General features: G+C 39.9%; 1 protein-coding gene across 2 annotated transcripts; it reads left to right on the top strand.

Annotated features, from left to right (window-relative positions):
* Window positions 1-3,397: 3,397 nt before the first annotated feature.
* Window positions 3,398-38,794, top strand: LOC136764873 (B-cell receptor CD22). Of its 2 annotated transcripts, none has more exons than XM_066719234.1 (9): window positions 3,398-3,618; window positions 29,903-30,002; window positions 30,236-30,601; window positions 32,907-33,170; window positions 36,187-36,456; window positions 36,904-36,994; window positions 37,528-37,573; window positions 37,993-38,126; window positions 38,617-38,794. In XM_066719234.1, exons 2-9 carry the CDS (start codon window positions 29,951-29,953, stop codon window positions 38,684-38,686), a joined length of 1,293 nt encoding a protein of 430 aa, XP_066575331.1. In that variant the 5' UTR covers window positions 3,398-3,618; window positions 29,903-29,950; the 3' UTR covers window positions 38,687-38,794. The 2 variants fall into 2 exon arrangements, with proteins under 2 accessions (XP_066575331.1, XP_066575330.1); XM_066719233.1 differs by having other exon boundaries at window positions 29,899-30,002.
* Window positions 38,795-60,948: the final 22,154 nt, after the last annotated feature.

The following is a 60,948-nucleotide window of genomic DNA, read 5'->3' as shown; positions in this document are numbered from 1 at the left end:
CACTGATAACATTTTTAAAGACATTCAATAGATTACAGTACTTAAAATAACCGGACATCTTCCAAAAATACTGGACAGGGGGTCAAAGTACATACACTACATGGCCAAAAGTATGTGGACACCTGCTCATCAAACATCTCATTCCAAAATCATGGGCATTAATATGGAGTTAGTCCCCCCTATGATGTAATAACAGCCTCCACTCTTCTGGGAAGGCTTTCCACTAGATGTTGAAACATTGTTGAGGGGATTTCAGCCACAAGCGCATTAGTGAGGTCAGGCTCTGATGTTGGGCCATCAGCCATGGCTTACAGTCGGCTTTTCCATTCATCCCAAAGGTGGGATGGGGTTGAGATCAGGGCTCTGTGCAGGCCAGTCCAGTTCTTCCACACCAATCTTGACAAACTATTTCTGTATGGACCTCACTTTGTGCACGGGCTGTCATGCTGAAACAGGAAAGGGCCTTCCCCAAACTGTTGCCACACATTTGGAAGTGCAAAATCACCTAGAATGTCATTGTAGGCTGTAACATTAAGGTTTCCCTTCAGTGGGAATAAGGGACCATTATTCCTCCTCCAAACTTTATAGTTGGTCTATGCATTCATGCAGGTAGTGTTCTCCTGGCATCTGCCAAACTAAGATTCCTCTGTCGGACTGCCAGATGGTGAAGCGTGATTCATCAGAGATCGCATTTCCACTGCTCCCAGTTCAAATGGTGGTGAGGTTAACACCACTCCAGCCGACGCTTGGCATTGCACATGGAGATCTTAGGCTTGGGCAGCTGCTCGGCCATGGAAACCAATTTCATGAAGCTCCTGACAAACAGTTCTTCTGCTGATGTTGCTTCCAGAGGCAGTTTGGCACTCAGAAGTGATTGTTGCAGCCAACGAAATACTATTTTTATGCGCTACGTACTTCAGCACTCAACAGTCCCATTCTGTGAGCTTGGCCGACCACTTCGCGGCTGAGCTGTTGTTCCTCCTAGATGTTTCCTCTTAACAATAACAGCACTTACAGCTCACCAGGGCAGCTGTATCAGAGCAGAAATTTGACAAACTGACGGTGCCATGTTGAAAGTCATTGAGCTCTCAGTAAAGTTCATTCTACTGCCAATGCTTGTCTAAGGAGATTGCCATGTGGCTTGATTTTATAGTGGCTCTCAAAAGTATTCACCCCTCTTGGTCTTTTCCACATGTCATTGTGTTACAACATGAAATCAGAATGGATTTAATCAGGAGTTTTTGCCACTGATCAACACAGACAATTTCCATAATGTCAAAGTGAAAAATATGATCTGCATTTTTTTCTAAATTAATTACAAATACAAAACAGAAAATAATTGAATGCGTAAGTAATCACCACTTCAGTCAATATTTGGTAGAGGCACCTTCGGCAGCCATTACAGCCATGAGTCTATGTGTATAAGTCTCTACCAGTTTTGCACATCTGTACACAGCAATGTTTGCCCATTCATCTTTGCAAAATTGCTCAAGCTCCATCAAGTTGGATGGGGACCATTAGTGAACAGCAATGTTCAACTCTTTCCACATATTCTCAATTGGATTGAGGTCTGGGCTTTAAATGGGCCACTCCAGGACATTTTTATTTTTAAGCCACTTCAGTGTGGCTTTGGCTGTATGTTTGGGGTCATTGCCCTGCTGGAAGATTAATCTTCTCCCAAGTCCCAGGTCTTTTGCAGACTTCAGAAGGTTTTTAGACACGATTTCTCTGTACTTTGCTGCATCCATTTTACATAATGCTGCCACCACCATGCTTCACAGTAGGGATGGTGTTCTCAGGATGATGTGTGGTGTTAGGCTTGCACCAAATGTAGCGCTTAGCATTGAGGCCAGAACGCTCTATTTTGGACTCATGAGACCATAGAATCTTCCTCTACTTGGTCTCAGAGTCTCCCACATTCCATATACATTAATTAGAAGGGGTGTCCACATACTGTTGGCCATGTAGTGTACAAATACCAGACAGTCTGCTAAAATACTGTCCGGCTGGGAACCCTAATTGCCACAGACATCTTTACAAGTTTCTACTTTTTCATGTTTGAATGGTTAAACAGATGTTTGTTATTAATATTTAGTTTTTGTTAAACAGTTATTTACATAAAAGAAGTAAAAAGGAATCGTAGTTTGCACTGTGTTTTGTGGCTCCGGAGCCAGAGCTGGTTAAAAGCATCCAGAGCTGGAGCAGCATTGTGGAGCTGCACCGGAGCCACTCCAGAGCTGGAGCTGGGGCTGCTGGAGCCAGCCTGGAGCTGGAGTTGAACCTCTGGATTCACTCCTGTGCTGGAGCCAGCAAACCTGAAGCACTGCCAACCCTAGCATGTATCCCTCTAACTATCAATAACATTGCATGGAAATTGCACATAATAAATTCTGACTTGAACTCCAGACTCCAAAGCTTTTTTCCACCACACACTCCACTGTTGCCACAGATGCACTGAGCAGACAGAACTGGGCTCAGCCTCTCCCCCACTTGTTTAATACACTGTCGCTGTCCTGTACTACTGATCTAGTGCTGTCAGTGATGCACAGACACAGGTGGCACTTATACTGTGTCAAACACACTCCTGATTAGGGATCTTCAGCTGAGGGAAGCTTGTGCTCAAATGCTGAAGTCCTGTTCAGCACCTTCCTCTTTATCACAATGAACAGGAATGTGACCTTTACACTAAGCATTTATAGATAAACTAGTGGACCCAAATAGAAAGTATTCACACGTTAATGAGGAAAGGAACATTTAGTGACAGGGAACTAATTAAAAATTATTAAACTGAATTTCCAGTGTAATTAACATTTTTATTTTAAACAGTAAGAGTACAGCATTCTCTTCTTCACAGCAATGCATTTAATCACTGTCGACAAACCATTTTGTGACATAAAAAAACAATCTCTACTTTCAGAAATACCATTTAAGAACCTGGCAACTACTGAACAAAGACATAAGTGCTTTAAAAGTCTGCTGATGACTTAATTACAACAGAGACTGAGCTGTAGTCCACTGATAAACCTATGTATTTTAATTCCGTTTAAAAGTTTAAAGGCTGAACAGAAATACATGTGTTTGCTAATACACAAATGTTGACATTGACAACACAGCAATATAGCAATCTGTAAGATACACAAACAGTGACTGCTGTTGTTTCAATATTGTGTTTTTATCAGAGTCCCTGTGCTGCCACTGATTCACTGACAGATTTTGCCAACTACAATATCTGACACATTGTAAAAATTATTTACAAATTATTTACATTTTTTTAAAATTTACATGTACACTGACTTATATTTGTTTATACAGCCATATGACTAAACAGGGAAGAGATTAAATAAACACAAAGTGATATCTTTATTCTCATCTCAGTCATGTTATTCCCTTTAGAACAGTAAACAGTGAAGTGAGCGCAGCTCTTCTGCATACCTGTAAAAAGCTGTGGTGCTCAGGTGTCGTCACCCCAGTGCTGCTGTATCTCTCAGGCAGGGAGCAGAGGGGCTGACAGGATCTCTCCACAGCAGACACTGAGCAGCCCACTGGAGCAGCACAGTCTGTGAGCCATTACTGATTCCCTGCAGCTCTACAGCAGCGCACACTGGCACACTGACACAGGTAATGGGCTGAAGAGCTGGGACAGATACCAGTGTATTCTTACAGCAGCTGGGACTGGTGTTGAATCTGGAGTATAGGGGCATTAAAACAAAGTAAGCTAACATTATACATTGTACATCCTGTATAAAAACATTTGGTAATACTTTATTTTGTTATATTGTTTTATGATACTGTTTTAGTAAATTAAAAAATACAAGTTTTAAATACACACATATATATTAGGTTATAATGTTTTATGAAACTGTTTAAGTAAATTAAAAAATAAAAGTTTTAAATACGTATATACTTCTAAGGTTATATTGTTTTATGATACTGTTTTAGTAACTTAAAAAATAAGACAAGTTTTAAATACATATATATTAGGTTATATTGTTTTATGATACTGTTTTAGTAAATAAAAAGAGAATAAGAAAAGTTTTGTATATATTTTAGGTTATATTGTTTTATGATACTGTTTTAGTAAATAAAAAGAGAATAAGAAAAGTTTTGTATATATTTTAGGTTATATTGTTTTATGATACTGTTTTAGTAAATAAAAAGAGTAAATAAAATTTTATTTTAGGTTATAATGTTTAATGATTTGTTTTAGTAAATTGAAAAATAAGAAAAGTTGTAAATACACATGTACTTCTAAGGTTATATTGTTTGATTATACTGTTTTAGTAAATTAAAAAATAAGAAAAACAAAATATTTATATATATATATATATATATATATATATATTAGGTTATATTGTATACATTTTAGAAAAATAAAAGTTGTAAATAAACATGTATTTTATTTTAGATTGTAATGTTTGATTATACTGTTTTAGTACATTAAAAAATAAGAAAAATACACATTTTATATATATTTAAGGTTATATTATTTTATGATACTGTTTTTGTAAATTAAAAAAGAAAAATGAATATTTACCCAGAGTGGGATTTGAACCCACATGGACATATGTCCATGTGTTTTTAGTTTATATGTTTTATGATTAGGCTTGATTAGGATTAGGATGATACTGTGTTGGCAAAATAAAAAGGTAAGAAAAAATCAATTAAGAAATGTATAGACTTACATATATTGCATGCCATTACATACATATTTAAGCAAACACAGATAAACACACATGCCTATATCTCTTTAGTTTATATTTATCAATAGACACTAAAGACAAATACACCACTTTTATTAGAGAACAACAGTGAAATGTATAGAATTATATCTACATTTTGACCAGCCCTGTACTTATTATATTTGTTACATTAGTGACTGCTCAAACATATTCTTAACATGTATCATATTTAAGAATATATTGCATTTAATTTCATTACACATACATACATACATATATATATATATATATATATATATATATATATATATATATATATATATATATATATATATTATGTTTTATTTATCAAAAGACACTAAAGACATGTACACCACTTTTCTAATGAGAGACACAGTGAAGCACTATTTGTGAGTACTCATATGTATAAAATAATATATAATATATGTATACACTCACCTAAAGGATTATTAGGAACACCATACTAATACTGTGTTTGATCCCATTTCGCCTTCAGAACTGCCTTAATTCTACGTGGCATTGATTCAACAAGGTGCTGAAAGCATTCTTTAGAAATGTTGGCCCATATTGATAGGATAGCATCTTGCAGTTGATGGAGATTTGTGGGATGCACATCCAGGGCACGAAGCTCCCGTTCCACCACATCCCAAAGATGCTCTATTGGGTTGAGATCTGGTGACTGTGGGGGCCAGTTTAGTACAGTGAACTCATTGTCATGTTCAAGAAACCAATTTGAAATGATTCGACCTTTGTGACATGGTGCATTATCCTGCTGGATGTAGCCATCAGAGGATGGGTACATGGTGGTCATAAAGGGATGGACATGGTCAGAAACAATGCTCAGGTAGGCCGTGGCATTTAAACGATGCCCAATTGGCACTAAGGGGCCTAAAGTGTGCCAAGAAAACATCCCCCACACCATTACACCACCACCACCAGCCTGCACAGTGGTAACAAGGCATGATGGATCCATGTTCTCATTCTGTTTACGCCAAATTCTGACTCAACCATCTGAATGTCTCAACAGAAATCGAGACTCATCAGACCAGGCAACATTTTTCCAGTCTTCAACTGTCCAATTTTGGTGAGCTTGTGCAAATTGTAGCCTCTTTTTCCTATTTGTAGTGGAGATGAGTGGTACCCGGTGGGGTCTTCTGCTGTTGTAGCCCATCCGCCTCAAGGTTGTACATGTTGTGGCTTCACAAATGCGTTGCTGCATACCTCGGTTGTAACGAGTGGTTATTTCAGTCAAAGTTGCTCTTCTATCAGCTTGAATCAGTCGGCCCATTCTCCTCTGACCTCTAGCATCAACAAGGCATTTTCGCCCACAGGACTGCCGCATACTGGATGTTTTTCCCTTTTCACACCATTCTTTGTAAACCCTAGAAATGGTTGTGCGTGAAAATCCCAGTAACTGAGCAGATTGTGAAATACTCAGACCGGCCCGTCTGGCACCAACAACCATGCCACGCTCAAAATTGCTTAAATCACCTTTCTTTCCCATTGAGACATTCAGTTTGGAGTTCAGGAGATTGTCTTGACCAGGACCACACCCCTAAATGCATTGAAGCAACTGCCATGTGATTGGTTGGTTAGATAATTGCATTAATGAGAAATTGAACAGGTGTTCCTAATAATCCTTTAGGTGAGTGTATATAATATCATTTGTTTGTGCTCAAATGTATATAATTAATAAAATACACACACACACTGGTGACTTTTATAGTAGTAATATAGGGTACTTTTTCGATAGGGCGGGGGGCTGTGGGGGATTTGACCTTTGACCTGAACTTGAGTTGAACTCTGGGGGGTCCCTTCCTAGGGGGTGCGGGGTGTTTGTACCGCGTCACAGAATAATTACCATATTGATGGGTTCTGAAGGAATGTGCAGGGTGTTGGGGGTCTTCAACTGTTTTTCAAACCCTCCAAAACATTTGTCTTTAAGCCAGACTGATTCTTTAGTAAAATAGCTATTTTTCTCTATACGTGTGAAGCTCCAAAAGAGCGCTATGTATACCCTTCAGATTCTTTAGAAAACATAGATATTTTTCCCTACGCTAGTGAAGCTCCAAAAGAGTTGTATTTAAGTCCTCCCGATTTATTTAGTAGAATAGCTATTTTTCCCTATGCGAGTGAAGCTCCAAATGAGTTCTATTAAAGCCCTCACGATTCTTTAGTAACATAGATACTTCTACTTAAGCGAGATCCGCGAGGCTGTCTCTTCAACAGGGCCAAAGCTGTTACCTCTTTCAAATGGACAAGGGTTATGTCAGTCTGGAGCTTTTTGAGCAAATGGGGGTGGGGACGAGCTGTCTACGTCTTTAGTAACCTCGGATCGGTGAAGAATTAGTATATTTGGGGGCGGAGTTGACAGGGCACTGAAGAAATAGCCTATCACGTTAGAGTCTGGTCTGGATAATTTAAATATTTGGGGGCGGAGCTAACAGGGCACTGGTGACAGGTGGGGTCTGTTTTCAATTTACATTTGAGGCGATGGGCCCCCCTAGCCCCGGATAATGGAATGTGTTGAGAGATAGCGATCCGTAGAAGCGGTGGGGGCTGTGGACAGCTTGAGAGACACAAGATGGACTGAACTTAAAAAATCCTGAATCTGAGCAAAATGAAAAGAAATGTAATACAGAAAATGTAAATTAAAACTTTCAGTAATCAGCATAATCTCAGTAAATACTACACCAACCCAAGACCAATATTTTCTTGCATTTCAGAATATATATCAAACGTATTATTTAAATAACAGATACAATGTAAAGATTGAATAAATAAAATTATGAAGTTTTAAAGGTGTGTGTGTGTGTGTTCACAACAGCGTGCAATGTAAATGAAATGTAACATTACTAAGTTAAGAAATCCTTAAATATAGAAGAGTTATAGAATATATATGTTATATAAGAAGCATAAACTATATATGTAGAAACTGGGACATTTCAATACAACTCAATAAAAGCAGCATTTGTAATAATATTAGTAATCAAACATCAAATTATTATGTAATTTAAACCATTCACGCGTTAAGATTAAGTAAATACACTCAATACAATCTCAGCACATCCTGTGTGTGTGTGTGTGTGTTTACACATATACCGAGTGCAGGCTGGAACGCTTATCTCAAGGGCTCAGACTCTGATGAGAACGAGCTGTTATCTAGCCGCTTGTATTAAAAAAAAAAAAAAGTTTAACTTAACACAATAATGTGATAAAGAATCCTACCCGAAAAGATGTTGGAAACCTGTAACTATAAGGCTATCAAAATATAAGAGTTATTCTTAACCATTAGGCTGTATGAAGATATAAAAACATGATAACGATTTAATTAACGAATGATGGTTACCACAAAACATTTAGGAATCTGGTGGTACATACAGCCGCTATGTGTTAAAAGATAACACGTGTGGTAGTGGTGGGGGATGTTGTAACATCAATCATGCGTGGAGAGAGAGAGAGAGAGAGAGAGAGAGAGAGAGAGAGAGAGAGAGAGAGCACTTAATAAGTCCCCTTGTCTAAAGAGGTATTTTGGTTTTAAAATGTAATAAAATATAATAAGAGATGTATACAAACCTAGAAAAGACAACTTTATTTATTTCATTTTAAACGTGTGTATTTAATGTTGATGTCACAATGTTTAGGCTTGACTGTTTATATAAATATATTCTTTACACAGTTTTAAACACGTAGGGATATATATTATATATCAAAATAAATGGAAAGACCTACAGAAAACTTTATTAAACATATGTCAACAACAAGCGTTGTACATGATGTACAACATACGATATATACGTGTAATTTACAGAACATTTAAAGATATTAAGGTTAAATAAATCTAATAAGCCCGATATTTTCATGAACAAACTTAGATTACTTATCCTCGAGCGCCACCCTACGGTTTGTCAAAGACATTTTTTCAAGAGCGGTGTTTAAATTCGGGTTCGCGGCGGAGATTCAGTCCATTTGGTCACCACGCTGCCTGCACGGACCAGAACACACAAAGAGACATCAGGATGCCCGGCCACGACCATGCGGAGCGGACACTAAACTTCTCAAACTTTGATGGTAAGTATAATTCAATGAATCAAGAAATATAGTTGCGAAGTGTTTAGATATCCGTACACTAGTTCAGAAAGATTAAAAATATGCTACATTTACATACGTATTTAAGAAATCTAATATTTGAAATGTTTTAAATATATTTGAATTGTATTTAAACGTTTAAATTCTGTTTATAGGAAACGCTGATTTTCAAACGTCTCAAGAGCCTTTCACACTAGGTATTATTATTTATCGATATATTTTTTTAATATTTATAAATAATAGGCACATCGCGATGTTTCTAACAAGCACCCGTGTATCTGCAGGATTACCGAGCGCCCCATACAATGTGCTAAATTTCTACACGAGCGAATCAATGAACACGGGTAAGACTCATTTAATAATGTATCGACCGTATTAATTATACGCGTTATGAACGTATGTACATTTTATTTTCATATAACCATATTTACTTTCAGATTTGTTCCCGACATTAGATGACGAGCGACCCAGCACGTCAAACGCTGAGCCGCGTAAGTTATACTTTCCATTTTATACATGTAATAAATATCGCCAGGATGTGTGATGTTAAATTATGGATCTATACGGGGCAGATTTTTATATTATTTTGTGTTTTTATCAGAGGATCTATCCAGAACCACCTGTGTCAAGTATTTACAGAAAAGAACGCGTTCCGAGGGTGAGTGAGACCTTTATTTCATTACTCCAAGAGATGGAGCTGTGCTCATATTGTACACAGTGCGCACAACGGCTCTATTGTCTTGCGCTGTCCGGGCGTGCTGTGCTGAGGGCCTGCGCTGAGCCAGCTGAGCAGAATGATGCGCACGCAGTCTGACCCCCGAGGCATGCTGGGATCTGTAGTGTTTAAAGGATTGTAGTAGTCTACTTTTGAAAGTGAAAGTAACCTGGCTGCAGCGCCAAGACTAACCTAGGGTATTAACTTATGTTTATACATGTCTCCGTTTAAGACACCGAAAGTGATGATGATGAGCTTGAATCAGGAACGCCGGATCTAAGAAGACGTCTGCATTTAAACGGTCTGTTTGCATCGTTTATACGTTTTTACAACCGAGTATTTAAAACTATTATTTATGAAACGATAATATTGTCCGGGTTCTTGTCATTTTACAATGTACTTACTTAGACCGTTATTATTAATTTTTCGTAGGACACGCTTTATTGAGACAATTATTAACGTTGTCTATTATTGTAATACAACATTCTAGATGTAGTTATTCTTTTAAACATTTTTATATATATTTTTATTATGAATGGTCTATAATAATCTGAGCACTATTGTATTAATAAGAGTAAGAATAGTTCATTTAAAAGCTATAGGTTTACATAAATCGAATTATGATAATAATGTATTGTTTGTTTAAGGATGTTATTTGTTATTATTATTATTGTTATGTATTTATTATTATTATTATTATTATTATTTATTATTATTATTTTTTTATTATTATATATATATATATATATTATTTTTTTTGTTACGGTCTGTGATTAAACGTATCCGTTCTCATGTGTTTCAGGTTCATCGGAGTCTATTTCAGACAGTTAATTACTGCGGCTGATTACGCAGCAAGGTAGCCCCAGTTATTCACCAACAACACCCCGAGAAAGCGCCCGGTTGTCTCCGCAAGTTAGGAGCCAGGACTCCCTGACGCATATCCAAACACCGCCTGGACCGCCTGCATCACCAGTCAGCGTCGTATCGAGTGAAGAAGAAGAAGATCTAACTACAACCTTGTGGGAGACTATCAATCTACAGGTTGAGTTGGCATCTACGGACCTGCGTGAGTTGCTACATATAGTGTTGAATAACCAAAGACAGGTAATTGAGGGTCAAACAATCTTAATTAATGCCTAAGCAAGCTATATAAACAGGATCGGGGATTGAACATGTCTGAAAGTAATAAAAGGACCAATGATGCAGACATTCACGAGCAGGAGTCCAAAAGATCTAGGGAGAATGATCCTGACACGAACGATCCTGAGGCCATAGCAAATGTACCGATTACCCCCGAGCTATTAGAAATGGTGGCTGAAATAAACAACCGACTGGCGCCTGCTATAGACTTGTATCCCTCTGTAAATTCTGACTTGTTACAAATGGTTGATTCCTTAGAACACCTACCCCTTCCAAATGCAAACAATTTAACAAAACAACACCAACTTATTACTAGTCCTGCTCCAACAGAAAACGTTCCTGAGTATGCATCTAACCACATTGTAAATGACAATTGTGTTGACACTTTTGAAGGTCTTCAGCATGCTTTAAACAATGTACAACAAAGGGGTTGTGGCAGAGGTCAGAACAGTGAAGCTGCAGGTGTTAACAATGGGTTTAGTCGCGAGCTTAGCGCTGTTCAAAATATCAACAAAGAGGCTGAAGATGTTCGGGGTAGTAACCATAGATCAAATGCTGGTGGTGGTGGGGATTGCCATAATATCGATGCTGATAATAATGATGGGGGTGTAGATTTTGAAATTGTTCACAGATTTAGCTTTGCAGAATTATTCAACAGCGACAATTATGCAGAGATATTTGTTACAATGCATGATATTATAAAAAATATGCTTGATCGAATTACCAAATGTGTTAGACCCCAGGATGTGGTGCAGTTGGAACTGAGAGCAGATTCATTATTTAGCAGTGTTTTTACCATAATGAGAGGTGATGAGTTAGATGTTGAGGCTTTTCTATCTAAAATTGAAAACCTGCTTCAGAGACAAGCCTCCATCCTGGCCGATGAAAGTCTGGTCTTGGTCATTAACGTTGTTCGTAACCCTGAGGGTGGTGTTCATAGGAGATTGTCAAGTTGTCTCAAGACTGAAATAATTCATAAGAAACTCGGGCAAATAGTGAATGAGGGTAATACAAATAACAAAACATGCTTTGCGTATAGTATTGTACGCCTGCTCAAACCTAATATAGTTGCAGAGCAGGTTTTGCATGATGCTTTGCAAATGCATCAGGCAGAGGGTCTATCGGAACAGGAGATGGTGACTTTCTCAGATATCCACAAATTTGAGGAGGTGGCAGGTGTTAAGATCGTAGTCTGGTACCGTTGTGAGATAAATTATGTATTTGATACATTTCAAACTCACTCAGAGTTTAACCCCCACACATTGTTTCTTTTCCTTCACGAAAATCATTACTACGGTATTAGAAATTTGAAGGCTTTTCTGGGTTGTTGGTACGTCTGTGATTTTTGCTACAAGGGTTTTAACGATAGGAAGAACCATCAATGCGTCGGGTACTGTAATGTGTGTTACCATCCGCAATGTCGAAAGGGTGAAGCTCTTACAGTGCGGTGTAAGGATTGTTTAAGGATGTGTCGGTCCGCTTTCTGTTTTTCCGAACACAAAATACCTAGAGGGGGTACGGGTCAAAGCATCAGCCCTTAAAACAAAATTCTGTCTCCAGTGTTATAGACAGTACACCTATAAAGAGGATAAACCCCACAAGTGTGCCGCTCTGAGGTGTCATCTCTGTAACGCTGACTTAACATCCGAGACTGAACACCTATGTTTCATACAGTCTGTTAAACCGGCACCCGGTTTTATGACTTTGAGTGTAGGCAGGAAGGAGGCGTTCATATTGCGAATTATATTCACTGTATAGACATGTTGGATCGCGAGTGGGCTGCGGCCGGTGAGTCATGTGTTGAGGGTTTCTTTCAAAAATACCGCTGTCCAAAGTATCGAGATTACACATTCATAGCTCATAATGCTAGGGGGTATGACTCTAATATATTGATGAAATATTTGGTGGAAAGCGGTGTAACCCCCGACATCATAGCGCAGGGGTGTAAAATAATGTGTTTCACAGACCATGATTTCAACCAGCGTTACATAGACTCGCTCAACTTCTTACCCATGAAACTGAGCGCTTTACCTAAAGCGTTGGGGTTTGAAACGCGAGAAAAGGGCTGGTTCTGCCACTTTTTTAACACGGTCGAAACACAGAATTATAGAGGCGCCTACCCGGCACCCAGTTATTATGGGGTTGAATCCATGATGACTCGGGAAAGGCAGGACTTCTTCAACTGGTATGACACGGTTAAGGATGGCATTTTTGATTTCAGAAAGGACATGGCCGCCTATTGTAGAAATGATGTGTTGATCCTTAAAGAATCATGTGTTAGGTTCAGGCATGAAGTCATTAAGACAGCGGGTCTTTACCCTTTACAGTGTACGACAATAGCTTCTCTCTGTATGAAAATGTTTCGAGCCAATTTCTTGCAGAAAAACACCATCGCCATTACAACGCCCGACAATTACAGATGCCGACAAAAGAGTTTTTCTACGGCCTCCATCCAATCCAATATGTCTGACAATCATAACATCTTGATCAGACACGCTTTGAATTATGGCGAGGTTAGAATGGGTCCCTACTTTCTGGATGGTTTTTCAGAGGAAAATGTGGTTCGTACGGCTTATGAGTTTGCCGGTTGTATTTACCACGGTTGTCCTCGGTGCTTTGACGCAAACACTTTAAATCCTGTCACTCATCAAATCTGTGGAGATATGCACTTTGATTTCTTACAAAGAATCGAGACTCTAAAAAACACCTATGGTTTAACTATGAAAGTGATGTGGGAACATGAGTGGACGGCTATGAAAAAACAGGATGGTAGTGTATGAACGTTTATGAAAACCTTTGATTTTCCTGAACGTCTCGAACCGAGAGACACTTTGTTCGGAGGGCGCACTCTGTTTACATTACGAGGCGAAGGCTGAGTAGAGAATAGATTACTATGATTTCACTAGCCTGTATCCCTTTGTCAACAAGACAAAAATTTACCCCGTAGGACACCCCACCATAATTTATTGCGACTTTCTCGATCTCCAGCAATACTTTGGCTTAATCAAGGTCACGATGTATCCACCCAGGGGTCTTTTCTTGCCAGTTTTGCCTTATAGAGCTTCGGGAAAATTGATGTTTCCGCTATGTAGAACGTGCGTTGAAACTGAAAACCAGACTGTGGAGTGTCCGCATGAGGATGATGAGAGGGGTGTGGTGCAGCGTGGAGCTTAATAAAGTGATTGAGAAAGGATACAGAGTCGGTAAAGTGTATGAGGTCTGGCATTTCTCTGAAAAATCTGACACGCTTTTTGGTATAACTTTGAATCACACTAACAAGAAACTGATCAATATCAAGTCTCTTATGACTTTGGTTCAAAATGTTGCAGGCCTAGATCAAGGAATTCAACCTCAAGAGGTGATTACTTCCGGAAATCAGATCGTCCGAAATAATAAGGTGTACACTCTCGAAAACAGGCCACTACAGAAAAGGTTTCGAGGAGTGTACAACAAAAGAGTTCTTTTACCAGACTATAATACACTACCCTATGGATATTGACGGGGGATTCGATAACAGACTTCAACACCCCTTTTCATGTATTATATCAGGTCCTTCCAATTCTGGTAAAAGTTTTTTTCTTAAAAGGCTTTTAGAGAATTCTGCAACGGCTATAACACAAACTCTCGATAACATAGTTTGGTGTTACTCATGTTGGCAACCTCTGTACGATGAGCTAATGGTTAAAATTAAAAATCTTAAATTTGTGGAAGGTGTCCCCGCATCGCTTTGTGATGATGATTTGTTACCCAGTGACAAATGCAATTTAATAGTGATAGACGATCTCATGGAAACGGCTAGTGACAATAGCGAAGTGGAGAAAGCTTTTACAAAATATACACACCATAGAAATTTGAGCATCGTCTATCTAGTTCAAAATTTATTTTTTCAAGGTAAAAAGAGTCGAACGATCAATTTAAATGCTAATTATATTATTCTTTTCAAAAATCCTAGAGATAAGCTGCAGTTGAACACTTTGGCCCGGCAAATGTACCCCAGGCAATCTAAATTCTTTTTGGAATCGTTCGAAGACGCGACTAAAAACCCTTACGGATACTTGCTAGTGGATTTAAAAGCGCAAACTCCTGAAGACTATCGACTCAGAGCGGGTTTACTGCCCCCAGATTGACCTGTAGTCTACGTGCTAAAGAGAAGAAATACAAAATAGAATGTCAGCTAGGATAAGAAGAAACCTACCGCTTTTAAAGATATTATATGAGGGTAATCCTCGTCAGAGGAAAGCTGTGTTGTTGGCCTTTATGTGAAATCGCCTTAAACGTTCTATGGGGCAATATACCTTTAACAGCTTTTCAACTGGGTGAACTAAAACAACAAAACTCTGTTATAAAGATCCTCACTAACAAGAAGTTATCCGTTAAAAAGAAGAGAAAGGCTATTAACCAGAAAGGTGGTTTTATCGGACCCCTCTTGAGCATAGCCTTGCCTTTCTTAACCAACCTTCTAGCTTCCAGATCTGTATAGTAGCGATGGAATACACCCAAAAAATGTTTTTGGTACCTCAAGAACAACTTGACAAACTAACAAAAACCCTGCCGCCTGCAGAATCCCTCCGACAGACTGTGGAAAATAATCTAGACTCTGAAATGAAGTCTATATTATCGCGATGCGATTTAAACCCTTATGAAAAAGTACAGCTTTATACAGCCGCCTTACAGAGATATCTGAGTATCGTTAAACAGGGTGCAAAAAGCCAGAGTACTCTAACTTTAATGTTGCCTTCGGAGAAAGAGCAGCTTTCTGAAAGTAGTGCGGTTATTGAAACAGAAGAAGAAGAACACCCTGTAGAGGCAGATGTGGTTTTATCAGATGTATTGAAAAGCACGCCTGTAAGAAGTCAAAGAAATGCAAAATATATTCTACATAAAATGTTTAACACCCCGCGGGTGACCTCCTGGAATAACCAACCATTTATTTTCAAAAGGTCGGGTGATTAAAGGATCGCACATGTTTGATCTGATCAAGAATGTAACGAGTTATAATAAGATTCTGGATAGTAGGAGGCCTACGGGGTGGAGAGATTTCCTCCAAGCTTTGGCGTGTCTGAACATACCTCAATCAACAATCCCTAACCAAACCACCTGTAACAAAATCTGCCACTATAAGGCCGGTGAGAGTGATTGGGTTGAACCCCCCGCCAGAAAGAAAAGAATGAAACCTGCATCAAAACATAGATGGACACCTTATTAACGGTATAAATGCATACTTGCAGTTGGAAAGGGGAAAAGCAAAGTCTTTGTATGTAACGTTTGATACTTTTATTACGTTGTATATCCATATTTTGACATGTATTACACAATTTTTACAACATGATATATTCTTATTCTGTAATGTTTTTTTTTTACATTTTATAATGTAATGATTATATAGGATTATGTCAAATAAAAATGCTTTTGTATTAAAGCTTTTCTTTTCTTTAACACGCATGACATTTTTTAAAATCTTTACAAGAACAGACATTCTGCATGTTAGGTATTTAACATAGTTATTATTAGGACACAATGTTTGAACAAACCAGGACACAGTTTTATCGTTTTTTCCTAAATCAGGGCCATACAGCGTCATAACATTTGTGTAGGGGAGACCTTTAGCTCTATGATATAAGAAAAACACACAGTGTTGACTGCAGGTTGTAGTCTGTAGACTTTGCACTTGGCGACAGTTATAAACCGGTTCCTTACAATTGTTTATTAAAAAGTTGTTGATCGTAGCTGGAAAATGAATAAAATCTGGAGGGTTTCCGTAAGAATCAAAAAATTTGCCGCGATGATCTTCTGTCAGATAAATAGCCAGCCAGTGCTCTCCGGGCATGGTTTCAGGGTGAGTGTTAATTATAAACATGGCGGGTAAGTTCTTTAGCTTCAATTCAGGTAACTGATCACAGGCATAGACTCCGTGAAACAACTTCTTAGTGTGGGGGTTACAGTTCATGACAGCCGTGAGCTCTCTGGTGTTCATGGTTAATAATAATCATAGAGCACATTCCTTCTCTGATTCACTTCTATAATATTGTCAAACACGGCGTACACAACCATATTTACAGTACCGGCTAGGGGTTGCTTAAAACGTATTTCCAGTCTCATGTTTCCTGTTTTCACCAGGGAGAAATGTTGCCCGCACTCTTCATCGGGGGTTAGGTTGAAGGCATACAAAGTGTAGCCGTTGATGTATTCAGCGCGGTTTATCAGCAGAGGCTGGTCCTTCAGATGTCTCCCTGTAGCGAGAACTAGACTGTAATATTCACGGACCGCGCAACCATTTTCAAAATCGGGTTGAAAAGGTTTGGCGGGGACCTGCGTGCCATCAACGTACAAAGCTATAAATTCTGCATTATAATGTTTACAATTAAATGGATTCTTTGTATATGACCATGTAAATGCGTCATTATCCACCAGCCCGATAATGACATGTTTTGGGAGCTGTCCGAGGAAGAGGTTTTCCTGATTCATAACACGAGTTCCTGCCGCGATGCTGTTAACTTTCATATAGACTCTTTCAATGGGGTACTTGGCGTTAGTGGTCATTAGAGCCTGAGCGTTGCCTAGTTTAACAGCCGGTGAAACAGACACCTTTTTAACAAAGACAGAGGCCGATAAAATAATGAGTTTATATTTTTCATCATCATCGCTCATCAGACAAAATTCATTTTTGTTCCGAATCATTTTTATCTTAATATCAACCCCGTTGAGCATCAGTTTCTCTTGAAAAAATATGTCTGAATGAACATGACCAAAAAGCTCAATTGTTTTACTTGCTGTAGAAAATGTTGCTCTTTTATTCAGACCCGCGTTGGTGCCACCTGGATCCTTGAATTCCATGGCGGCCGGTGTGTCTTTGGCAAACAGCCCGGGGCTGAACTGTTTGTTTAGAGTCTCCTCGCTATAATTAAGTATACACTCCATCAGTGCTCTATAGGGGTATGTATTACTGCTTTGACTTATCAGTCTATCCCCCAGGGTTACATCCACTTGCGAGAAGATGGTGGCCACCGGGTAGTTGATAACCCCCACTTTGGCCTAACTCTCGATAGCCTGTCCTTCTTCAGTCACAATTTTACAAGTGAGTAAAATAAGGGTATTATTCAAATCTAAATAATCTTCACCATTACCGGTTATGAAAAATTCCAGAGGGGTGGATTCTGAAATGGCCGAAAGAGGCGGAATCTCCACATAGATGCTTTTATCGATACTCGTTTGTGTGTAAGGGACCATAAACAGATCCAGTTCTGATTTCTCACATTCTTCCGACATGTTGTGTACAAAAGCCATGATTAAAATATATATCCCGAACAGGTTCTTGACTTTCTTTTAGGTTTTCTTTTAACGGTCTTCTTCTTCTTTTTTGGCTGCCTACTCTTACGAGTTCTACTACGGTCTGTCGCTGAAAAAGTAAGTCTCTGTCTTTTGTTAGCTACCATTCTCCGCCCTCCGGGTGGGCGTCGTCTTTTACGGCCAGGACCATTAGACCCGAACCCTCCTGATTATCGTTGTTGTTGGATCTGGCCATAGCGCTGCTGATCACATCGCTTACGATGTGTTTGGCGGCTGATTTAAGATCTGGTTTCGCTATATCAAAACCTCTCCTGAGAAGAGGCATAGCCATCCTGAAAAGTCCTCGAAAGAGTCCACCTATTCTGCTCCCATACATCACATTAGCCCCAGCGAACCCTGGCAAACCGTTACCGGCCTGCATTTTGTAATAGTTCACATAGTCTTTAGGATCGACATAACCCCTCATGATAGTCATTTTAGCCGTGTACACAATGTTTCACAGGTCGAAAATGTAGTTTGCTTATAACCTTACCAAAACGGAAGGGTATGTCAATATTCTGATCCGATTTCACATCGATCGTAATATTGTCAAAATGAGTCTTGGAGACAGGTACGTAGTGTGGCTTGTCATAAGTAATTGTGACCACATCATTGTTTTTACCCTTAATATGTACATTTCTTAAAAGGGGGACGTAACTATCCCCCACCATCTGGTGTGAAATTATGTCCGTGTAGATATAAAGGGTGTAAAATCCTGCGCGGATATCAGCGGGGAATATAGAGCTATTATATCCTTAAATTCATCCTCCTTGTTGGCGTAAAACCCTAAAATCCGGCCTAGGTTACCGCTGGTTTTAATTCTTATCGTAGATGCGGACTCCATGTAAACTTTATTTTTAATCGAACTGTAATGTAATCTGAAAGGTTGTTTCCCTCCAGAGATCTGTTTGTTCATCTCTTCTAATAATTTTTCAATATTTTCATAAATAAAAGTCCACTGTTTTTTAATTCCGACGTCCAAAATTGAAAAGACCGAGTCTTCATCGCGTACTACAGCCCAAGTGTGGGGGTACTGTATTTCCGACAACCCCACCTCCCAGGGCCCCGACAGTTCTATAGGTTTTACAAATTTGACCGTAAAACTAGAAATGGTGTTGTTAGGATAAATGTCGAGGGACGCGTTACTAGGCAGCGTCACATAGAATCCTCCCTCTTCCATCTTCATGACCCATAATGAAAGATCCCCCATGAGCTTTCACTTGTATACCGGCCGTATATCCCGCACCGCACTAGCCAAAACCCAGCTATTGAACTTTTCAGGCCACCCCACCCATTTTACCAGTACAAATTTTTTCCTGTTTTCAGTTTTTTTCCCTAAAATCTTTTCTACTCTGAATATGCTATCATTCCCCACTACAATATTTTGTAACTCCTCCTCATAAAAAGTACCTTCTATAGACTCCCCGTCGTAGTCTTTTAACCTGTACACCGGCAGGGTTCGAGGCACACGTTTGGTAATGGTGAAATATTCATCCGAAAAAGTTTGCTCATAATCTTTTACAAAGGGTCTCCGTAGCTTTGAAACTCTTACTCCTACTTTGAACTTGTAAATCTGTTTCTTTGAGGCTTTAAACGGACCATAGATATTTTTAAAGACCTTAAAATAATTACTCTTATCCACCTCTACAGGTCTCATTTTAATACTTCTATGATAACTGTGGTTGTAAGCATTCACAAACTCTTGAACTCTATCGAGATACGTTCGAGTATTGTTAGCTGTGAAGTATCTCCACATTTTTGTCTTTATAGTTCTGTTAAATCTCTCCACAATCGAGGCCTTAAGCTCGTTTCCTGTGGTGAAATGATGTATTTTGTGACTTTTCAAAAGATTCTGGAATTCTCTATTGAGAAACTCTTTACCTTTATCAGACTGTAGTTTTTTAGGACAGTGCCCCTGCAAGAGTATATCTTTAAAGGCCTGCGTAACAACAACGCCGGTTTTATTCCTCAACACTCGCACCCACGCATATTTTGATAATATATCTATACACGTCAACATGAATGTGTGCCCTTTATTATGTTTTGATAAATTTGACATATCCACTAGATCCACCTGCCATTATGAATCTATGTCTGAAACATACACACGATTTCTTTTAAAGTTAATTCTAGCCAGTTTATGTAGGGTGTAAGCATCTTGCGCAGACAACCACTCGGCCACACTTATCTTATCTGCCTTAATACCGTGCTCTGACAGCCCTCTCCGGAATCCCTTCCGACCCCCCAAACTCCCTACTTTGGCGGGGTTGTAGTACAAATCCTTCATCCTAGGAGCTTGTCGAGACATTCTGTAAGAGCACACAAAAACAATGACCAAAGTATTTAGAAAATGGCTCTTTTATTCATTTTCAGAGTACAAACCCATTTTTAAGCAATTGAGAAAAGTATAACACATACAGCAATTTTTCCCATTATTTAAACAAAAAGATATCAACTGATTGGTTACTTGCTCTATATCCACTACTACACCGGCTTTTATTTTGTAAGTACACACATCGATTACATTCATGTATAAAACAATAATATGTGCTATTTTAAAAATAAACAACCGTTCATTAAACATGACTTGTAAAAGATTATATAAATGTTGATGAAATGGTCTAACATCGTTCCTTGCAACAGCGATCATAGCCGCCCAGTTTTCATACCCCTCAGTCTTTTTCACATCATCCATTAAATGCTCCAGGTTTGAAAGTTGAGCATCGTCGACAGTCAAAGCTGTAGAGAAAAGGCGCTCGTCGGCCACTTTCTTTTCCAATACTTTGTACAATAGGGCCCTCAGATTTGTCGCGGTTTGTTGGCAACAAATCCAGTTACAGAAACAATCCAGAACATTCCCCATCTTCAGGTGCTTTCAGTTGCTTTCAGCCTCTGAGTCAGTTTCGTACAGATCAAATTCCTTCTCCTTGTACTCTTCAGCTCCAACTAAATTTCATCTATAATTTTCTGGACCTGCACAGGACAGACATGCAGATGATGATAAGATAATGCTTTGACTAGCGTTGGTTTCAACCAAGGTTTGTTCAGTTTTTTGTACAAATCCTTGAAATAGAGATGGAAATAATATGTTTCTGGTTCAAACAGACAGCTGTGTCTCATCTGGCTAGGATGATTCACTTCACACCCCAGGCAGACTTCTTTCAGGGCTCCATCAATGAGAGCATTCAGTATATACACTGGGGTGTTCTTAATAATTCTACTTACTTCAGCGCGGACCTTTGGTCTAAAAACGTCGCTTTCGTCACGCCCCCCGGCAGGTTTGATGATCATTGGTTCGCTCAGCGCTGGTTGAGGTGTTTCTAGAGCCATAGTACAGCTCTCCTGAGATGCCGCCACAAAAGCAGCGATGTTCGGGGTCTCTTGAGCCGGGGAGTCAGTGGTGTTAGTCGTTACTTCCATTGAACAGCGGGCTGTTTCGTCTTGAGGTAGTGGCGGGTAGCCGCGGTAAGAGCGCTCAGGCTGGTATAAAATGTCAGGATTGTAGGACCAAGGGAGGTCCTCGTTCGTAAGAGGGCTGTAGAGTCTCGTAACAGACATGCTCTTTTAATCTAAACCAAGAGCAAGGGGGGTGGCTACTTTTATACAATATTTTTACTACGTCATGTATTACATCACAGTTAGACGGGTGGGGGCGTGGGGGTAATGTCGACAAAGTCCTTGTCGATGTCTTTGGCAGCATGTAACCAACCCCCGCCACATTTTTGCCCGTCCTCGCTGTTGAAATAAAGTCTCTTTTTAACAGAGTCAAACTCTACATATTTCCTCAAGACCTCAAAACCCTCATTAATTTGACCAATCCTGGGCGTAGAAATCAATTTTAGTAACATATTCATTTTCATCCTCAGGATCCATAAAAATAGGTTCAGCATCGTAAAAAAAGCTAATTTGTTTGGCATAGCGTGTTTTCCTAAACACAATTCTGTTGTACCCTGTCATAGTTAGAGTCATTACAGTTCTACTATGATTCACAGATAGAGCACTTTCCCAGTCGTGACTTTCAAACATCAGAGGCAGTGGTGCAGTTACAGTCGGACATGCTGAAGACCCAGAATCACTTCACACGTGTAAAGAGAAAAATATCTATATTACTAAAGAATCAGTCTGGCTTAAATACAAATCTTTTGGAGGGCTTGAAAAACAGTTGAAGACCCCCCACCCCCTTGTACATTCCTCTGGTGCCCTGTTAGCTCCGCCGCCAAATATTTAAATTCTTCATACCAAACTCTAATGTGATAGGCTATTTCTTCAGTGCCCTGTCAACTCCGCCCCCAAATATACTAATTCTTCACCGATCCGAGGTTACTAAAGAGGTAGACATCTCCTCGCCACCCCCACTTGCTCAAAAAGCTCCAGACTGACATAACCCTTGTCCATTTGAAAGAGGTAACAGCTTTGGCCCTGTTGAAGAGACAGCCTCGCGGATCTCGCTTAAGTAGAAGTATCTATGTTACTAAAGAATCTGGAGGGCTTTAATAGAACTCTTTTGGAGCTTCACTAGCGTAGGGACAAATATCTATGTTTTCTAAAGAATCTGAAGGGTATACATAGCACTCTTTTAGAGCTTCACACGTATAGAGAAAAATAGCTATTTTACTAAAGAATCAGTCTGGCTTAAAGACAAATGTTTTGGAGGGTTTGAAAAACAGTTGAAGACCCCCACCACCCTGCACATTCCTTCGGAACCCATCAATATGGTAATTATTCTGTGACGCGGTACAAGTACCCCGCACCCCCTAGGAAGGCCGCCCACCCCCTAGGAAGGTCAAATCCCCCGCAGCCCCCCTTTCGAATAAATGCCCTTTATTACTACTTTTTATTGTGACAAACAAGCATTTTACAACATGGAACATAGTCAGAAGTAGAAAAAGATACTCCACAAAATGTTGTACAGATACTTGTAATTAATTTCTGGTTCACAACACCAACATTGGACAGAAAGAAACACTGACCTGTACGGAGTAATGTCATTCCATAACATTTCCAGCATATTCCATATATATTCTATTAAGTCTTTCACTGTTGGCTTCTTTTTCAAAGTTATACCTGATTCTGGCAACAAAGTACATCAGGTATCTATTGTAAATAAAGTGAGAAACACTTAAGTTTATATTCCTTTGAAAATACCTTATTTGTCAAACCTACAAATTCATGGTGACAACTGCAAGCATGAAACACATACAAAACACAGAAATAGGGACCACATTGCAAGGATATAATAAGCACAAATGGTATTTTACTGCAAATTTTAAGTTTTGTAAAATTATTTATATAACTTCTGGGAGTAATCTGCAAACTACATAGTGAAAATGCAATCAGTCTTCAGGAAACACATACAGCAGACAGAAATAAGCACAACGTCATATTTATACGACCCAAAACTGCATTCTACTAAACCCTGAAACTCTGAAAAATCACTAAAAACTCTATGTTTTGTAAAATGGCTTATTTCACAGACACAGAAACAAATAGGCTCACCCTCAACATAGTCCAACACTTACACAAAGTATGATGTAAACTTAAAGGTTTACCAGTAGTACAGGGGTATTATTAATCTATTCATGCAACTTTTAGACACTTGTCTAATACAGAGCTAACAACGGCATTGAGAGCAGGTAGCAGGGCTTAGACAATGCTGTGCGCTGGGGTTTAAAATGACTCTGTAGGCCAGGGCTTCAAAACCTTACACCATTTTAACATGGTCAAATTAGTCTCCAACCCCTAATATACTAAGACATGTTTTTTGTATCATATGTATCATGTTGTATTACTATGTACACTCACCTAAAGGATTATTAGGAACACCTGTTCAATTTCTCATTAATGCAATTATCTAATCAACCAATCACATGGCAGTTGCTTCAATGCATTTAGGGGTGTGGTCCTGGTCAAGACAATCTCCTGAACTCCAAACTGAATGTCTGAATGGGAAAGAAAGGTGATTTAAGCAATTTTGAGCGTGGCATGGTTGTTGGTGCCAGACGGGCTGGTCTGAGTATTTCACAATCTGCTCAGTTACTGGGATTTTCACGCACAACCATTTCTAGGGTTTACAAAGAATGGTGTGAAAAGGGAAAAACATCCAGTATGCGGCAGTCCTGTGGGCGAAAATGCCTTGTTGATGCTAGAGGTCAGAGGAGAATGGGCCGACTGATTCAAGCTGATAGAAGAGCAACTTTGACTGAAATAACCACTCGTTACAACCGAGGTATGCAGCAAAGCATTTGTGAAGCCACAACACGTACAACCTTGAGGCGGATGGGCTACAACAGCAGAAGACCCCACCGGGTACCACTCATCTCCACTACAAATAGGAAAAAGAGGCTACAATTTGCACAAGCTCACCAAAATTGGACAGTTGAAGACTGGAAAAATGTTGCCTGGTCTGATGAGTCTCGATTTCTGTTGAGACATTCAGATGGTCGAGTCAGAATTTGGCGTAAACAGAATGAGAACATGGATCCATCATGCCTTGTTACCACTGTGCAGGCTGCTGGTGGTGGTGTAATGGTGTGGGGGATGTTTTCTTGGCACACTTTAGGCCCCTTAGTGCCAATTGGGCATTGTTTAAATGCCACGGCCTACCTGAGCATTGTTTCTGACCATGTCCATCCCTTTATGACCACCATGTACCCATCCTCTGATGGCTACTTCCAGCAGGATAATGCACCGTGTCACAAAGGTCGAATCATTTCAAATTGGTTTCTTGAACATGACAATGAGTTCACTGTACTAAACTGGCCCCCACAGTCACCAGATCTCAACCCAATAGAGCATCTTTGGGATGTGGTGGAACGGGAGCTTCGTGCCCTGGATGTGCATCCCACAAATCTCCATCAACTGCAAGATGCTATCCTATCAATATGGGCCAACATTTCTAAAGAATGCTTTCAGCACCTTGTTGAATCAATGCCACGTAGAATTAAGGCAGTTCTGAAGGCGAAAGGGGGTCAAACACAGTATTAGTATGGTGTTCCTAATAATCCTTTAGGTGAGTGTACATTAATGTGGTTTATACTTTTGATTTAATTTGACATAATTTTATCATATTTTTAATTACAAATTCATATATATATATATATATATATATATATATATATATATATAACAAATACTGTATAATAATAGTAATACTAATGCAAAACATATTAAGCAATCATATTTTTACTTAATTTAATAATAATAATAATAATAATAATAATAATAATAATAATAATAATAATTTAAAAACATATTAAACAAAACTCACCCTGACTTTGTCACAACCACAGGATGGGGAACCTCTGCTGTAGACCCTCATCCACTCTGTCAACAGTTTGTAGGTGACTTGTAACACAAGGGCAGAAACATGAAAACTCAGTCTTGGTGGGGTGTTTCTGTCCAGTGTCAATCTGACATTTCACAGTATAGAAATTAAATAAGTTTGAATTACCTCATGGCCTTCCTCAGGCTCGGAGCCAGGCCCGGTCTTGCCATCAGCGTCAGAAGCTGAGCGCTCTGTGTAAGATTCAGAGTATAGTTCAGCTGTGAGCGGTGGAGAGGGGAAAGGGAGATGCACAGCAGGCAGAGTGTCTGTGAGACAGGTCTCTGTCCTGCTTGTCCTGCAGAGCCTCTCTTATCTGAAATGGCACTGGACACACCCAAAGCAGCAACGCCCCCAGACAGCAGGTCCTTAAGAGAGGACACTGTCAAATTTAACATTCAATAAAAGTCCACTGTTTTGACCATTTTCAGTTAATCAGTTACATAATCCTCAGCATCAAATGCATTGAGACCGTACACAGCTTTCAGATGACTTGTACTTTAAGATATGTTGTATATTTAGGCTATCCTGTTATTGCTTGAATAAAATGTTATTTTATGAGAGCAGTAAGAAAAAGGGGGAACAAAGATATATAATTGAATTAATAATTTTAAGCACTCTTGATATTAGAAATAACTAAGATGAAGGCCTAAACTGGCTATCTAGTAACTGTTTAAAAATAAATGGTTTTCTGTGAGTGTGCTAAAGAATTGAACTTCTCATTTCTGTCATTACAGTGAACTAACTGGAATACGTAGTATACACCTAACAATTGCTTAGAATGAAATGCTTTTCTTTATGAAATGTAAGATGAGTGCTCAGAATAATTAGACATCTATATTTCTACCCGGGCTTGATTATGTTGACAGTTTATGGCTGTGCTTTGCCATTAATCCAGATTTAACCTTGTTCTCTATGGGTTGGTTTCAGAGCATGGTTAGCACTAGTTTAAGTACATCACTCACCATTGTTTGGTATACAAAATAATTTAGCCTGAAGGACAATAAACCATTGGTATATAGTACTATACTAGGTTAGCAAAAGTAATTTACCCATGTACATAAACAACTTACAGTCTGAATTAAACCTTCTTGGCTCTGTCTCACATGTACCAACTTTTAAAATCTCAATTTGACTTACTAGTAAAAGTTACAAAGTGAGAGGGATTTAACCAAAGACAAAGAACTGTCTATTTTTTTAATTAAACCTTAATCATTTTTGCCATTATCAGTATGTTGAATACCTAAAATGTGCACATAACAGAAATATTAACACAGAAATGTGTTTCCTTGATAACCCTTCTCCAGGACACTAATCCAGAGAGAAAACTAAGAATAACAATAAAAGAAGGAATATGTAATCAGACCCGGTTTCATGGCTTTTACTACAGAGCAGTTTAATTTTTGCCGCACAGTCTTTGTGTGCCATATTCAGTTTACTTATTTTAATAGCACAAATAAGTTGTTTCTATATAGTTCCTTTTAAGAGACCAATATTGACACATTCCTTTCTTTTTATTATTATCACTTTTTAGCCTTCACTAGTCTCATAAGGAAACGGGATATAAAAAGTGAAAAAAGTTGCCGACCTTATTTTTTTCTTTGTAATGTGTCAGAATACCTGGCAATGTAATGAGAAACATACAAATAGAACACAATGATATACTATATCATAGAATAGACTTAGAGCAAAAACATATCACAATTCAAAGATACTGTTTATTAGGTGAAGTATTTTAGATTTTCAAAAATTAAACACAAAATTGTAGTGCTTATGATTAAAATTTGTTAAAAGAAACAGCTCTAAAATCACTTAAAACTTTTAAAATCTTAATGTGATTTAAAAAAGAAACCAAATTACCAAATCAACTCAAACTTGTGCATTAAATAAATTAAAGCAATAATCTTGTGAATATATGGCAAACTGCCAAAAAAACAGCATTAAACAAAATGGTCAAATGCATTGAAATTAACGGAAAATGCACCAGATAAATCATAAACTAAACAAAACCATAAAAAAACAAACCAAAACAAAACAATCTGATGCATTTTATAAATATAAATTTAAACGGTCAATGCATTTGACAAACCAAATAAACAAAACCACCAAACATTCAAAACAAAACTTAAACAAGTGCATTTTAAAACCACAAATTCATTAAAAACAATTATTTTTTTATAAAAAAATTATAAAACAATCATTAATTTAAAAAAGTGATAAAAGATCTCGGACTCGGGCTCCAGCAAGGGGAGTATCCATCCCTGGAGGTGGGGTCCCATCACGGGATCCTAAGCTCCCCCAGATCTTGAAGAGTTCTTGAAGGCTTCCTCCTTGCCCCTCTGGTGGATCTCCAGATTGACATAGTCTCTTACTATTACCATGCCTCTCCGCGCAATGAAAACTGGGTCCAGCTCCTGCTTGTTGAAGAGACAGATGTTCTGTCCCTCCCATAGGGCCTGTTTCACTGCGCAGACGACACGCCATCAGCATCTCAGGGTTGAAGATGTCTGTCCCTTAGCTGGTCCATAGAGGATCTGCTGGGTGGTCGCCCGCACAGGAACGGCAATAACAGGAGTCAGACCCTGCAAGCGGAGGGGCAGTCCCTAAAGATGTGAACCTCTGTCTCCCTTCCCAGGCAACCCTTATAGTGGCAAGTGTCAAACAGGGCCAGGCCCCTTCTGTACATGAACACTCGGGTGGGGAGACACCGGCTCATGGCCATCCAGGAGACATCTTTCTGCATGTTTGTGAGGCAAATGTGCGTAGCGTTAGCCCAGATAAACCGGCAGGTTTCGGGAGGAAAATCTTCAATTCTGCTGGTCTCATGAGTAGATCTCATATGGCAACAGATGGTCTTGTAGTCCCAGGAGACCAGCACAGCTTTGTAGAGGCCTACTTGAGTGCAAAGGTTCTGAGCGCCCTGTAGAACAGTGGGGGATCCCACGAGTGCAGCCTGGTCTCAGGCTGCGGGCAAAGTAAAAGCCGTTGATGAAACTCACATTCTGGATGTTCCTTACCACATATGCCAGCCCCTGTGCCTTAATAAGCCGCACAATGTCCGGGACCCCCTACCTCCATCCAGGGCGCCATTCACCATTTGCACTCTTTTCAGCCTCTCCATTTATCATGCCGACATAGAGAAGTATTGGGAAGAGGATGGCCTTTACGACCAGCACCTTACCAGTCATCGTCAAGGTCCTTGTGCTCCAGCCATGGATCTTCCTTTGAACCTTAGATAAGGCCTCCTCCCAGGTCTGGGTGCCCATATTAGTCCCGTCGATCGTGATCCACAGAACCTTGATGAACGGCTTCACAGGGAACACGTTTGGCGAGCCCCGGCCGACAGGCCATGCCTGAGAGAGGTAGACCTCGCTCTTGGCCTTATTGACAGCAGCCCCCATCGCCCGGCAGAAGCCGTCCAGCAGTTCCTCCACCCTGGCCACAGACGGCACGTCCGTGCAAACCACAGCAACATCATCCATGTAGGCCAGGGCTTTCAGTTGCTCTCCGCCGGAGTCCGGGAGATGGAAACCTGTGACCCGGGTGTCCTGGCAGATCGTCTGCATGAACGGCTCCAAACAGACGACATACAGCAGGGCCAACAGGGGACAACCCTGTCGAACCCCCGACCTGACCGGGAATAGTTCAGTCAGCTAGCGGTTCACACGGACCCTGCTGCTTAGGCTGCTGTAAATGATCTTTACCCATCTTCTCAGCCCAAGAGCAAGACCCATCCTCTCCATCACAAGCTGCAGGTATTTGTGGCCCACTCTATTGAAGGCTTTCTCCTGGTCCATGCTCATCAGGACCAGGGGAAGCCTTCTCTCGTTCGAGTAGGCCACGACATCTCTGAGCAGCTTGGCATTGTCGGCCGCCAATCTCCCCCGGGCACCACAGATCTGGTCGGGACCCACGACTTGAGGGAGTGGAGCAGGGAGTGATGATTCAATAATTGATTGAAGATGAGTGGGGAATCCAGAGAGAACATGGCAAAGTGTAGCAAGTGTGACCTCTGGTGGTGATGAAGATGTAGGGTTGGCTCAGGTCACTACACTTACCTTATAGGTAGAGCTATAACATATAATGCAGTGTTCTTATAGTATATGTAATTCAATAGCATTATAAGATGTTTAATAGAAGCAAATAAATGACATGGCAGATTATAATAGATTAGATTAATAGATTAATATCGGCATGAAAATGTCATGTTATAATACCTTTTATTAAGTATGTTATTAAATATATTATAATGTAATATAGAAAAAAGTTTAAATAAAATTGTGTAATATATTTATAATTTGTAATAATAATCATATAACAATGAATAACATAATTAATAATGTGTTAATAGATTGTTTATAATGGACACTTAAAGTGTTACCAAACATTTTAAATGTATACAAAATAAAATATAGAGAAAGTTATTAACATTGTAAATGTGTTTACACTTTGTTCAAACTATTCCTCAAACAAATTATATGAATATAAAATATAAACTATACAGAGCTAAAACAATGGTTACATAACTGTACATATACACTGAATAAGGATTAGTAATAAGATAATGTTTTTAAGCTTTCTCTGCAATTTCCCTGTTGTATTGAAAGGCAGAGAGAGCAGACACAGGGAAGTGCAGCAGCAGCAGCAGCAGCAGCAGCTATGGGTGTGAGGGGAGCTGTGTTCCTGGGGCTGACTCTGTCAATACTGCATGGTAAGACTGACCTCCTGAAACACAGTTTATTTGCTTCTCTGAAAAAAACAAACTATAAATGCAAAATAGACATTTGTACAAGTAGAAATATTGCAATATGTAAATGTTTAATAGCATCTAAAGAAAAAAAAATGCTTTTGAGTATTTAATGTCAAAATATTTCTACATAAAATGTTATTTAATTTGTTTCTTTGCATTTTCTGTGTATTAATGGAAGATATGGTGTCTTGCAGGTGTTCTGTGTGGTGATCTGGAAGTTCAATATCCAGTGTCAGGGATCTGTGCCCTAAAGGGCTCCTCTGTGTTCATACCCTGTACATATGTTTATCCAAACAATGCAAGAGTGACAGAGAGGAAGTGGTTCAAGAATGGAAATGCAAATGCTTATGATAATGTTAAATATATTTATCACAGTGGAGGGATATCTCTCGACACTGATTACACAGGCAGGGTGGAGTACATTGGACCTGACAAAAACTGCACCCTGAAGGTGAGGGATTTAAGGAGCACGGATATCGGGTGGTATTTCTTCAGAATAATTATAGACAGATCCCCAAATGCATTCACTCGTGTGCCTGGAGTCCATCTTAATATTACTGGTAAGATACTAACCTCTTCCTATATAAGTGAAATATCAGGGATGTCATTATCTGGGGTAAGCAGATGTACCAATCTGACTCTTACAAGGTACAGTGGAGCATATATCCACAGGCATGCACTTCCTTCCTGATCAATGTGTTCAGCTTTGCGTTCAATGTATGTGTGACTTTGTAGCAGAAGTGATGAAAAACAATGAAAATGTGGAAAATTATGAAGAAACTCTGCTTAGTCAAAAAGAAACATTGTAACCATTTTGCCAATTTGATATCCTTCTCTCAGACATATAATGTTTGATGTATTTATTTTATAAAGATCAACCCTTGAATGTAATAGAAACATCCAAATAAATGTATCAAATGTTTTAATGATGCTTTCTTTTCTCACACATTTTTAACTTTTTGATTTGAAGAATTACTGATACAGGCAAACTCACCAGGAGCAGATGGATCATTGCAGTAATGATCAAAGCAAACAGAATTCACCTGGTTTAAGAATGGCCACTTTAATCCTATTTCCTATCAAGACTCTGGAAACTACTCTTGTGCTTCAAAAGGCAATACAAGTGTATAGTCTCATAGCAGAGTCATAGTCAGCTGTGACCAGGATTCTCCATGTGTCCCCATACAGTTGGGCAACAGATGCAGGGCTTGGGTGTCACTAGTCAGCCAGGGTTTCCTTTGTTTAATGCCCAGCAGCGCCCTTTGTGGCCTTCCCATGGCCTGGAAGCTCTACAGTGTTGGCAGTGAGAGCTGCATCAGTCCACACTACAAAGTTTATGTGGTGGGACTGGCAGTGGAAAATTTGTAATTTAGATACAGTGCAGCAATTATCTTGATTTACAGTTTTTCTCAATTGCTAAGACACTTTTAATGAAACTAGGGTCAACTCAGTTTCCATCTTAACCTAATGAGCAAAACAGTATTCATTTTTGTACAACACTAATTAATTTCTCATAGCTTTCACACATAATGCAAATGTTAAGCACAGTTTTGCAAAACAGTAAACACAACTCTCTACAAAAGACACAAACTCAGTTGAGTAAATCATGTCAAACAAATTAAAACATACTACAAATTACTCCCATGAATGTGATCCTCTTTTGCACGGGTGCAAAATGTCTTTGCCCAATTGTTCATTCAGCAAGCAGTTCTTATTCATGCATTAAAGAGCTCACATTTGAGCTGTTTGCAAGGAAGGATGGACCAAGTAAGAGGCTGAGGGCAAGGGCGAGGGCAAGGACAAGTACATGCACAAGAGCAAGGACAATGGAGAGGTAGAGCTGCCCATAAAGGAAGAGGGGATCAGATGTGTGGTGGTGGTGTGGTAGCTCAAAGGGGAATACAAAGAGCTAATGTTTCAGATTACATTTGTGCCACAATTATTGACCATTTTGTCAATCATGACCTTTCTATGACAGAGGCTGGGCAATGCAACTCCCCATACATTACTGTAATTTATGTGAGTGAAGCCGCCTGCAAGGAGTCAAGGGAGGAACGCCATTGGTAAGAGGGCCACTGTGAATGTGCAAATGGGTGCACACATCACCATGTGTACCGCTCTCTGCAAGGAGATTTGTTCCTCGCTGCATTGCGAGGGAAAGCATCCAGTGTGATTTTGATGAAAACATGTGCCCTGATTGACAACAACGAATGGACTGACTGTGGTGTATAGTTGTACCTGTGTTGCCTGGTTTTACATTGCTTTGTTTTAATTGATTTGTCAGCTTGGAGTATTGTATTTGTATTATCTGTATCTACAGCCTCATTGCATTTGTAAAGGACAAAATGAAAGGTCAAATATAGCCTGTTGGTTCTGGATATTCCTGCTCTTGAGTGACATTCTTTTGCATTGGAAATGGTAAAATCATTTTAGGAAAAAAGAATACAGTGCATCCTGTGATTACATGTTTACTTGTATGGTACATACTATAATTATAGTATAGATAAATGGCACAGACATGTCAAAGTGGGTTAACCATGTTAGGGGATAGTGAAAGTTGTAGTTGGTATTTATTGGACTATTACGTAATGAATGATTGAAATATCTTTTAATTAGATCACAAGTTGTATGTTTTGATGGAGTTAGTTGATTTTGTGTCATGTGTTTAATGTTTTGAGAGTCTTTGTGCATTTTGCAAAGTAAATGTGACATTTTGGCCAATGTGTTTCAGTTTGTGGCTGTGTTTTAATTGTTTTGAAAAAGTGAATTCTGTTTGGATAAATGTGCTCAAGCAGTCAAGAAAAACTATAAAAACAAGAGACAATTTGAACAAAAAGACAATCTTTTTTTTCATTTTTTTTAAAGATCAACCTTTGAAAGTTACAATGATGTCCACAGGAAGTGATGAGATCATTTTGGGAGACAATGTCACCCTGACCTGTAACACACAGAGCTGCTCTCCAAACCAGACAGAGTTCACCTGGTTTAAGGATGGCCGACCCACCTACAACACCACATCAAACCCACTGAGCTTTAATAATGTTTCCTATGAACACTTTGGAAACTACTCCTGTGCTTCTAAAGACAATACAAGTGTACAGTCTCCACAGATCACTTTGGATGTCAAATGTGAGTTTAACCATTAAATATCTATTTCATGTCATTTAAGAAACACAATATGATGTATTTGTACTTAAACAAAAAACACACGTTTAACTGGATTAATATGCTAATAAAATAGACGCCCCAAGGAACACCTCAGTGTCAGTCAGTCCCTCTGGTGAAATAGTGGAAGGCAGTTCTGTTACACTGACCTGCAGCAGCAATGCAAACCCACCAGTACAGAGATACACCTGGTTTAAGACCAATGGAGCTGCTGTCTGGGAGAAAGGATCAGGGCAGAGTTTCACCATTGCAGAGATCAGCTCTGGAGACAGTGGGCAGTACTACTGTGAAGCACACAATAAACATGGAGCTCACAACTCTACAGCTGTATCTGTGGATGTACAGTGTAGGTGCTGAACAAGAAATTCAATTTAGCTGCAAAGGATGACATGATCCTGTCTGTTGTCATCACAGAGTCTGAACAGTTTTTGAGTTCAACAGTTTCGGGGGGGTGGGGGGGGGGGGTGGTTGGGATTAGCCTTCAGTCCATTCAGTCTGAGTGGGAATGCAACCTCAATATTCAATGCATTGAAAACCTTCCTACAAAATTCTTAAATCTATATATTTTAATATAATTGCAATAGTGCTTACAGTGAGGGAAAAAAGTATTTGATCCCCTGCTGATTTTGTACATTTGCCCACTGACAAAGAAATTATCAGTCTATAATTTTAATGGTAGGTGTATTTTAACAGTGAGAGATAGAATAACAACAAAAAAATCCAGAAAAACGCATTTCAAAAAAGTTATAAATTGATTTGCATGTTAATGAGGGAAATAAGTATTTGACCCCTTCGACTTAGTACTTGGTGGCAAAACCCTTGTTGGCAATCACAGAGGTCAGACGTTTCTTGTAGTTGGCCACCAGGTTTGCACACATCTCAGGAGGGATTTTGTCCCACTCCTCTTTGCAGATCCTCTCGAAGTCATTAAGGTTTCGAGGCTGACGTTTGGCAACTCAAACCTTCAGCTCCCTCCACAGATTTTCTATGGGATTAAGGTCTGGAGAGTGGCTAGGCCACTCCAGGACCTTAATGTACTTCTTCTTGAGCCACTCCTTTGTTGCCTTGGCTGTGTGTTTTGGGTCATTGTCATGCTGGAATACCCATCCACGACCCATTTTCAATGCCCTGGCTGAGGGAAGGAGGTTCTCACCCAAGATTTGACGGTACATGGCCCCGTCCATCGTCCCTTTGATGCGGTGCAGTTGTCCTGTCCCCTTAGCAGAAAAACACCCCCAAAGCATGTTTCCACCTCCATGTTTGACGGTGGGGATGGTGTTCTTGGGGTCATTCCTCCTCCTCCAAACACGGCGAGTTGAGTTGATGCCAAAGAGCTCGATTTTGGTCTCATCTGACCACAACACTTTCACCCAGTTCTCCTCTGAATCATTCAGATGTTCATTGGCAAACTTCAGACGGGTCTGTAAATGTGCTTTCTTGAGCAGGGGGACCTTGTGGGCGCTGCAGGATTTCAGTCCTATACGGCATAGTGTGTTATCAATTGTTTTCTTGTTGACTATGGTCCCAGCTGCCTTGAGATCATTAACAAGATCCTCTCATGTAGTTCTGGGCTGATTCCTCACCGTTCTCATGATCATTGAAACTCCACGAGGTGAGATCTTGCATGGAGCCCCAGACCGATGGAGACTGACCGTTATTTTGTGTATCTTCCATTTGCGAATAATCGCACCAACTGTTGTCACCTTCTCACCAAGCTGCTTGGCGATGGTCTTGTAGACTATTCCAACCTTGTGTAGGTCTACAATCTTGTCCCTGACATCCTTGGACAGCTCTTTGGTCTTGGCCATGTTGGAGAGTTTGGAATCTGATTGATTGATTGCTTCTGAGGACAGGTGTCTTTTATACAGGTACGAGCTGAGATTAGGAGCACTCCCTTTAAGAGAGTGCTCCTAATCTCAGCTCGTTACCTGTATAAAACACACCTGGGAGCCAGAAATCTTGCTGATTGATAGGGGATCAAATACTTATTTCACTCATTAACATGCAAATCAATTTATAACTTTTTTGAAATGCGTTTTTCTGGATCTTTTTGTTGTTATTCTGTCTCTCACTATTAAAATACACCTACCATTAAAATTATAGACTGATCATTTCTTTGTCAGTGGGCAAAAGTACAAAATCAGCAGGGGATCAAATACTTTTTTCCCTCACTGTATATCCCAAAATCTATATAATTGACTCTTGATCTATTCTGGTTTGCTGTCTGGGTAATCAGATTTGGTTTTAGTCCTTTGCACAAGTTGTTTTTGGCTACACTTTGCACCTAGACACCATAGCTTCTGTGCCCATCTGTAGCCTCTCTTTAAAAATCATTTCAAAATAATGCTCAGAATGAAAATCTGTTACATACAATTTAAAGGGTATTCATTAATTGAAGCTGTGATGGCTGAAGGTCAGAGGGGTAAGTGACCTCACTGAGGTGACAGTGTCCAGGGTTCCCGGCAGAATTGAAAATTGGTAATCAGAAACTAGGTGTTTTATTGAATTCCATCAATACATTAACTATCCACCTGAAACGTCTTAATGTATAGCGATGAAAATAATAATCCTACAACCTTAATAATAATGAGAATGTTAATTGTGAACTGGTACTCTGTTTTGCAGTATTGAATGAAGAGACCAATTACAATACTACCTGCCCTTTATTAAAACTTACCATTGTCAGGTTTCCTAATCTCTGGTGTGACATGGAATTGTGGAGAAACTTAATTAAATATTAAATACATATTCCAACCAAAATGGTACAGCTCTGGACCTCAGGACAAGCTCCCAGTTCTGACTGTGAGTCAGATTTGTTTGTAGTGGGGTGGGCAGGTGGGAGGTGGGGGTGTACCACACAACATTTTATGTTAACCAGGCCTGAAAAGCTGCCAAACACTGTTGCAGTGTTGGGGGCTTCACTGACTGGAAACTGTGTTCAATTAAACCTGGATTTTTCACAGACTGTTCTCTCTTCCAGACGCCCCAAAGAACACCTCAGTGTCAGTCAGCCCCTCTGGTGAAATAGTGGAAGGCAGTTCTGTCACCCTGACCTGCAGCAGCAATGCAAACCCACCAGTGCAGAACTACACCTGGTTTAAGACCAATGGAGCTGCTGTCTGGGAGAAAGGATCAGGGCAGAGTTTCACCATTACAGAGATCAGCTCTGGAGACAGTGGGCAGTACTACTGTGAAGCACAGAATAAACATGGAGCTCACAACTCTACAGCTGTATCTGTGACTGTAGCAGGTATAGTATGAGAAATATTACAATATGTTTTTATACAACCTACAGAAATCAAACCAGGTCTGAAAATACAAGCACATTTGTAAAATACAATCAGACGTTTTCTGTTCTCTTGCTGATGGTGGTATTTTGTATGTTCAAATAAAGTGATACATTGCAACAATTGTAAATAGCCCTGTGTCACAGTCAGACTGCCAGGGAAGAGGAACTTAAATGCGGAGGTACACAAATTCTGGAAATGGGCAGGGGTCAAAGCCGGCCAACAGTAGTTGTGTGAGGATATCTGTAAGTCTTAGTCGAAGAGGCAAGCAAAACCACTTCCACTTCCATGTGTCAAACATATCTATCAAAACAGACTGCAAAACATTTCCATTTTCTATATTATCACCCCAGGGTTGAATTTAGATAACAGTATTCTTTAACATGTTATTCTATTTTTCTCCATTCCAGGTAAACTGAATTTAGCCCTGATTCTTTCAGTGTCAGGGACGGTGCTATTTCTCAGTATTGTAGCGGTGGTGGTTGTCATTGTGGTCAATAGGTGAGTGGGTTCAGAAAAAAACTGTAAAACCTTGTATTGCATGTGTATTATGTGGTTTATCAACAATGACCTGTTGGTGAATTAAATAACTAAGCTTCTCACAGTGGCCCAGTGCTGGAACCAGTTTAATTTTAACGGCTCGCCCAGTCACTCACTCAGAGCACCGCAGAACAATTCCCACCAGTGATCAGAGAGAGCGGGCCGAAGCGGACAGTACTTTTTAACAGCACCACTGCTTGGCACATGTCATGAACTGTAACCTCTGACAGACCTCAAAGCAAAGAATTATGATTCTCCAATTTAACAGTGTCTCTGTGCTCAGTCCTTTATATTCAGTAAATTATGCTTTCCCAGCATGCTCTCTCAGAGCCTTTCAGTCAAATAACACCCCTGTAATTTCTAAAATAATTCACATTAATACCATGGTTATTAAGGGTTGCTAGAACTTCATGAATACTTGGGAATCAAAGTCCACTGTACCAGATTATTCCACAACAAACCTGACTACATCTGGAATTGTCGTTTGTACAAAGGAGAAAGCCTGGTCCCTCTGGAGAGAAGACAGACACAGGAACTCAGGTAAAGGCTTGGATATTAACATTGATTATAGACAGACAGATAGATATATACATAGATATACATATATATATATATATATATGTAAACACACAGTAGGAAGTAGCACATTAAAGAACATTTTTACAAATACACATATTGCTTAAATGAAGGACAGATAAAGCTGAAATATGGAAACCCTTTCCTCTCCTCTCTTGCTGTTCCCCTCATTTCAAACTGCACACAAACAGCCCCAATTCATCAACAAACAACTACTGCAGGAAACCAAGTTTAAAGAGTCAATTATTGGTCAGTCTCTCCATATAACCCTCCCAGCAAACACCACAATAACTGAACATTTCCTCTCCCTGGTGTTGTCCTCCTTGAATGGACAAACAAAAAATTACATGTGCAGGACTGACTGTATACTAACTTTCTTAAAGGGGGCGGCAGAAATCTTCTTTGAGAATACAGCCATTTCGCAGACCCTGGGGGGAGAGAAGGGCCCAAGCGTCGCAGCACCAGAGGAGGATCTCAACTACGCTGCCATTCACTTCCAAGCCAAGACACCAGTAGGGTAAGTCTGCACATGTCTGTGGTGTTTAAATGAGCTGATGTGATTGAGCTAGCCAAGGCTGTGGGTGAACTGGTCAGTACAGGCAGTGTCATGATATATTTCAGACAGTTAGGTGCTGGTTACCACTTTAAAACTCTTTGGTTTATGTTTGAATACAATTTAACCACACAACCAATAAACTAAAGGCCCAAAGCAGGATTCAGCTCATGAACAGAGTATTAATCAAAACACTTTGCTAATGTTTTACTGTCAAGTATACAAACACAGCCAAAGACTTGCCAGTGTAGGTTCTGCTATGATAAATACACTGAATAAATACATGAAATGCTTATACAACAGAGTGGCAGTGCAAAATGTACTCTCACTCACACAAGGTTTTAAGTCAGTCAGCTGGAATCCTTAGTTTCTGTTCTCTGAGCTGAATCAAAGTGAATTTGGGATTATATTCACAAAATGTAACACATTGTTCTCTGATCTGCTTATTTTTAAGGAATGGATCCACCAAACCAGAGGAGGATGACCCCTCAGTCATCTATAGTGCAGTGAAAGGTCAATCATAAAGATCCTGCAGACCACTGCTCACAGCTTCAGCACCGTCCACATGGCTGCTTATGAGGCTCACCTATGAGAGACTGATCTATTTTTAGGTGCAAATATGTGTAAATAAAAACCTTCCTGACAACATTCAGAAATTATGACTCCTTGATTACATTCTTAAAATAATATCACACATCAACAACAGGGTGGGAAATGTACTTTTTATGCCCAGTTTTACCAGCCACTTAGATTATTTTACCAGCCATTTTTCCCCCCATGCCAAATATATACAATAAAGTGCACTAGTATATTCTGAATTACTTCTATATGTTAATATTATTCATAATCATCTTCATGTTCATAATCACATTCTTTTTAATTTTGGCACTGATCACCCTCCATACGACCTACAGAAACGTGACATTATTTTTTCCAAATTGTCATGGCTCCGAGGGGGGGCATGGCATCATGTCACCCCCCACTGTTTGCTATTATTCACGTTGCTAAATTAAAATTAAAATATTTTTTTTCCAGAGCTGTATATATATTTAAATCCAACACCTACATAGTAAACAACTTCTTCGCTGTGTGGAATCAAACCCACAACCTCAGGTTCAGCTGTGTTTCTTAATCACTACACCAGCACATACCCAGTAAAGACCCTCCTAACGCAGACAACTGTCCTGATTATGTGTAGTCCATATGACTGAAGTATTGGAATTCATTTAAAATGTGGATGTATGGGGTTACAGCACTCTATTACATATGCTTTTTTGGACATTCACTTAGGAGACTTTAAAGCACTTATCCCGGGTCAAACGGACGCCCACAACCACAGCGCCATCGATCAGACCCGCCCCCTGCGTGCGATTGGTGCCTCCAGAAGGACAAACCCCGCCCCATCGGGTGATTGACAAGCATTAAAAAGAAGTTCGTTTGCCAAATGAAACTGAAAGATCAATTGGCAAATGAAATTGAAAGACCACTTGGCGAACAGTGCAATAAATTAATGAATTGATTTACGAATTGACAAATTCATTTATGAATTAAAGATTGAATTTAATGCTCCATATCCCTGTGCTGCCACTGCTTCACTGACAGATTGTGGCCACCATAAAGTGCTATCTCTGTTCTCATCTCAGTCATGTTATTCCCTTTAGAAGAGTTAACAGTAAAAAGCACAGCTCTTCTGCATACCTGTACAAAGCTGTGGTGCTCAGGTGTCGTCACCCCAGTGCTGCTGTATCTCTCAGGCAGGGAGCAGAGGGGCTGACAGGATCTCTCCACAGCAGACACTGAGCAGCCCACTGGAGCAGCACAGTCTGTGAGCCATTACTGATTCCCTGCAGCTCTACAGCAGCGCACACTGGCACACTGACACAGGTAATGGGCTGAAGAGCTGGGACAGATACCAGTGTATTCTTACAGCAGCTGGGACTGGTGTTGAATCTGGAGTGTAAAGAGGGCATTAACACAATGAAAACTAAGATTTTTAAAAGGGCATCATAAAAAATTGTATTGTAATAAACTTTGTATTATTAAAATATTTGAATGTTGTAATTTGTTCTATGTGTATTTAATGTAATTTCTCCAAATGTACCTTTCAAGAAACAAAATGTATCGATATTTAAAATGTTTTTAAATATATTCAAGGAAAGGAACTGCTTAAAACCGTAAAATACCAAGAGATAATACTATTATTATTATTATTATTATTATTATTATTATTATTATTATTATTATTATTATTATTATTATTATACTGACTATTTAATCTTGTTTAATCAGTGATCTCTCGGAGACCAGACACAGGGAAGTGCAGCAGCAGCAGCTATGAGTGTGAGGGGAGCTGTGTTCCTGGGGCTGACTCTGTCAATACTGCCTGGTAAAGCCAACTTCCTGAAAGCAATTTCTCAGCTGCATTTCTGGCATAGCAGGAAAAATTGCAGTCATACAGTGATAGACAACATCCAGTGAGGTTGTAGCACTCCTGTTGCTCCCTATGTGGGTGTAAGTTTCAGAAGCCTGGACAGGCCAACCTTTAAAGGCTACATTTTCCAGTGTCCTTGTGGTTTTCCTTTCTCTCTTCCCATTGGCTTTTTCAAATTCTCACTTTTCAATCCTCTCACTCTGGCAATCTGCTCCTTTTTCTTCATACCCTAATTGTCAGCTGGAAGGGGGAAGTTTGTGTGCTTGTGTTTATCTTGCCCAGTGAAATACCTAATCTGTATATTGTTTGAGAGTAATATTATTTAGCCTCTGCTTTAATTTTTTTTGTCTGCCGCTCTAGATTATCTTCCACATTCAGTGTATTAGCTTAGTTAGGTAGTTTTGTATTCTTTTTTGATGTGGGTGTGTTTGTGTTCCTGGTTTGGGAATAATTTTTCTGCAAATAACATTTTTTCTGCCCTCCATGTTTTCCACCTTCTGAAGATCACTAATGCAATTTCCCCATTCATCACGGACTTCATTCCTATTTAAGGCCTGGACAACAACATCTGTTTGAGCTCTAACCATTTTTCTTTTTCATTTTGGGACTGAATTTCTTTTGTTACTTTTCAGGCCATTCAATGCATTTTTTGGTTATTTCCTGGTTATTTTGGACTGCCTGTTTAGACTGTTAGTACCTGCCATTCATAGTGGACATTCATTAGCAATATCTGTGTTACTCTGTGGGTGTGTGTGTAGAAATCTTTTTCATGTCCTGTGTCTTCCATCTTCATTTCTATATCCTCCTCTCCTATTCATTCTCTTCCATGTCTCGCACTGTGCAATCTTTTGCTTTACTTCTGTTTTGGTTAAATGTTTTATCAGACTTTGTGTTCAATTCAATAGCCCAATTATTTTGCTTTCAACTTGTCAGTCATGCTTGCTGACTTATTTTGTATTAGAATTGGCCAGTAGTCTCTCCTAAGGGAGGACAGTGCAGTTGCCTATCAACTGTGCAGGGTGACAGTTACAAGGTATCCAGATGCTGAAGTTACTGTAAATTGACACCTCATGCTGAGAGCCCTGCAGGTACACTGATGAGCAAGGTTATCATTGAAAAGTGACATTCATTCACAGTCCATTCTGATACAGACACATTAATACATGCAGTACGGAATTCAACACTTAGCTAAAGGATGTCCATGCACCTAAAGGTGATGTCCAATACATACATTTTATAACTGCATTTAATAGAACAAAAATAGAGACTTGAATATAAACACTTGCATTTTTCACTATTTGGTGACTCCTAATTGATATCACACTTGTTTGCTTTCTCTTATTTTGTGATGTCTTGCAGGTATGCTGGTTGGTTATCTGGTGGTGACGTATCCAGTGTTACAGATCTGTGCCCTGAGAGGCTCCTCTGTGGTCATACCCTGTACCTACGATTATCCTGCCAATGCTACAGTGACAGGGAGGATGTGGTCCCAGTTTAAAAATGATAGCCCCCCTGTTACACCACCCTATATTTATAACAGTAACAACAGTGGTCTCAATACTAATTACATAGGCAGAGTGCAGTACAATGGACTAGACAAGAACTGCAGCTTGAAAGTGATGGATTTAAGGAACATTGATGGCAACTGGAAATATTTCCTCAGAATAATCATAGACAGACCGGCAAATGCATTAACTGGTGTGCCTGGAGTGCTTCTAAACATTACAAGTAAGATCATAATCTCTTTCTACAGAAGTGAAGAACAAATGTCCTGTTTTTGCGACACATGCAAAGGGAATATTCTGAATTACAAAATGGTTGTGAATGCAACCCAGATTATCAGAAAAATAAACTGTAGCACAGGACAGACTAAAACAAATGACAAAATGGAATGCCCATTGACTATAATAGGGAGTGGAATGTCCATAGACTACAAAGGGGAAAACAGAAAACTAGTCTACACTCACCTAAAGGATTATTAGGAACACCTGTTCAATTTCTCATTAATGCAATTATCTAACCAACCAATCACATGGCAGTTGCTTCAATGCATTTTGGGATGTGGTCCTGGTCAAGACAATCTCCTGAACTCCAAACTGAATGTCTGAATGGGAAAGAAAGGTGATTTAAGCAATTTTGAGCGTGGCATGATTGTTAGTGCCAGACGGGCCGCTCTGAGTATTTCACAATCTGCTCAGTTACTGGGATTTTCACGCACAACCATTTCTAGGGTTTACAAAGAATGGTGTGAAAAGGGAAAAACATCCAGTATGCGGCAGTCCTGTGGGAGAAAATGCCTTGTTGATGCTAGAGGTCAGAGGAGAATCGGCGGACTGATTCAAGCTGATAGAAGAGCAACTTTGACTGAAATAACCACTCGTTACAACCGAGGTATGCAGCAAAGCATTTGTGAAGCCACAACACGTACAACCTTGAGGCGGATGGGCTACAACAGCAGAAGACCCCACCGGGTACCACTCATCTCCACTACAAATAGGAAAAAGAGGCTACAATTTGCACAAGCTCACCAAAATTGGACAGTTGAAGACTGGAAAAATGTTGCCTGGTCTGATGAGTCTCGATTTCTGTTGAGACATTCAGATGGTCAGAATTTGGCGTAAACAGAATGAGAACATGGATCCATCATGCCTTGTTACCACTGTGCAGGCTGGTGGTGGTGGTGTAATGGTGTGGGGGATGTTTTCTTGGCACACTTTAGGCCCCTTAGTGCCAATTGGGCATCGTTTAAATGCCACGGCCTACCTGAGCATTGTTTCTGACCATGTCCATCCCTTTATGACCACCATGTACCCATCCTCTGATGGCTACTTCCAGCAGGATAATGCACCATGTCACAAAGGTCGAATCATTTCAAATTGGTTTCTTGAACATGACAATGAGTTCACTGTACTAAACTGGCCCCCACAGTCACCAGATCTCAACCCAATACAGCATCTTTGGGATGTAGTGGAACGGGAGCTTCATGCCCTGGATGTGCATCCCACAAATCTCCATCAACTGCAAGATGCTATCCTATCAATATGGGCCAACATTTCTAAAGAATGCTTTCAGCACCTTGTTGAATCAATGCCACGTAGAATTAAGGCAGTTCTGAAGGCGAAATGGGGTCAAACACAGTATTAGTATGGTATTCCTAATAATCCTTTAGGTGAGTGTATATCTCCAAATCCCACACAGGGATCCTAAAATCCTGAACACACTTTCTTTAAAATAACCTAATATAAAAAAAAGTGGAATTACATGAAATGACAGCTGATTACTATGTACTGACAGGCCTGGAATACTCAAAACACACTAAAAACATAATAGGATTGTTTCACAAAACAGGAATATTTTGATTTACAAGCAGGTCTCACAAATGAAAAGTGTATAATAACAATTTATTAAAATCTATAATCCCAGTCTAGGATTTGGAGATATAGGCAGTCAAACCTATTTGTGGTTTGTTTTTCTTACCATTATATCCTTAGTGATTTACATCAGTAAGGTATCTAATCAAAATAATATTAGGCTATATGATCAGATATGATCTGTACAGTTCATAAACAGAAGAGAAGGTGAAAAGGTAATGATAGACACCATCCAAGAACAGTAAGTAACTCATTTAAAACAGCTCCTCACTCAGAAAGTTTTTTTTTCTTTTTAATATAGTGCTTACAGTCCTTCTGACAAAAATAATGGATTATATTTTACATATTCAATTCTGCGCATTTGAATGAATATTATTATTAATAATGTATTGTTATTGATTGCATTAATGTATATCTGATGCTCCTTTAAAAAAAATCCTGATCCTTAGATGTGGTTGGATATATCAGAAACTGAATGGCCATTTTCTACAATATTTTTTATTACATCTGCATATGGTGCCAAAGTTTCTGAAACCATCATAGACAGGAGCAGTTACAACTCAATCTTGGGTTTATTTTAACACTTACAGTTCAACTTCCGGGTAACAGTGGTAGCCTACATAAACCACAAATTAGTAAATCATAAAAGCATCCAAATGAAAAATCATACTTTTTTGTTCACACCATGGAAGAATAATGAAATAGCTACATTATTTTTTATGTTACACCGTCGTTATTAATGACAAGAAAACAAGAAAAGTTTTTTACTTTTCCAATTGCTTATTGAGAAACGAAAATCGAATGACCAAAACGTACACGGACCCCCAGGCTCTCCTCTCTGCCTCTCCACAACGGGAAGCCAGACACTTCCCCATTTTATCTAGGAGAGAGGCAGTCATGGGAAAGCAGCGAGTCAGGTGAATCTCCAGTGTGGTGGAAGAAAGTTTTGGAGTCGAGAGTTCTAGTCAGAATTTATTACGTGCACGGGAGGAACAGCACTACACAGAACTCAAAGGATTTTAGGCCGCATGACACTGCTCCCCAAAAGTTTTGAGACAGAACAAAGCTTTTATACCCCCTCTGGGACATACCCACATGGGGCCTTAACATTTTACAAACAGTGTCTGAATGGTCATTTCTAATAACTAGCAGAGATTTCATTGGCATTCTAAACTAAGCCTTCCCATCTCATTAATATTATAATCAATACTCATGGATAATAATCATTAACCTCTACATTGCCAGTTGCATTGGAAGGTAATTTGCAGATTAGACATTGCAAGTAAGGAATAATAATAGGGGAAAAAAGCTAAATCGAAATCCAAAGGAAAACAGTTGCATGTCACAGAGTCCGGTGTCATGGAGGAACTAAAATAATAAAAAAACAAGGTATTAAATAATTAGTCCAGAGCACTAGCTAGTCAATCAGGTAATTGTATTGTACTCAATTAATATTAGTAATAATATTAAAACAGATTTTTTAATGTTTTAAAACAGAAACATTGCAGCAGTTTTCCCCATTTAAAATGTATGTTTCAAACCTTCTGAACTCAAATCCTTAATATCTGTTCATTTTATAAAGATCTGCCCTCGGGAGTTAAAGTAACAATCTACAGGAAATGATGAGATCACTTTGGGAGACAATGTGACCCTGACCTGCAGCACAGAGAAGTGCTCTCCAACACAGACAGAGTTCACCTGGTTTAAGGATGGCCAGCCCACCTACAATTCCACATCAAACACACTGCACTTTAATCCTGTTTCCTATCAAGACTATGGAAACTACTCCTGTGCTTCAAAAGACAATACAAGTATACAGTCTCCTAAGATCACTTTGGATATTAAATGTGAGTATAATCTTTACACTTAGTTGAAATGAGAGGTGGGGTCTCCTTTTAGATGCAATGCATGCATTTATAGCTCTAGGCCTGTGAAAATATAGTAAAAGTTCAGTTAACCTATTGTGGCAATAGAGGGGTCATCAGCTACAGGCTTTAATACAGTCTCCTAGAGTCGACCACGCCACCCTCTTATGATTAAAGGAGAGGGACCTCTCATTTCAGATTAATACCCCAAGATTCCCCACAACAGGTATGCTTCACTTCAATGAAAAAGAGTAGGCGCACTGTAAAAGGATACCTATACACATGTATTTTAAATAGAAACTACTAAAACCATACTGTAGTCGCCGGGTACAAGAAGCACAAGGAATCTCAGGGTTACCTGCATTGTCCTAGCTTTATTGAGGGATTTGCACTTTAATACAAGTGGCTTTCTTTGCAGACTGTCCACAGATGAAAAGGGGAAAACCAAGATAAACACAAAAACTAAAGGAAGTAACAAAACAAATGGTGCTCCGGGCAGTTGTAAGGCACGAGAGTCAGTCCTCCTCTGTATTGCACAGCTACTGTTAGGAGGAGAGAGAGAGCTGAAGCATAGCTGGTGCTGATGTCATAATAGCCTCGGCGCTCATTGCCTGCCGAGCACCTATCACTAAGCACATGAGCACCTAATCAGTGCGCATCAGCTGCAGCCGTGCAGTGATAGACGGTGTCCTGCCACACATATAATTAAAACTGTAGTTAATACTTAGCGTAAAATACCAATTGAACCCCAGTTTAGTAAAAGGTGAACTTTCCGTTTCTCAGATGTCTCTTCAAAACTTAAGCTGAGAAAGAACAACTACCATGGTGCAAAATACAACTATGAAAACAAGTGAATCAAATCAGAACCCCACAAATGTGTTACCAAGAACTACTGACAATATGACAATTAGGAAAAGTTAAACAGAATAATAAATACCATGCCATGAAGAAATTAAATCAACACACCAAGTGAAACTTCTCCTAAGACAGCTATCCCAACTCAGCTTTTAGGCACAGGCACAACCATACATAACATTAACTGCAGCTTTAAAGTTAATTAGTTTGTCTCTGTCAAGCATGTGAGACAACTCACACAATCTTGCTTTCAACACAACACAGGGTCTATATTAGTACCGCTAGTATCCAGCACTCATATATGTATAGGTGTAGCCGATTCAGATTGGATCTACCCACCTGGGATTTGAACCGCGCACCACAGGCAGTTTCCCCCCAAAACGTACATAGACCTGCAGCGAGCAAAGTACAGCGTTAAGTGCTCTACACCAAAAGATCAGGAGGCTTAACAGCCTTATCAGGTGACCAGTCAGCACACTCATTTAAACCATCTCACCCACTACATATTATTTAATACCATGGCTTCCTGTCTCTAAAGTCTGGGAGAACTGGAAAATATCCAGCCCAGCTGTTAATCACCCCTACACCTACACTTACATATAATGTTGTGGAAATAATACTGACATTTAGTGAAACCAGGAAATTATTATTTGCCTGTTTTCTAAATTTATGTTTTCCAATGTGCCATGTAATCAGTAAGATATATTTCCAGATTCCATCTAAGTGAAAGGTCATATTAAAGATGTATTTGTTCTCTCTTCCAGACGCCCCAAAGGACACCTCAGTGTCAGTCAGCCCCTCTGGTGAAATAGTGGAAGGCAGTTCTGTCACGCTGACCTGCAGCAGCAATGCAAACCCACCAGTGCAGAACTACACCTGGTTTAAGACCAATGGAGCTGCTGTCTGGGAGAAAGGATCAGGGCAGAGTATCACCATTACAGAGATCAGCTCTGGAGACAGTGGGCAGTACTACTGTGAAGCACACAATACACATGGAGCTCACAACTCTACAGCTGTATCTGTGACTGTAGCAGGTATAGTATGAGAAATATTAAAATCATTTTTTTTACAACCTCAAGAGGTAAAACAAGGTCTAAAAATACAGGCGATTTTGTAAAATGCAGTAAGACATTCTCTGTTTTCTTGCTGCTGGTGTTCATTCTGCATGTAAAAATAATCTGATAAACTGTAAACATTTTCTCAAAGGATATGTGATAAGATATATCATTATTATTATTCACAATCTTACACAAATCACTTCCATCCAAGAGTCAAAAACATCTATCAAAACTGTGAATCGATTTAATCGAGTCAGTTTAGCAGCTCTTGGCCAATCTGCTGAGAGACACACAGTCAGGTTACACAACAGTATGAGCACACAGGAAAGGGATCACAGTGTGTAAATGCTGAGCAGGGGCATCGGGTCAGCATTGGCTGTTGATTGAAAGGTGCATTGTTTTTTTTTTGTTTTTTTTCAAACAATTTATATATTTTATGCAGTTCCATACAGTGTCTTCTGCTTGATTGTTTCCACATTTCACCACCAGAAAACCCTGTCATATCCCATACCATTTTTCTCTCCCCTTTGCCCTGGCTCTGTCCCACACCTTATTTGTGAATAATTGATTTGCATTCACTGTTCAATTAACACACAGTTACCTATCTCTGTTCATTCACTATATATTCTCCTCCGATAGCAGACTTCTCTGCAAAGTCTTGCCTGTCCTTATAGCCGGATTTCTGAGCCTTTTGTTATTTGTTATTGTCCTAGTTACTGACCTTAGCTTTCCCTTCCTTGATATTGCCTTCTGGGCTAACCCTCTAGTATTGTTTGCCTGATCACCTGACCTCCTGCTAGTTGACAGACCCTCCTTTGATACGGTGATTGCCGGTCCCAGGCCTTTGGCCTGTTTTCTGACTTAGTCTTCACTAGCCCTGCACTTGGATCCATCACCCCTGTCCACATGGGCAATAACAGTTGAATTTATACAGTAGTATTCTTTAACATGTTATTATCTTTTTTTGCTCCATTCCAGGTAAATTCAATTTAGCCCTGATTCTTGCGGTGTCAGGGACTGTGCTATTCATCAGTATTGTAGCACTGGTTGTCTTCATTGTGGTAAATAGGTGAGTGGGTTCAGAAACAACCTGTAAAACCTTGTGTATTATGTGGTTTATCAATATATGTATATAATACAACAGGGATCACACTCAAATATTATTTATTTTTTCAATTCATTTATTTAATTTAACGATAAAACATTTTCACCCTTAAGGCTTCATCAGTGTCTGGACTTTTTGTCCACTTCTTTTACTTTTTAGAAACTTTTTCAGTTGATTTTCGTTAAGCCAATTAGATAATTAGATAAGAAATTAGATAATTGAATCAATGATTGATCTCAATTGCCAAATGAGCTTAAATCATACATAAGGAAGTCAACCATGCAATTTAATTCTAAACATCACATAAGATTAAAAGATAATACGTGAGTAGGTTTAGAACAGTTTGTAAAACCTTGTATTGCATGTGTATTATGTGGTTTATCAACAATCACCTGTTGGTGCATTAAGTAACTAAGTGTCTCACAGTGGCCCAGTAATTTTTACTGGTTGCTCAGAAACTGTTTTTAAAAGCCGATCACAGCGCCACTGAAAATTTTCCACCAGCAATCAGAGAGAGTGGGCCTAGATGGATGATTCTTTTTAACAGCACCATTACCTGTTGCTAGTACAGCACACCCGCTATACCCACTGTTGTAGGGATTTAATATCAATGACACCCTGGTCTTGGCACATGTCATGGACTGTAACCTCTGAATGACCTCAAACCAAAGAACTATGAGTCCCCTGTTTAACAGTGGCTCAGCAATCTCCTGTATCAGAGCTCACATTCGAAAGAAATGCTCACCTCCATATGGAAAAAAATCTGGGGGCTTTCAATTTTGGGCTGTGCGAATTGATTTCCAGCTGGTGCCAGGAGGAGCCCCAGGGTCAGCCCAGGAGGAAGAGATGCTGCTTAACCAATATATTTCTGGATTAACATTGATTCTCCTCAAGCAAGAACTTTTGCAGCACGTACAGAGAGAACCAGCTATGGCATTTAACCAGGTGTTGAAAGAGGCATTGGGTCTTGATTGCCCCAGAGAAGACTCCTCTGAACTCCTCTGAGATGAGTGGAAAGTTGCGCTGTGGGCCAAGTTGCTGGAAGACCTGCAGAAGCAGGTGCAGAAGCTGGGCCACCTGTTGAAGGATGAACTGGGTTGGCCAGGCCCCACAGAGGTGTCAGTGCAAGGGTCAGTCCAAAGGAGGCAGGGTGGAAGACAGGAAGTACCAGCCTCAAGTCGAACCCCACAGGAATGAGCAAGGCCAGCACATCTGCCTCCAGTGTGGGCAAGAGGGGCATATTGGTGGGGACAGCGCAACTGACACGACAGCCTCCTGTGCGGATTCCACCCTGCAGTGAGATGGTGCTGTGGGTGCATATAGCTGAATTCTCCAATCAGACCAAACATTGTTTCCTGATTGAGGCCCTAGATGACAGCCAAGATTTGCAGTTGGCACAGACAGGGTTCGACAGGGTGAGGTCTCCTTAAAACTCTTGAATCTCTGTTCTTACCCTATAGATGTGGCCCAGTGTTGGTTACTCGCCAAGCTCTCGTGTATCAACCAGAGGGAGATATTTTCAGGGAAATAAGTGGTGTTTCAATACAAGTACCCTGAAGTAGTAGAAGTAGATGTCTGCCCGGTCCAGTCCTCGGGGGTGGAAGGTTCGGTAGAGTAGGTCGAAGAGGCAACAGGCTTGTCTCCCTAGCAGTGCGTTCATTTAGAAGCCCTGTTAGAACAATAGCGGCGCATGTCTGCCGCCCATGAAGAAGACACTGGATACTGTTTATCACCACATCCCAACCAGAGCTGCTACAATAAATACATCACTTCTTATTTACCTAGACGAATTGTCTGTTTCCCTGATTTTGACACCCACTTGAACCATTTAGATCAGATTTTTCAGATAACACAAATTTCAGCTAAAGTTGTAGCCCCACAAATACCGCCTGTTCCAGAAGGAGGTTGTGTGCCTTGGTCATAGGGTGAGTAGACAGGGGTGACCCCTGACCCAGAGACAATCACTGAAGAAGAGAATTTGGTGGTTCGTGTTACTGTACCGCAGGTGTGGACATTTCTAGAGTTCATGGGGTACTACCGATGCTGCATTCCTGCCTTTAAAAAAATTGCCGCCCCCCTTCTTGGGTTGCTGGTGGGTGTGGTGCCCTTGAAGAAGATTGCCCCCTTTCCAGGAGAAGGGACCACAGAGAGTTATGTTAGTGGATGGGGAAAGTCCTGAGAGGGCAGTTGAAAGTGTAGTGGATTCAACAGGTGACCATGCGATAGACCCTTGGCTCGGTGGCAACAGGAAGACTCAGCAGTACAGGAAGTGCTAGAGCGGGTAGGGAGACGAAAATATCCTCCTTCGGAGATATCCCTCTTGTGGCCATTAGAAGCCAGGCGGATGTTGCACGAATGGCCCAAACCAAGACTACATGAGGGGGTGTTGGTGCGCCAAAGGGTAGACTGTGTTATGGGGGACCCCTTAGATAGTGTCACCATTGACCATCTGTGCTGGTTAAGGAAGACCTATTCTCGTGAAACTACACAGTGAAATATTTCTAGAGGACTGTTATTCAACCCTTTGCTTCCTTTGATTGCATTCACAATGACAGGGGGACTAGTTTGAGTTCAAACTAATGGCCTATCTTGCAAAAATGTACAGGGTTAGAAAGAGCAGGACCACTCCCTACCATCCACAGGGCAACAGGGCCTGAGAAAGAAAGGACCAGACCTTGCTCTCCCTGCTGGGGCTGAGCATAGTAAATGGCCAGATTAGCTCCCCAAGTTGATTCACACATATGCTAATATTGTGCACGAGGCGACTGGCTACTCAACATTTTCTATTTATGTTTGGCCGGCTGGTGCATCTCCTGATAGATGTGGCAAATGGGGGCTCTGAAAGGTATTCACCCCCTTGGACTTTTCCACATTTCATTGTGTTACAACTTGAAATCTGAATGGATTTAATCAGGAGTTTTTGCCACTGATCAACACAGAAAATGTCCATAATGTAAGTGAAAAATATAATCTGCAAATTGTTCGAAATTAATTACAAATACAAAACAGAATATAATTGAATGCATAAGTAATCACCCCCTTTGTTTTGACACACCTGATTGAGCTGTGGTGAAACCAATTGTCTTGTGTGCAATTAAGGTGTGTCACATGATTTCACGTTAAATACACCTGTCTCTGGGAGGTCCCACAGTTGGTTAGTACAATTTGTAACGAAAAGGAAGGAAAATCCAAAGAAAATCCGGAATAAGGGTGCAAAAACACCAATCATGGGTAGGATACAAGAACATTTCCAAGGCATTGAATATCCCTCAGAGCACAGTAAAGTCCATTATTAAGAAATTGAGAGAATATGGCACAACTGTGAATCTGCCAAGATCAGGCCGTCCTCAAAGACAGGCAAGAAGGGCACTAATCAGGGAGGCCACCAAAAGGACTATGGCAACTCAAAAGGATTTACAGTCTTCCACGACTGAGCTGGGAGACACTGCGCCTGGAAACCTTGTAATGATAGAGGGCAAAATGCTGAAGACTGCAAGAGAGCTGAGACTTGGGAGACTTACAGTTAGGTCCATAAATATTTGGATACACAATTTTCATAATTTTGGCTCTGTACACAGCTACAATGGATTTGAAAGGAAACAATGAAGTGTATACATTCCTCTTTAATTTGAGGATACTTACATCCAAATTGGGTGAATGATGTAGGAATTACAACTGTGGGGAATGACAGAAGAATTCTTTCCCTGTTCGCCAGATCAAGAACACAGGAGGTAGGTGTATCTGTGCCAAAGTCAATACAGAGTAAATACAGAGGGTTTACCACAAGAGGTAAACAGGAAACAGGAAGACCAGATTAGAATGTACCAAAAAAACATCTAAAGAACCCTGTACAGTTCTGGAACAACATACTATGGACAGATGCGACAAAGATCAACTTACCAGAATGATAGGAAGAGAAGAGTATGGAGAAGCAAAGGAACTACTCATGATCTGAAGCATACCACCTCATCTGTGAAGCATGGTGGAGGTAGTGTTATGGCAAGGGCATGTATGGCTGCCAAGGGAACTGGTTCCCTTGTATTTATTGATGATGTGACTGCTGACAAAAGCAGCAGGATGAATTCTGAAGTGTTTAGGGCAGTGCTTAATTTGTAAATCCGAAGGTGCCAGAACACAAAGTGTATATGAGAGCAGAGGGGTGACGAGGCAGGCACTGGTCCCGGTTATAGTGCAGCATGTTCTAACGGGTGGTGGCGACGGGGTCCATAACCGTTAGAGTGGGGGGGCGGGGGGTTGGCGACGGTCCAAATCCGGGATCCTGGATGCCAGATCTAAATTCGGAGGTACCTAATCCGGATCCGGCTTGTTCCGGCACAAATTAAGCCCTGGTTTAGGGCTATATTATCTGCTCAGATTCAGCCAAATGCTTCAAAATTCATTGGACAGCGCTTCACAGTGCAAATGGACCATGACCCGAAGCATACCCAAGACTTTTGTAAGGCGAAGAAGTGGAATGTTGGAATGATGGCTAAGTCAATCACCTGACCTGAATCCAATTGAGCATGCATTTCACTTGCTGAAGGCAAAACTGAAGGCAAGATGCACCAAGAACAAGCAGGAACTAAAGACAGCTGCAGTACAGGCCTGGCAGAGCATCACCAGGGAAGAAACCCAGGATCTGGTGATGTCTATGGGTTCCAGACTTCAGGCAGTCATTGACTGCACAGGATTTGCAACCAAGTAACGAAATTCACAATTAAATTCATGCTTATGTTAGTCTGTCCAAATACTTTTGAGTCCCTAAAATTGGTTGGACGACATATAAAAATTGCTACACCATTCACCCAATTTGGATGTAACCACAAATTCAAATTAAATATGAAAGTCTACACTTAAAGCACATCTTGATTGTTTCCTTTCAAATCCATTATGGTTGTGTACAGAGCCAAAATAATGAAATTTGTGTCCTTGTCCATATATTTATGGACCAAACTGTATCTTCTAGCAGGACAATGACATACAATTATATATTCAGAGACACTGTCGTAGAAACAAGAGACATATGCACTTACATACATGTCAGCACTTTATGAGTCTTATTATATTAATTACAGATATTTGCACTTGCACTTTATTATAGTTTATTGTTGCCTAAGCTGTCCTCTCCCCTCCAGTATTGGCCAGTGGAATAAGTACCTACAGAAAGAGAACACTAGTAGAAGAACATTAGTAAAGCACTTTCTATAAACATATCCTTACCTGCAGTCCTGGCTAGGAGTCCTGTTGGTCGGCTGGGGCTGGTCCGGGTTGCCTAAGAGAAACAGAAGCAAGACTGGAGACTTTTTTGGTTAAAAGTGACCTATTGGAATCATTACACATCATGCTTACCTGTTTGTGGTTTGTTGTGCTGCCACTCTACCAAGAGGAATAAAGATAAACCAATTATTGCTGCTGAAGTTTATTTTGTATAATTGGTAGAGGGGATTAGAATTGTAATCTTGCTATATAGTTATATATATAGCTAGATTATTATTTTATGATTTTCTTTCTTTTGTTTCTGGGTAGGGATTTTAGCATTTAATCACCCTGGGATATTAAAGGTGGGTTTTAGTTTTAGTTTTAGCATGATTTTTATTCCCCTGAAAAAGTGTAGTGTACTTTGTGTTGCTGGGTGCAGTCTTCGTGCCCTACCCTATCTTAAAAGTGTATATAAAAACACCTGGTCATACTTACCTGTGCCTTTTGTGGTGTTTTGGGTAATTGGGTTCAACAAGATCTTCCACATAACCAGAGGTGGCGTAGTCGGGTTAATGTGTACATGTTGATCATCACCCATAAGGTGTGACACTTCAACAAAGATAACAATCTCACAGCCATCTCTTATCTCCTCCACAGAAGGAAATCCTCCCAGCCAACACAACACAGTCGCAACAGAACAGCAAACCCTGAGGTAAATGTGAACGACAAGCAATAAACAAGAGAAGAATTATTCAAGTAGAGTTAAATAATGTCCAAAGTAATTTATCTTCAGAATCACTATTAAAGGCTATGTCACACTACATGATTTTTAGCCTGATTTGAGCCTGATGTTCGTATAGTGTGAGACAGTCCATGATGCAATCGCTTGCCCTCCTATCCAATTGTAAGATAGTCGGAGCCCCTACAATTTTATTAAACATATTTAATATCGGTACCGATTGTGTAGGGTGATGAGATCAGCATCACATGGAGACCAGCAGCAGCCAATGAGAGTTCAGCTCAATGAAGATGAAAAAAGAAACAGGAAGCATAAACATGACAGGAGAATTTGATTTTCATACGTATTTATTGAAATACTCTGGCACGTTATTTAAAAATACTCTAATACAGGGAAAATTATATTTTGAAATACAAATACCAATTAGTATCTGTAATTGACACAGCTCTGCGCACAATATTGATACCTACAATCCGATGATCAAACTGTGGGATGGATATAGCCTATGGTGTTGCTCAGCTCCAGCTCTCACAGCAGAGTATACAGGCTATTGCCCTCACCTCCCAAGCGATGTCTTCAACCACATCCTCTTTTCGCTCTGCTTTTTGTGTTTGTGAGCACCAGACTTGTAGTACTCAAGTCTGGGACTCGGACTCATGAATTCGGATGCATGTGCTTTCTTACATAATGATTTGTATTTTATATACCAAAGCAGAACAAAACAAAAAAAACTGACGGATATTACTAGATGTTCTTATGCAATAGCCATTTCACTTGAGCGTACAAACTGGAGCGTGTGGTTTTTATAATCTTTAATATGATATGTCTAGTAAATCTAGAGCAAGATCATAAATCTAGACCCCCAACCCCCATTTAAAATACCTACAGAATCAAAGATAAGGTGTGTTCAAGAAACAAAATGGCTATCATACTACAATTGAACTAATTGGTACTTTAGAAAACCACCCCTAAGTAATTGAGCAGCACTTACGTTATTTTCTTAAAAATTTATGTCTCATTCGTGGTGCACAGATTTGCACAGTTCTGTAGAATTCCACCAATCCCATTGATGGAGCTGTGCAGATCTGCAGAAACACAACCTTAGTGTTATGACATCTGATTTATGCTGCTGTGTTGCACTCTGGGACCAGGAGGAAATAGACAAAACAGTAAGTCTGTCTTGTTGTGATTAATTGTGGTCAGCAATGGACGTGTCTGTTGGACATGCGGGAAAGAAACATTTTGATTACAGTGCTAGTGCAAATGTGAAGGGGGTACATTTCTATTTGGCCAGCAGTGCCACTAAGATTGCAAAACTACACCACCTAGTGTTTTAATTGAGCAATCAGACTCAAACCTCCAATACTTATAGAAAGATAAATCACAGGTTCTTTTACCTGGGGTCCACACCAATAAGTCTACAACACAGAGACTGACATTTATTTAAAGGCTAAAACAAGTTTTAAAACAAGATTAAAACGGTCAAAGTTAAAAGCCAAGGCAATCCAAAAAAAGTTAAAATCCAGAACACTGTCTGAAAGAAACTCAGTCTCTGCAGCAAAAAATAAAAGCTTCCAGAAGGTTGTCCAATCCACTGCTAGAGCAATGTCTGTAGAATTTGCTTGTATCCAGGTATAGATGCAGTCTTTAAAACGCAGTCCAAAAGTTCATCCAATGTTCATGAAGAGCTTAAAAAGTTCTTAAGAAAACAGTTAAAATCCAGTTTACAACAAATATAGCAGCAGCCGAGAGATTTAAAAAACGCATACAAAAGATACAAATTAAAGTACAACAATTTGCATTCTTGCAGGGATGAGGTTTTGAGTCTGAGTCTGAGTCTCAGTCTCAGTCTTAGACCCTGTTCACCAGGGGCATTGCTAGACAAAAAGCTGTACTGGGGCACAGGCCCCCCATTACTCATATCGCTTTTTTTTTCTTGAATGCCTGCTGCATGCAGGAATTGTGCAACACAATGCACTATACAAACTTCCCTTGCTTAACCCACTACTCCTACACTGTAACAAGTACTGCGGAAGGTAAACATGTAGAGATATTAATCTTTTGGAAAATATTTATTTAAGTATCTTCAACATACTAACAGGCATTCACTGTATATGCAAATAACAAAACCTAAGTAAATTCTGACTAGCGTGCCGACCTGGACTTCTGTGTGCGTGCTGCAGTGGCTGTTATATCAGCACACAGGCATGCACGCATCAGTTTGTGTTTTCGGTTAAACTGCTTTGCTTTTACAAGCATTGATTGGGTTACTGCAGGGGTAGTCAATTATTTTTTGTCAGGGTCCACATCTCTTGGACAAGGTATAGTCAAGGTCCAGACTCCAGAGGGGGGAGGGGGGGGAAATCACACCTCCAAATGACCCTTTCCAACACACACACACACGCAATTCTGTGAATTAGTAATATACCCCATTGCTTATATTTAGTACATTCATTTGACATAGTACAAAAATAAAACATTTAAATAAATGTAAATATAATTAATAAAGCACTTTCAGACCATTTTTAATTGTTTTAATTTGTTAAAGATTATTGTAGGAATATAGATAAACATAATAGAAACTTTCAAGCATTTCACATCTTACTAGATTCAAGACTTTACCACTTCCCTTCATCACTGTCCACTGTTCAAAATTAATGTTGCAAAATGAGGGCAAAGAGGATTGAGGAATTCCTGGTGGGGATGTGGCGGTCCCCCAGAAGATTTTGACAATTGGAGACCTGAAATGCATTTCGAAGTCGAAAAACATAGCTCAAAATCTCCATGAAATCAGGCAGATCTGGACTCAAATATATCTTTGCTTCACAACCACATATCACCAGCGAAAAATCACATATCAACTGACATTACGCAGGCAAACTAAACATGGTTTCTGGTACTTGTCAATCACAGATCTATTTCGGTGGAGCTCTGTAACTGTAACGGGTGAGGATGCACAATTTTCTATTTGTGCGCCTGCTAGAAATATGCGGAAATCAGCTGTTTCCACCACTGATGTAGGAGTTTCTAGGTGAATACAAGATATGGCACCATGAGCACCCCCCTTCCCTGGTCGTGTGTATGCACTTTTATATTTTGTAGGCGAAGTTGAAATATGTCCACACAACAAACAATCAGCAGGTTAGCTGTTTATTCATAGCAATCAGGAAAACAAAGTGAATACCTGTGTTTTTGATGAGTACAAAGTGACGTTCTTGCCCCAGTCCAGAACGTGTACAGAGACGCAGAACCAGGAATCTGCACACAATCAACTCACTGAATAACGGGGACACTAGCTCTGTATAGGACATCCCATTTTAAAACATCACATCCTATTGGCTAATAACCAGGAAGGGCCACTACTAAGTTCCACACAAGAACAAGCATTGAGTGCAACAAACCTCCATAACAATTTAAAAGACAAACAAACAAAAAAAATCATGATAATAAGTTGTTTACAATTATTCTCATGGTCCATTGAAAAGCATCTGGCAGTCCGGATTTGGCCCGTGTTCTGCCTTGACTACCCCTGGGTTACTGCATTGCTGTCACACTGCGTGGGGCTCGGGAACAGGGGACCCAATTGCAGTGCATGTTCGAGGAATGGTCAGACAGGCGTGGGTCGGGTGTTAGATCAGGGCAATACAGGGCTACGCACAGACATGGTCGTGGTCACGGGCAATGGTCATGCGATCAGGCAAACAGAGCAAGCACGGGAGAGACAGAGTCGTGGTCGGGAAGACAGGCAGGAGGTCAAGGAAAAAAGGAAATCCAAGGCACGAGGAAACAAGGCTAAATGGAGAGGGCACAAGGAGAAAGCTCAGAATTACAGGGTGAACTGACAAAACGTCACCACAACTGAGGGAAGTGAGGGGATTATAAAGGAACAGGAAACTAGGTAGGGAGGTGCAGGGCAAATGGGAACAGAGGGTGGAAGCAAGAGTGCACAAGGGTGATGAGGAATGTTAATGGGATGATTGCTGGGAGAGTGCTAGGAAAGGCAGGGAAATGGTGGCGGGGATAGTGACCATGACAATTGCATTTAGATCCATTGAAATTTAACAGTATGCAATTTTCAGGTGTAAAATACATTGTGAAATTGTGAACAGGACCATGTAACTTTATTCACTTGTGCGAATTTTGCATTAAAACTATATCAATTTAACCGAACCAGGTTTACATTCAAATCAATGCATTTTAAAAAAAGACCAGCTGTTTACTATGCAATCCGAAATGCAATTATATTGAGCTGATCAGTACAATTACAAATGCCGGCTTTTGAGGTAACAACTGGGACGATGCAGAAATTAAAGCGCTGTTTACAATGTGAGTCAAACTTTGTGGGCCACCTTTTGAATAAAAGATCTGGAGGATTAGTGGTAGGAGTGTGTTACAGACCACCCAACTCAGATATTCAGCAAGATGTTGAATTGTACAGTGTAATCAGGACTGCATGTAGCAAGGATGTGGCTGTTATAATGGGTGATTTCAATTTCCCAAACATAGACTGGGAAAGCCTGGTTGGGACTACAGAAGCAGAAATAGAAATGGTTGAGATGGTAAATGACTGCTTTCTAACTCAATTTGTCAGGGAACCAAGCAGGGAGAGAGCATGCATTGGCTTGAACTTTTAAATGACCAAGATAGAGTCAGAGGGAAACTAGTTAGAGAACCAATGGCAAACTGTGATCACAATATAGTTGGCTTTGAGGCATTCTTTCAAAAACCAAGGTCCAAGTCTAAAACAATGGTCTACAATTTCAGAAAAGCAAACCTTGAAGGTATGAGGCAGCACTTAGAAGAGGTAGACTGGAGCACATTGGATACAGATTCAGTTGAAAATTGATGGTTATATTTTAAGAATATACTACTTGAGGCTCAGGAGCAATTTGTACCAAAACCTAGCAAATTGAGGACCAACAAACATTGGCCAAATGGTTTAATAGAGGTATGCAAAAAAATATAAAGAGAAAGAAAAAGTTGTATAGCGCATACAAAAGGGATGGAGATTAAACAAAATACATAGAATATGTTGAGCTGCAAAGAGATCTTAAGAAAGGGATCAAGAAAGCAAAGAGGGAAATAGAAAGAAACATAGCTCTTGGAGCTAAAACTAATGCAAAGAGCTTTTTTCAATATTTCAACAGCAAGCGGTCAATAAAGGAGGAATTGAAACAGATAAAGGGCAAAAATTGAAGTATCTTGGAAATTGAACAAGATGTGGCAAATGTTCAAAATGAGTATTTCACAGAGGTTTTCACAAAATAAAAAACAGATAACATGCCACAGGTTAACAATCAGTCCAGTCAAACCCTAAGAGATCAGGATAAATGAGGAGGAGGTACTAAAGGGATGAGCAGAATTAAAAACAAATAAATCACCTGGGCCAGATGCTATATTTCTAACAGTACTTAAAGAAATTAGGGAAATGATTTATAGTCCTCTAACTCAAATATTCCACATGACACTTAGAACAGGGGATGTGGCAACTGACTGGAAGACAGCAAATGTCAAACCAATCCACAAGAAAGGGGACAAAACTGAGCCAGGAAATTACAGACTAATCAGACTCACCTGCATCACCTGTAAAATGTTGGAAAAAATTATTAGACAGAAAACAGAGGAGCATCTTAAAGAAAACCATATTCTTGGAGATAGTCAACATGGGTTTAGACGAGGCAGATCATGTCTTACTAATTTATTAGACTTTTTTGAACACGCAACTGCAGCTGTAGATCATGTGAAAGCATATGATATGATATACTTAGATTTCCAAAAAGCTTTTGATAAGGTTCCACACCAAAGACTGATCCTCAAATTGGAAGCTGTAGGCATTCAGGGTAATGCAAGTAGATGGATTATGAACTGGTTGATGTCTAGGAAACAGAGGGTGTCGATTAGAGGAGTCGCTTCTAACTGGAGTGAGGTTGTTAGTGGAGTTCCACAGGGATCAGTACTAGGGCCTTTGCTTTTTCTAATCTATATTAATGATCTGGACTCTGGGATAGTTAGCAAACTTTTCAAATTTGCAGATGATACTAAAATAGGTGGCTCAGCAGATACAATCTCGGCAGCACAGGCTATTCAAAGGGACTTAGATAACATTCAATTGTGGACTGACACCTGGCTGATGAAATTCAATGTCACAAGTGCAAGGTAATAC

The sequence above is a fragment of the Amia ocellicauda genome, chromosome 12 (genome assembly GCF_036373705.1).
Source record: "Amia ocellicauda isolate fAmiCal2 chromosome 12, fAmiCal2.hap1, whole genome shotgun sequence".
In the NCBI taxonomy this organism is placed as follows: domain Eukaryota; kingdom Metazoa; phylum Chordata; class Actinopteri; order Amiiformes; family Amiidae; genus Amia; species Amia ocellicauda.
Note: the sequence above shows the minus strand (reverse complement) of the source record. Positions and strands in the feature narration are given on the sequence as shown.

Excerpts from the sequence above, each read along its gene's own strand:
- LOC136764873 (XM_066719234.1), top strand. The coding sequence starts at position 29,951 with ATGGGTGTGAGGGGAGCTGTGTTCCTGGGGCTGACTCTGTCAATACTG. Across the intron at positions 30,003-30,235 it reads GACTCTGTCAATACTGCATG|GTGTTCTGTGTGGTGATCTG; the intron begins GTAAGACTGACC and ends GGTGTCTTGCAG. Across the intron at positions 38,127-38,616 it reads CAAGCCAAGACACCAGTAGG|GAATGGATCCACCAAACCAG; the intron begins GTAAGTCTGCAC and ends CTTATTTTTAAG.